The 62,863-nt window shown below is 55.0% G+C and overlaps 2 protein-coding genes across 2 annotated transcripts; one reads left to right on the forward strand and one right to left on the reverse strand.

Moving 5' to 3' along the window:
* Positions 1-16,521: 16,521 nt before the first annotated feature.
* On the forward strand, positions 16,522-26,452 carry Acsbg2 (acyl-CoA synthetase bubblegum family member 2). The gene is made up of 12 exons (XM_036170483.1): positions 16,522-16,722; positions 18,074-18,162; positions 18,553-18,673; positions 19,997-20,077; positions 20,376-20,525; positions 20,619-20,825; positions 21,163-21,344; positions 21,679-21,912; positions 22,414-22,631; positions 22,761-22,900; positions 24,284-24,530; positions 26,213-26,452. Exons 1-12 carry the CDS (start codon positions 16,522-16,524, stop codon positions 26,299-26,301), a joined length of 1,959 nt encoding a protein of 652 aa, XP_036026376.1. The 3' UTR covers positions 26,302-26,452.
* Positions 26,453-29,674: 3,222 nt separating this feature from the next.
* Positions 29,675-58,744, reverse strand: Mllt1 (MLLT1 super elongation complex subunit). Its single transcript, XM_036170484.1, is given in 12 exon segments — positions 29,675-31,610; positions 31,688-31,759; positions 31,852-31,923; positions 32,018-32,050; positions 32,052-32,118; positions 33,708-33,816; positions 34,913-35,000; positions 37,328-37,870; positions 40,258-40,383; positions 43,152-43,295; positions 57,739-57,821; positions 58,609-58,744. Coding segments are annotated over 12 exon segments (1,602 nt in total). The 3' UTR covers positions 29,675-31,481.
* Positions 58,745-62,863: the final 4,119 nt, after the last annotated feature.

Below are 62,863 nucleotides of genomic sequence, written 5' to 3' on the forward strand. Positions count from 1 at the left end.
TCATGCCTTTTAACCGAAAGCCATAGCCTTTGCTATGACACCAAGATGTAAATCTGTTCCAGCTGTCTTACAGACACCTGCAGGTTCCTAGGGAAAGTTCTGCTACTGCATCAACAGATCTAGTCTGGTGAAAACTAACAGTCTGCAGAGCCTGTTTTTGACCCCACCCATTTCCAAGCACATTTTGCAGGTCCACCTCTCTTGCCAGACTTGTGCCAAGGCCAAACCCTCAGGGGCCCTCCAGATATGCCAGCTCCTGCACCAGCTCCAAGGACACCAACTGGGCAAATACTCCCAAGTTAACTTCACCCATGTGCCTGCTCCTAAAACACTGTCATCTCCTGACTTGTTGACACTTTTTGAGGATGGCTGCACTCCCAACCTCCAGGGAAACAGCAGATGTGGTGGCTCCTGTACTCCTGATTTGGAGTGCCATTACCCCAAGATCCTGGACATCTGGTACTACCTCTCCAGACTCAAGAGCATATCTGCTCTTTGTCTGGGCCATTCACCCTTGCCTATTCTGTACAACCAGAGCACTTCTCCGTCCCATTCTTTCTGGCAGTTATCACTCTTCCCCTGGCTAGCCCTGCTCATGAGGCTAATGACAACAATCTATTTTTCTCCTAGCAACCTCAAGGAACAAATGCCTGAGGTCTCCAGGATAACAGCTAACTGAATGCTTTTTCACTCACACCTCCCGCTGTGTGTGAGCCCGACTCCCAACTTCCCCCTTCCCACTTCATCCCAAGTCAGCAGGAAGCAGTCTTGAGAACCCCTCATTCCCACCACACTTGCTATCCCCAAGTCACCTTTTTATAATCAACAAAAGAAGGCATGTTAGCATTTAAGCATTAACTGGCCGGCCCCCTAGCCAGTAAGCAGGCAATACCATGGCCCACTCAGGGTCCTGACAATGTCATCCTATGTAGCCATCTATGCAGCCCATTTGTGCATACACAATACCCACTTTAAGAGGAGGCCCCACCTACCCTTCTCTCCCCCCCCCCAATAAAATCCTCTACATGAGTGCTGTCTGCACAGTATGTTTCTCTCTCACCCACCATGGGTTCCCTTGGCTCCAACCTGCCAAGGACACTGCCCACAGTTTTTAATACAACAGCATCTCCTTGGAAAAATCTTTCTTGTCACATAATGGGGTGAGCTTGTATTTGTTCAGGCTCCCCCAGGAATAGTGCCACACACCAACAATAAGTGTATGCATGTGTATCTGAGCATGTGTGTTGATGTTCATGAGTATGTATGTTTATGTGTATGTACATGATGTTTATGTGCTTAAGTGTGTATACTTGTATCTGTGTACGCATATCTGTGTGAATGAGTGTATGTATGAGTCTTCCTCAGCTGCTCCCCACCTTGTGTTTTTAGGTAGGGTCTCTATCTGAACCCTAACTCCTTGACTGGCTGGGCCAGGGATCCTCTAGTCTCTGCCTCCCCACTGCTGGAGTCACAGTTGGAGGCCACCACATCTAGCTTTTCTATGAGCTCTGGGGGTCAAACTCGGGTCCCCATGCTTGTGAAGGACTGCTGGAGAAGGGGCCACAGAAGCCGCCACTCTCCCAACCACTTCTCTGAGGAGGACTGTTGCAGGGGTGAGCAAAGCCATCCAGACCACATGCTGACCTTGAGGTTTGCTCAGTGTGTCATGTGGTCCCTGCATAATGACCACAAGTCACTTACGCAGCAATCCAATGGCAGTCGTAGGCGGAGAATAGGCGTCCGTGTGGATTTTGGACCACATGCTGGTCACCATCCGCACACAGGATGGAGGACGCGGGTGCTCTGTTGGGTGGTACACGAGGGATGCTGTGTGGGATATACCATGATTTTTTGAGGAACTGCACGATGTGCAAGCAACACAACGGACACGAGTTGCCCTGTCCAACGCCCATAGCCATATGGGCGATATTTTCAAATTTGATAGTGTAAGCAGCACTCGCTGTTGGTCGAGGGAAGCTTGTGGGTCTGTGAACCAACCAAGGGCTTTCTGGTCCATAGAAAGGTGTTCGTACCAGGCGCGCAGGATTGGCAGGATCCCCGTTTTGGGTAGAAGTCGGTCCCATGTGCTACAGGCGGAATTCCTGAACCACCACACCAGCTTCTGGGGATGAGAACCGAGCAGCCCATGTGGATCGTTACACCAAACTGCGCAGACCATCTCTACCCACTGGGGCCTGAGGGTCATCATTATTTTTTAAAACCAGCAATTTGGTGGTGGAGACAGGCCGAGTGGGGTCGGCGCATCCCTTTGAGATCCCAGAAACCGGGAGGCAGAAGGCAGGTGCAAGTGGCTGTCTCGCTGCATGAGGGCGGTAGTCCCAACATAGGATGTCCAGGCCGCGCCGTGCTCCTAATGAGGGAGAGTCCTTCCGACGGACGAGCAACTGGACAGCTACACATGACGAGAGAGGAGCCCTGTCGTTTAAAAAGGCAAAATCAAAAGGGACAGACAAGACACATCCCAGAAAATAAGTTCCTGGATGCTCGAAAAATGAGCTCTATCAACTTGCACGACATAGTTCGAGGAGGGAGTCGGCCGGAGACGGTTCCAGTGAGGCTGTACTCCGGTCCCTGAGGGATACTCATAGTCCTTTGCAGGCGATGTGCATTGGTTGTTGCATCACCGCCACCCAGCCTCATGAAACTCGCCCTGGGTTGTCTCTGCCAGAGAGAACTAGATAATTATGCCTAGGTGTAGGCTCCCAAAAGCGCGACGTTACCGCTTAAAGATTCGTCACGAGTGGGAACTAGAGAGTGTATGACGTTGAAGCTCCAAATCACCTGCCTGGGCTTTGCCGTGGTAGGTTCCGGCACGCCGGAGGGTGAGGAAGCTCCCGCGGGCCAGGCTCGAACGCCTGCCCCTGCCCGCGATGCCACAGGCGGTTCCCCTTCAGCTGGCCCTGCCCTCACGCTGCCTGCCCTGCCGGATCAACGGCCTGCGGGGTGTTGACTTGCTCCGCCGGTGCCTTTCGGGGCGGTCCATCCACTCTCTCTTTTCTGGAGCCAGGTGTCATGGTGCTTCTGACTCCTTTTCCGCTATTCGCGAACGGACCAAGAGATGAGCGATTCCAGGTTCTACCGCACAATGGCTGTCAAAGGACCGACAGATGACCCTAAGGAAGGTAAGAAACAGGGAATTTACGTTATGGTGGTTTGGCGAAGTGAAGCACTGTCAGATGGAGTAGCACACCTAGACTCCATCCCACATGGGAAGATGTCTGCTCCGTATAGACCCTTTAGCTAGCATGGGTGAGAGGAAGGTGCACCTCATGTCATGTGCCTGACTTGGCTTGGGTGACGGGTTAGTTCTAGGTGAGTCTATGAGGGATGCTCTCAATGGGGGTTCTGACCGTAGACAAAGTGTCGACTCCCCTCGTATCCCTGTTTCTGCCGAGATCCCTCTTTTCTCTATCTAATTGTGGATTTATCAGAGATTGACTCTCATTGCAACAAAGTGTAATATTGTAGGCCATCCATGGACCTATGTCATACGAGTAAGGAAGCAGGCATCAGAGGTGAGAGCTGACAAACACCAGAGCCAGCACGGGAATATCAAGGTCCCTCAGACCGCACATTGGTGGAGCATGAAACGGACTGCCTCAAGGCGTCCTATGACCTCTACAGGATGTGTGGGACGTGGCAGCACAGGGGGACCAAGAATACACACAGAGAACCGATCATCTATGTGACAATTTATCAAAAAGATCTAGTGGGGCTAAGAGTTATGGGGATGCGCTGGGCTTGCCAATCTGCTATCCAATACGTGTGACAAATGGGGCATGCTACGTATCCTAAGTGTGGGTCAGGAATGAGCTGGTGCTCTTAATAGCTTGTATTAAGGGCCTGGCTCTTGTAAGCAAATTATTAAATTATGGAGGCTATCTCGATATAGATTCTTAAGACACTTTGTTAACTTATTATTACCACTATAGGTTGAATGAGATCAAAGACACATCTCAGATGCACACCTTTGAGGCGGCTTTGCGGCACGTCCGGTGAGGCCGAGACCAGGACGGAGCGTCTAGTGAGCAGTATCGAGGTCGGCGGGTCAACTGGGCTACCGCATAAGGGTTCCGAGTCCAGCAGGAGCTTTCCAAGGAAGGAATATATCACACTGAACCCTGTCTTGTTACATAAATAAATATCAAAGACAAGAAGAAAGCAGAGTCGGAGATGTTCGCGTGTGTGGAAAGGGTGATGCACGGTATAAGCCACAGGCCCAAAGATCTGAGACACTCCTCATCAGCCATAATAGTAGACCATACGGTTCCTTAGTGGTGCTCACCTGGAAAACCGCCTCAAGTAGCCGCTGCTACGGCAGTTCTCGACGATACGTTGGCGGCGATTTAATTATGGCTTTATATAGAGACGGGTTGACCGTAGGCCCTTAAGAGTACCGCGTACTGACTGTGTGTGTTCGGACGTGCTCAATATCCGGCAATGCCAGCCTTGACGCCAGCTCAGCGAAGAAATAGCACCACAGTGGGGGTAATGGGCATGCCTGCAAGAGATGGCACGTCAAGTTGTGATCCGTCATTGCGACTAGCACCACACCCGACCACACATAATACAGGCACACACATAGTTCATTCAACACTATACAAGTGGTAGACTTTCAGACGCTCCCTTGTTGGCAGGGAGGACGTGCAGTGTATCCTACGACAGAAATCACAGGCAATATCGCCACACTGCATGAATGGTAGTATGGGCATATTGTGCATGTACCACACATGCACCCACACAGCCCATGTTCAAGGTCAGTTATGGACCTCCCTGTCTGACCTCACTTGAGGCACTGAGTAGCTGCGAGTCGGCTGTGGCGGTTGCATAAGTGGCGCCCTCACCATGTGGTGTCCAGGCTTTTATGTGGTCGTAGGAACCTGACGACTGACTGTGGCCTTCACATCCACACAGGCAAGTCAGGAGGATCAAAGAGTTCCAGCCCCTCTCTCTCCTCTGGGAAGGGTACGTAGACCACGTTCTGGCGCCTTCTCCCTTACAGCCAGTGCTTACAATTGAGATGAATTCTAAATTCTGAAATGGTCATGCTTGCCCCACGCAGGAAAACACGTCATCTCGGAACTACGATACACGTTCATCGCTCGTTACACAAGTGCCGCCTCCTGGTTCCAACAGGGCAGGTTTGAAGTGCTCTGGGAGACAGGGAATGGAGCGACGATCGTGATTGAAGCGGCTCAGAAGGTGCAGGATAAAAGTCTAGTTCCTCTCCCTTGTCATCGATGCAAGATGCTCGTGGGTCTCCTTGCTCGATCGGTTGGCGCCGCGATGGGTTTCCTAGCACAAGCTCTCTACTGAGAGTGTCACGCCACCATCAGTGTGCCGGTCGATTGCATGGTGCCGGAGCAAGTCGAGTGACATCCGAGTTCCAGGGAATGCAGTTCTGTGAGCCCTCCCGCCTCCTTTACGACAGGCTCTCGCTGCCCACTTCCAGCAGCTCTATTCTGGGGAACCTTCTAATGCTCAGGATACGCGCTTGCGATAGACGAATCACTTGGCACAATACCCTAGCCACCCATTTGGTACCCCGCCATCAGGGACAGGGCATTGTATTGGGAACGGGAGGAGGGTGACAGTGGAAGAGACGTCCCTAGTACCCATCATTTCATTTTTCACCTATGATTGCATTGCTACTCACCTAACATATCATTATTGTCTATCTGGTCACTCACTCCAATCAGTCATTCACCACATACTCATTCACACAATCTGTGTTGTGGTTATGAGGTTATTGTTAGGGTGCTACAGCTCTCTCAGTAGCTGTTAGACTAGTCCATATTATGCTTCTTTATTCTGTTCAAAGACACTTGATGTGGAAACAGACAGGTCGATTACATACCTGTCGAATACCTTAGTTGAGCGACCAAAAGCACTTAACTATTAGTCACTGTCATTCTTAACGGTAATTCGTGATTAACCATCTACAGAATCCTTTACGTGCTACACAATAGCCCACGAAGATAAGACCAGGCCCTTGACCCTCCGGATAGGCGTTATGCCAGTACAACGCATGAACCCACCCTTAGCAAAGTTCGGCACCATTTGCTGATGTTGCTGATTACTGGTGGCTGGGTGCCACAAGAGAGAAGCTTGGGTCGAGGTCCTGTCCCAGCCAGAGTCGAAGCCTAACTCTGTCAGTAGCATCGCACATGTGCTCAAGTGCTCACTGCACCATCAACATTAGTGAGTTCGCAGATCACGGCACAGCTCTGTCTAGAGGCGAGGCACCCTTGCGGAGCGGTCTGCTAGCACGCAATATTCCCGCACATGTCCCGGTGTGTACCTAATTTTCATTAAGTTGGTACTGAATCGCTCGTGCGGATAGAACTGATCATAGCGAGCCTCATAGGTCATAGTTCTGAATGCACTCTCCCGAGGGCAGACCAGACCTTACACTGTGCCCGGCCGAAATACGGCACGGCGCGTGTCGTTGCATGGGGGCACCTGCGTTGACCCTACCACGCAGACTAGTCTATCTCGATGATTAAGACCTCTTCAAGTTCGCTCACGACAAGAGCCTCTCCACTGCACTTCGAGTCTCAGCATCACCATTACTGGCCACAGGACCAGCTGAGCCCATGATTACTTTATACCGATCTACCCATGCCGATGAGAGAACCATTGCTATCATCGCTAGCTCACGGTAGAGCTAACCTGTGAGACTACCTGCCGACCCCATTACCCAATCTATACTCGGTTACGCCTAGCCAGGGGAGGTCACGGACGATGAAAGCAGCCAGCAGGTGCGGCACCAGAGGCACATAGCAGCACTGCTGCACTGTCCCCGGTCGAACTCCTGCACACGTTGGATGAGAGTCAGAGGAACAGCCAAACCTCTCCCAACACAGATAGCAAAAAACCATTCCAGCGTTCCCCGACTAGCACTTTACCTGGTGTGGATAAGGCTGTACTGCTAGCATACTCGCGGGTGGCCACGAAGTATGTATAGCTCTGCATCTGAGCAAACTTCCACTTGTGATGGTCACGGTTCCTCCTTGTGTGGGGTAAGAGGCTGCCAATTGAATGTCCTGCGGTTGTGCTAGGATCCTCGGAAGCCCACCCCTCCCTTCCCTTCCTCCGCCTCCATCCCTCCCTCCTCTCCTCCCTTCCTCCTTCCGTCTCTCCCTCTTCCGGTGGCTATCCCCCCTGTGGCAGTTCTCAGTGGCATCGGGCCCGATAGATAAGCCGCTCTGGTCCCAAGAGCACGGCTGTAGGTGTGCTATCTCATGGGTAATGTGCAGGAGCGCGGGCCCCATTTTGGAGCATGCACTCAAATTGGGCTTTCCCTGATCCCACTTGCGACTATATCCAGTCGTACAGATGAGGGAGAGTTTGAATATGGGGTCTGATGAGAGCGCTGGCGTGTGAAATCAGTGGTCTGTTGAGCAGCGGTGACTGTGATAGAAGGGTCTCTGATATCAATGTGAGTGGGGTCTGCTGAGCATGGTGCAGTTACTCGCGCTTGACTATACGGGGAAGGAGGTGTGCAAATGATTCGGCCGTCTGTAGGACGCGAATCCGGCACTTAAGCAGAGCCCTCGCGCATTCAGGCTGGGTAGCGTTGTTGCCTATCTAACCATTTAGCTTGACACTTTAATGGTCGATAAGATGAGAGTGGACCTCCCTGGACAAAGCCCTTGTATGCGTCTCAGGCGTGCTTTCTAGTAATGATACGCCAAGTCCATTATGGAGTCTGTTGACGAGAGTAGGCTGGATGATACTGGGCCTACCATCGCGCCTTCGGACTAGTAATAATGAAACTAAGGACCAAAGTTCAGTTTTCAGGACATTAACACGTTAGAAAGTACTGGTGAGACGACATACACTAACCCTGCACAAAATGGCATCTAGACGCAAACTAGGTGTACTTAAGCCAGCCTGGTTTAGGGGTAGTCATAGAGATAAATACGACAGCTCCCAAGCCGCACTCAATCTGGATTCCGACTTATAAAGGGAAACGGTCGATCTATTGATATAGCTCGTGCCTATTAGACATTCAGCCCACTGGCATTGGTTTGGCCTCGAATGCTAGCATTTTGACAACAGGTGTGTCTTGCCTAAACCCGTAACGGTCAAACCCCTTACCGAGCTTACGCAATTTGCGTCTCGAAGGTTCGACGCTAAACATTGCGGGGGTGAGATATTAAATTAGTGATCGTGCCCCTTCCCGCCAACAGTAGTTAAACGTCGACAGTTGGGATGTTGTGAAATTGCCACAACCTGATTAACAGCGGGCGTGGGGTGTGAATAAGTGGGGTATCCTGTTGTAGCACGAAGGCCTGTCAGCCGTCTTAAGACATCTGCAGAAAAACTTAGAGTGGACGCCGAATGCGTGGCGGGTTATGTGAAGCTTTGTTAATTAACCTGTTTTAGGAAACTACTAAGTACAACACGGAGCGCGCAAGAAGTTCGACAAGTCTGCAAGCGTTACAGCCTTAAACTTTGACAGATATACATGTTCCAACGAGAAAGAGTATCTGATCTTGGACCACCATATTCTCGTTCGTCGCGATTGGACGGGGCTATGACACTAAAGGCAGAGCTAGAAAGTATCTATTTGGACCAGGGTTAAACTACATTCGGCATCTACACTAAAACAGTAGACCTGGCCACTCTCGTGGGAACATAATACTACGGATGCTCTATCGAGGGTCCAATCGATGCTCCCTCAAGCTCTATATTATCTAACAGAATAGCCGTTAGTAGGCATCCTCTCTTTATCTTGCTGAAATTGTTCTCACGCGTGCTCTGCATTTACCCAAAAAAATCTCTGGTTCTACTCGAAGAATAGCTAGAACATCACCACTTTCATCATTGTTTTCTACGGGACAGTATACCAAGACCCTTCTCCATATAAGCTGAATTAAGGACTTCACCCCTCCCATTATTCATTACTCCTCATCATTAGGGAAGCGCTAGTGCCATCTGGGCTTCGTTTCCTCTATAAGCCTGGACTATCTTTCGAGTTAGACTTCGACTGACCCTGCACTGGTTACTTCGTAACTGTAGATCTTACTTGACCACACCACTGAGCTTTCTGTTACTTACTTTTCCAGACCGGTCTTTAGTCCCTCTGGAACGGTGCATCGACCAACCAGGATACGCAGGCCTTCCTTTAGCTCTGATTGGGCCAAGCGCATTTAGGTTAGCCATACGCATCGACTTTGGGAGCATTTCCTACCGTACCGGGCGTAGCCAGACCCTGAGACACTTGACACGCTGTCCACCAGTTCTCTCCTACTTAGGCGACCGACCATCTGGATTGTCTCGGGGCGAGGCGTCCCTGGAAGCTGGTACGCAGGCTTAGAGCTAATACGTCTCCTCTCTGACTGCCACCTGCTCTCTCGTCATCGCCAAGCGTAGGCTTCGCTCCATGTCCCCTGTTTTGGCTACGTTACGCCTCCCTTCGGTCGGCCTAGACCAGTCTGGAGCTGATACGCCAGTCTTCGCTAAAAATGAGCGACGCCCATGATGGCACCGACACCTAGCCGAGGGTGCATCGCGCACGCACGACCAGCAACATTGGGCCTCGCAACCACGTCACATACAGCCCATTTCTTCAGTCGAGGAATGTTCTGAGTGAGGACAATCCAGCCGGGAGTGCTCGGGTCGTTCACTCTCTCACGCTTGTAGCTGTCTCTCGCCATTGGCCCCGCGTTCACCGCGCTGGAAGCGGAGCGAAGGCCTCGGCCGGCCCACTTGAACCTGCTTCTATGTTACCCTGGTATGGTGGGGCTAAACACCCCGCTGGTAGCGCTGGACAGGATTTATTCTCCGGCCTTAGGGGGTATCCTTGTCTATGCCTGCTCTACCAGTGATAACAGGGGCAGCTCGTGCATAGTCACAATAGCAATTTAAGAAAGGAGATTACCTGCCCCCCGGAAATGGTAGCGGAGCTGAAGGGGTGCGTCACCACTCAAATGTGCGTGCCCCAGCCTCGCTCAGGAAGGCTCGTATCGCTTCATTATCACGCAGCCACTGTAACTCACACGATACTTAGAAAATACGAATCTCGTGCTCTCTAGTGCGCTTTAACCTATGACACTATCGATTTCATACGTTTAGCTGCGGTGCTTAAGTCCCAGCAGGTAGCACCAGGGACAGCGCAGGTGATAGTACCTGAAAGACCTTTCTGTCTTCCGTCCCTCCTGACACTTTCTGCTCACTCCGCGGGCTCTTTTGTCGCGTCCAGTGGCGTACCTAAGTCCTGCAGACTCCCCTTTCAAAGCCTCTCGCAACCGAAGAAAAACAGACTTATAACAAATTGCACGTCTCGTGGGCCATTTCCTCCGACTCCTCCGTACTCCCAGTACCCCAAGCTGCATAAGTAATGCAGAGGATGTTTCGATGTGTAAGTAACTGGCGACGGTGTTCACCACAGGCCAGCTGGGTGGGAGCAGAATGGGTAGGTCGTGCTTAGCAGTCAGGTGCTGTAGCGCGCCAGTGGATCCCTTTCCGGGGTACGTACATCTCTTTAGAGCTATTCATGAGTACTTTGTTAGCGACGATATTATCATCATATGTCGGTCGCCTGTCTCCGCTTGTGAGATGCACAGCTCGGCTTCTGTCAGCGGCCTCCCCGCGACAATTTGTGCGCCCCGGAGCTCACACCGATGCAGCCAGCTGTGCCTTCTAGTTGCAGTAGGAGCATGTGAACGCGAGGTTCCCACGGACAAACCGCTGAGTGGCTGTGTGTAGCTAGCTAGGCCTGTAGCCGAAGCAGGTCCCTGGGGTGGTGTTAGGCTCCTATTACTTTGAATGCGACCTGCTTCCCGCGGACCAGAGACTAGGATCACTCTGCGAGCCTGTGTCATCTACGCATGTACAACGCGTGGCTCCGTGGCATAGAGGCCCGATCCCTGCGCGTGTGTCAGCCTGGACTCGCTAGCAGTGGGAGAGAGTAGAGGCTGTTCCTCGCTCGAGCATCGTGTTGAGCATATGGCCTCGTGCGGCCAAGCAGAGGATACTCGGCGCTAGAGTTGCATAGGGCCGTCGTACCGGAAGACGCGGATCACTGCGAGTGATCGGTTGACAGCATCTGTTGAAAGAGCCCCTCCTGTACGAAGGTCCAATGATGGTCTCCTGGCGGATGCTAGGCGGAGCACTATTTGATCTACCACTGAATCCGGCTTGTAGGAAGAGCTGAAGTCGCGTGCTCGTGGCTGTTTGTTGGTAGCCAGTGTTGGATTGTCCTAACGAGTCTAGATCAGAGAGCCATGCTAGTGATCAAGATGATCGAGGCGTAGTCTCCGTGGGTGTGTTAGTCCGTAAAGGCCATTGTAGGGACAAAGGACGCTGCGCCCTGGCGAGCTGTTTGTCTAGCCGTCAGCCCCTCCGTTCAGGAGACGAGTCGACTCAGCTTACTCTCCGTGGGTCGGTTGTGCTGCATAGGACTTGTAGGCCAGTAGTTGGGGTCACCTCGCGGTGTCCGTGACGTAGCGACTAGGTGCTGTTGTGTAGCATAGGCCTGTAGGAAGAGGGTCCCTGGGATGCTGTATTGGAGTTGAGAGGTAGCGCTTTTGCTGATGAGGTAGGATGAGGTCCCCTTTTGGGTTTCTCTCGAGCATTTATTGTGTGTTATTCCGATGTATAGGCGCAGAGCCTGCTAGGGAGAGAGCGGGTCCTAGGTAGTTCCCTCAGCTTTTTGTGTCTCATCATGTAGGCCTGTGGGAAGACGGTCCCGGGAATAGGTGTGTAGCTAGTGTGTGTTAGTCATGGGGGGAGGTTGAGGTAGGCTCACCTCGTATGCATGCCACTGCGGGCCGACGTCGCACTCAGTGGTTATGCCTTTGGGGAGGAGCGCTACCTGAGCGTACATGTACATGCGCACCTGGTGACAATATTAGTCATGAAAAGGAAAGCCATTTGATGCATGCTCCAAAATGGAGGAGCTCTGAGAAGATAAGCCAGACACACAAGGACACCCGCTGAAGAATCCCCTTTGGCTTCTCTGGACTCTCAATGTCACCCAGCACCTGGCTCTGGCCTCTGGGGCTGCACCTGCTGGCTGGCTTTCATCTCTGACTCCCTGGTCTAGGCGTACCGAGTATAGATTTGGCTGTACTTCCTGGATGTCTTCTCTGTATTGTATGATGGCCTTGAGATGCTTCAGGTAGCCACTCTGGCGTCATCACTGTGCACATGGCACACGCACGATAGCGTCAGGAACCTGCTCCGCAACCATCGCAGCAGCCAGCTGTGCTTTGCCTACCGTGGTCCCCGTAGCCTGAACTCCAACAGCTCATGGCGTTACTGCATAGTTGTGCGCATGCTGCAGTTAGGAAGCGCCTTGGCATCCAACAACTGTCATCGACCTGGGTGCTCTTAGCTGCACTCACAGAATGTGGCTGAACCTTCCATAAGGAGCCAGTCGAGCGTGTAGATTGGATCTGTGGTGAACACGACCGGCGTCGATGGGCCTCTGCTTCGCCTGTCTGGAGGACCAGGTTCTCGATGCCCTAAGTATGACTCGATTGTCTAGGGCGGGAGCGTCGAAGTGTGCTTCCATGAGTATACCGGACAGCAAAGGAACATACCTGAGACCAAACTGAGTACAGCATAATAACGTTGATAAGAGTCTGCCATCACTAATACTCAAGCCCCTCACCCCTTGTGAGACTCATCAATGAGCCCCCTGATGGTGGGGTAGCCCCCCTACCTATATACTTTAGTCATGTAGGCGCTACCAGTGACGTGCACCACTGAGTGAGTTGCGTCAGACAGGAGTGTTCCCGGGCTGCACGCTGTAGTGTGGTGTTTTGTCGTGCTGTGGTCTATGGTGTTATTATGATTGAGGGCTTTGCGGTAGGGCAGGACCGGTGCGCGTGCCGCAGGCTGCCAGCCATCCGCGCCGGACCCCTCCTAGTGCCCCACTGCTGCGGCATTTGCGTCTCCGAGGTACTGCACTTCTGGACTCGCCCTCCACTGCACGTCAGGGAAGTATGGAGTGTTAGCTCGTCTAGTACCCCGTCGCGACACGGCCAGCTCCCCCGACCCGGTCGCGCCTCCCGCCCACGCCCCGCCCCCCCCCCCCCCCCTCCGCGCCGCGGCTCCCGCTCGCGCATGGTAGCAACAAGCCTGGTTCACTTCTGGTAGCCCACGGGAAGCGACCGACGGCGAACAGGCAGAATGGTAGCTGCGCCAAGCTGTGCTGCTATTGAATCTCAGCGGCGGACCATGACGCTGCAGCCACGTCAGCCTCACCATCGCCCTGCACTGTCACGGTACCTTCAATCATCTGTGAATAGAGCGATACTGCCACCCATATTAGTTATCTCGCACTGGCCTTGGTGTCGACTCCGGATAAGTTGACCTAGGAAGAGCTAGGCAGACATGTCATTCAGTAGCATTCCTTTACATTCACAGAGTTTACAATTACTCGTAGCGTATTCGCATGCTCGCGCGTGCGCACTGCTAGCGAACCGAGCCTTACCACGCATCGAAGTGGGTTAGTGCCGAGCTGCGCTGCGCGAAGCGCGCGCGACCGCCCTTCCCAGGTGCTCCTCATGCGCCTCTGATGTGTCGATTTCTTTGGGACCGCCGTGATGTGTCGTTACCTGACCTAGCTTTGCTAGGCGCTCCACTTCAGAAGTTGCCTCATCGACCTCACACACTCGTACGCATCAGTGCCATTTCTCGCCGCGCTTTAGGTCATTCTGTCGTTAATATTTACTTGCGCTGTGCCTCAGTTTTCCCCAATTCGTTACAAGACAGATTCGACTTTTAAGCATATATGCATTTAACGTTGACTCATCTCAATGCGTTGTGTAGCTTGACGACACCTTGCAGACGGTGCCCATAGTCTAGCTTTGAGGCAATGTTTCTCGCTAGATTACAACCCTAGTATCATGGATTCCTAAGTAGTAGTGTTAACTCCTATATGCACTATTACATGTGATTAGTTAGATGTGTGTCATGTAGGTATGAGAACTCCAGAGCTTTACTAGGTGACGGACCACATGTTGGTATTACTGAGTATATTATGGCAGTACAGTCCTAAATTAGCCCTTCCCCCTTCATATCAACATACTTGACACTTTAGGCAGTGTGATATTACAATAAATATGCAAAGAGCCTTCCACACGGGGCATAGTAGTTACGTGATCATACGATTGCTCAGCATTTCTCTACATAGCCAATGATCTGTTCATACACAAATAAGGGCTTGGCACATGTCGCAGCTCGTCAGCTGGCACTCCTTTGAGGTACGTAGACGCTCGAGCAATGCTGAGAGCTAGTAGGACAAGGCTATTCTATCAGTACTTCAGCAACCAGTCCTGGTGCGGGCTCACAAGCTTGCCTGTACAGCCCTCTAGCTTGACACTCGACCGCCCCATTCGTGGCCTCATGTGTATAGGGTATAACACTTTAAAGCTGGCCTTTCAGTCACTAATTGCTCAAAGGCCAAAGCAACCCGCAAGTTTCCATAATCTTTATAACCATATATAAAGTTAATATTGGTCCCTTACTAGTGACACAGTAATGAATTTCTTTCAAATACGCTTGACTACTCTAGTGCCTTACTTGCACTAGCTGGACGGGTTCCTAGGATGGCTCGTGTTTTGCACTAAAGCCCAGTATCCCAGGCCCCCATCCTGGCCCGGTTTGTCTTTCGTTTTCTCTACCCTCGAAGTGTACATAGTGATATGTCATGCTCTCCTCGATGCCCTCTGGTCTGCTGTGCGTTCCTCACTCCTTCTGTCTGGCGTAGTGTTTGTCTCAGTCTATACTAGTTTCCCACTCGCCTCCTCCTTGTGCTCTGTAAGTCTCAACATATGATGATATTTCTTAAAGTCGTTCATCCTCTGCAAGAAATCTCAGGTGGTTGAGTTCTGGGTATTCGCATCCAAAAAATTAGCAAAGGCCGTGGAAGTGATGCGGAAAGGCATTGCCGTATGCCCACGTCAGGCCCTGCTTAAAATAACCGGTCCAGGACATTCTCAGTCACAATCCTGAGCGTGTATGGAGAGAACTGGAGGAATTATGAGCACGCCTGAGCCTGGTCGTCAGTTTATGTTCAGCGAGCTGCGGACTATTTAAAGCAATGTGGTGAGCCTAGGGATACGGCATTTCTTTCAGAGGAGGCGGGTGCGCGCGGGGGCGCGGGGTGGGGTCGGGGAGGAGAGGGCGCGGGGGAGAGTGACAGACATAGAATGCTTTCATCAAACAAAAGGATTAGGCTGGAGAGCACAGAGAAGCTCTCTAGTCGACGAGAAAGCTGACGCAGATGTGTAGACGATACTCTTAAGCCGAGGAACCAGTGAGGAGATCGTCAATTAGGGGCGCCGTGGGGCTCACGCACGCGCATCTTCTCTAGACTAAATTAGTGGCAAGGCTCCTTTGATGGGAGTTTGGAATAGCATCCGAGAGAGTGGAGAATGGCTGCGCTGCTGCTCGATTCGGGAAATCGTGCACTGAGCAAATGTGGGTAATGCGAGGGTGTCGATGGGGTGGGCGTTGCGCACTCGCGCATAGTATTTGATGGATGTGGTGGAAGGAATAGGGAGGGAAGCTGAAGGGGGCAAGCGTGGGATGCCATAGGGAGAGTATTACAAGGATGGGGGTGGAATGGGGCAATGGGGTGGAGTGAATTATGAAATGGATGGATGAGGTGGATGGGCGCTGAGGCCGGGGCATCACAAGCCCCAATACGAGCCCAGGGAGCGCCGAAACTGGACGAAGCTGGCAACTTGTGCTTCATGGAAGTGCGATTGGCTATGAGAGGTAGGGAGTGGCTGGGATGGTTAGCCCTTACCACTGCGATTATAGTGGGCATGGCGCTAAGGTGGTTGGGCAATGTGACCCACTCCGCTGCGGGAGGTGGAATGCCACTTGGATGGGATGCGCCGTAGGCAGTGGCATGGATGGGAGTGGTGGTTATTGCGCTGGTCGGATAGCCGATGGAAGGGAGAGGAGAACATGGTGGTGTGGGGTGAGATGGATGGATGGATGGACTCAGTTCCTCACCGGTTGACTTAAACAAAAATCTGAGAATCTCAGTGTCACTTCTGGTCGTGGACAATGTTGTCTTACCAGCTCCAGTTACACAGATCGGTAATGCTAGGAAGAATCTCACCCCCTCTTACTGGTACCATCATCCAGGCTGGCCTGGTTATCACACTGCGTGGTGCACATCCACCCACCCATCCGCACAGCCTCCATCCATCCCACCGACACATTCACGAGGCATGGCAGTGCTAGCCCCACCCACATTCCGTCCATTCCAGTGTCCACCGCTCCACCATCCATCCACATCCATCCATCCACACCAAGCATGGCAATCCATCCACCCCATCACATGTCCGCCTCATCCATTCCGTCCACCATTCTGTCATCCCATCCTCTCGATTCCAGCACCATGGCTAGCTATCCACCCATCATCCGATCCATCATCCAATCCATATCCATCGCTTGCGAACCCACCCACCTCATTCCATCCATCCATCCACCCCACCACCACCCATTGCATCCATCCAACCATCCATGCCGCCCATTCCAGCCATGCCACCCATCACATCCATCCTCAACCCAACGCCACCCATCCATCAGTCCCCAATATCCATCCACCCATTCCACCCACCAATGGCATACCACCCATCCACCCGATTCCATCCACCCTTCTCCAGCCATCCATCCATTGCGCACCCCCCACCATCCAACTATCCATTCCACGTGCGCATCCAAGTCAGTCCATCCATATCTCATCCACCGATTCCATCCATCTAACCAGGTTCCATCCATCCAATCCAGTCCAGTCGCACCCACCCCACCAACCACCCATCCATCCTCCACCCATCATCCACCTCACCCACCCGATCCAGTCCATCCATCCATCCATCCATCTCCATCACCACACCCATCCTACCCATCCATCCCATCCATCATCCATCCATCCACCCAGGCCATCCATCACGTTCGCACCATTCCAGCAGCCAGCCGATCCAGGCCACCACACCCAGGCCAGCCAATCACCCACCACCCGCTAACCAGACTCAGGCCGCACCAACTCGGGCAGCCAAGCGCACAGCCACCCCACCATCCACCTATCAACCCAGCCACCCAAGCCAAGCCATTCCAATCCAGCGCACACACTATGGGATGGGTGATTGGGGCATGGCTGGATGGATGGATGGTGGATGGATGGAGGTGGTATGTAGGGGTGGGTGGGTGGATGGATGGATGGAATGGATGTGATGGGATAGATGGGATGGATGGATGGATGGATGGATGGATGGGGATGGTGGGTGGATCGATGTTGGATGGAGTGGTGTTGGATGGATTCTGGATGTGGGGGTGGAAGGTGGAGGAGTGGTTGGATGGGTGGTAATGGATGGTTGTTGGGGTGGGAAGAAAAAGCTGATTGAATGGGTGGTGGATGGTGGGTGGTGATGGATGGAATGGTGGATGGATGGGTGGGGTGTGATGGGATGGGTGGATGGATGGGTGGATGGGATGGATGGGTGGGTGGGGTGGGTGTGGATGGGATGATGAGTGGGGTGGAGTAGTGGTGGTGGGTGTATGGATGGATGGAGGGTGTGGTGGGTTGAATGGGATGAATGGATGGAAGGATGGCATTGGATGGATGGATGGTGGAATTAGTGGTGGGTGATTGGATGGTAATGGATGGTTAGATGGAATAGTGGTCGTGGACGGATGGATGGATGGGCGGATGGATGGGTGGATGGATGGATGGGTGGATGGATGGGTGGGTGGATGGATGGATGGATGGATGGTGGATGGATGGATGGATGGGTGGGTGGGTGGATGGATGGATGGATGGGTGGGTGTGTGGATGGATGGATGGATGGTGGATGGATGGGTGGGTGGATGGTAAATTGACAGCATGTGATGGATAACAGGCAGCTGGATGGATGGGTAACAGAAGAGTGTGGTGGAGATGTCTTGCTTAGCATTACGACTCTGTGGTACCTGGAGCTGGTAGACAAATGGTCCAGAGAAGGACACTGAGATTCTCAGATTTCTGTTAAGTCACGGTGAGGATAGCTGAGTCTTTCAAAGGTGTCTCCTCTCTCAGGTGGGCCTGGAACGCTTCCATGGCGTGGGTATCATGGGCTTCAACTCCGCGGAGTGGGTGATTGCCAACATTGGAGCCATCATGGCAGGGTAAGGGGCACCCAGCCTGTCCTCTGAGTGCTTTGAAGCCAGTTGTGTTCTGTCAGTTCAGGGAGCTCACATGGGCTACAGTCCATTTTTTGACAGGGCTTGTTGATGACACAGGCTTTAGCATGCTCATCTCTCTCTCCCAGACATTCTCTTGCCCATCAAACTCATGTATATCCTCTGGAGCCCAACGCTTATGCCCCCTTTAGATATACTTTCTTATTTCCTTCAATAGCACTGAGGCCTCCCTGAACTTGCTTTAAACAGTTGTGGAAGTTCTGAAAGGGGTTACCCTGAATCCCACCTTCCAAGGGTGTTTGAGGACCCCCAAGAGCCCCACAGTTCCCCAAAGCTCTCACTCACTGGTCCTTCGCTCCTGAATTCTGCTTCCAGCGGCATCTCTGTGGGCATCTTGTGCAGTAACTCTCCGAAAGTCTGCCAGGTCATCGCCGAGGCTTCAGAGATGGACATCTTTGTGGTGGATAATGACAGACAGCTGCAGAAAGTTAACCAGGTGAGAGTCACTGGGGTGCGTGGGGGCTGGGATGCTCTCGGTAAAAGGACTGATGTGGGCATAAGACCAAGTTCTCAGCACAAAGGAAATTCATTTGCTCAGAGGGACAGAGGCAGGGAATAAGAGACAAACATAGGAGACAGAGGATGAGGGAGAAGGGGCTGGGGCATTTGTCCTGGAGGACAAAGGACCGCCTCTGGACAGACAGGAGACAGACATGGCAGATAGGAAAGTGGCCATTTATAAAGGTAAAATGGGAAACTCTGTGTTAGAATGAGGTGTTTAATTTTAAATGAACATGTTAATTAGGGGGCTTCTGATTGCTGGACTTCAATACTTTGATAGCTGAACCTTGGTGGTCAGCCTCAGGAGGAGGAAGTGGGCAAATGGGAACAGACCTTGGTGTGCAGCTCCAGGAATGAAATCTACCGTTTTTTTAGCAAGGCAGAGGGAATGGGGGGAAGGGCAAGGCCTGCCATAGCAACATGCTCCAGTGGGCTAGTAGTGCCCTTCACTCGGATATGTGGTACTCTCTTGGATCCGTGGGGTCTGGGATGCCCATGCCTGCATCATGCACACAATAGGAGTATTAAATTTTAAAAGTCCTGTGGAGAGAAATAGAGGAAACACCAATGCCATGAATGTGTGAGTATGGGCATTTGTGCATGTACACACACACCAGAAATGAAATAAAATAGGAATGAAGGGGGTGTGCCTCACCAGTGGAACACCTGCTTGGTGTGCGTAGGCTCCACGCCATCAAATAGAAAATCAAATGGTTTAAAATGGAATAATAACATGTGTATTTTCACATGTTAAGGACACTGGGGCAGGGCTGAAGGGCCAGCTCAGCAGTTAAAAGCACTTGCAGAATTCTGCTGGCTGCTCTTGCAGAGGACCCAGGTTCAATTCTCAGCACCCACACAGTGGCTCAGGGCCACCTGTAACTCCAGTTCCAGGGATCAGACACTCCCTTCTGGCCTCCACATTGCACATGAGCCATGCAGGCATATATAGACATACAGATGATAAAACTAAAAAAGAATAATTTTATATATATATATATATATATATATATATATATATATATATATATATATATATATATATATATTTTAAAAGAACACTGAACTCAGTGGACACAGCATTCTCCTGGCATGGATGAGGCCCTGGGTTCTACCCCCACCCCCACCCCAGAAACCATCTGTGGCAGTAAGGCCAGTCAGAATTTCAAGGTCACTGCCCACTACATAGTGAGTTTGAGTTCAGCCTGAGCTACAGAAGTCCCACTGGTGCTGGTGCTGCCCCCGTGGTGTCTTGCAGATCCAGGGCTACCTGAAGCATCTCAAGGCCATCATACAATACAGAGAAGACATCCAGGAAGTACAGCCAAATCTATACTCGGTACGCCTAGACCAGGGAGTCAGAGATGAAAGCCAGCCAGCAGGTGCAGCCCCAGAGGCCAAGCCAGGTGCTGGGTGACATTGAGAGTCCAGAGAAGCCAAAGGGGGATTCTTCAGCGGGTGTCCTTGTGTGTCTGGCATTATCTTCTCAGAGCTCCTCCATTTTGGAGCATGCATCAAATGGCTTTCCTTTTCATGACTAATATTCCAGTGTACAGATGGAGTTGAGGTGACTGGGCTGCGAGGGTCTCTGGGGTAGCCTCTACTCCCCCAAAACCCACTGGACAGCCTTTCTACAGTGGAAAGGGTTCCTGGACCTCGCAGATGGCATCTCGGATGAAAAACTGGACCAAGTCATCGACTCACAGAAGCCTAACCAATGCTGTGCTTTGGTATACAACCAGGGCACGTCCGGGGTCCCAAAGGCCATAATGCTCAGCCACGACAATGTGAGTGATGCTCCGGAGGGGGGGGGGGGGCTGGCCCAGCGCGGTGTAATTCGGAACTAAGAACATAGGCTGACTTAGCCAGGTGCCTTCCAGATCACATGGACCACAGCAGCCACCGTTCAGAGCCTGGAGTTCAAGTGTCCGCCTGATGGCCAGGAGATCTTTGTGAGCTACCTGCCGCTCTGCTTCGCGGGGGCCCAGATCTTGGATGTGTGGGTGGCCATCTCCGTGGCTGCAACAGTCTACTTCCCCTCAGCAGAGGCAGGGAATTGGAACGGGCCAGCACGAGCCCCCGGCACGGTGAGCTCTGGGGCGGGGGAGTGACAGTGGCCCATGTGGGCAGCCAAGGACACGGGCCGGGGGATCCTTGGCTGTCTCTAGGCCAGCTCTGGCAGGTGTGAGCTAGGGGCGAAGTGGCAAGAGTAGGGGCAGGCGGCTGCAGCGCTCCCTCTGCCCCCCCAGCCTCTGCCCCCGCCTTTCCGGCCCCTTTTTCTTCTCTCCCCCACTCGGGGGCAGGGGCCTCGGTGGCGTGGCTCTGCCTGTCACCTGCGCTGTCCTCGGCCCCACGCTGAAGCTTACTGCCTCATGACCCTGGTGTGCATGGGGGTCCCCCAGCGCCCCATCCCGCCCCATCCAGGGCTTCCTGATGGAGATGCTCCGCGAGGTCCAGCCCACCACGTTCTGCGGCATCCCGTGGGTGTGGGACCGCATGCTGGACAGCCTGAAGACCAAACACCTGGATGCCACCGCCTTCCGCAGGAAGATTGACCGCTGGGCCATGCACATGGGGCTCAGCACCAATAAGAGGCGGCTGCTCGGGTGCGGCGAGCGCTGGAGGCGGGCGGAGGGGGCCGGGGGGGCCGGGGCGGGGTGGGCGGGGACCCGGGGGGAGGAGGCTGGGAGCGGGACGGGGTGGGCGGGGACCCGGGGTGGGCGGGGACCCGGGGGGAGGAGGCCGGGAGCGGGACGGGGTGGGCGGGGACCCGGGGTGGGCGGGGACCCGGGGGCGGGGCGGAGGGGACGGGGGGGGGGGGGGGGGGCGGGGTGGGCAGGGACCCCGGGGCGGCCGCTGGGGGAGGGAGATGGGTCGAATGCGGACCCGAGGGCGGGGGCGGGACAGTGGTCACACGGGGCTGCTGCTCCGCTTCTAAAGGCAGATCCACCAGCCGCTGTGCTTCGGCCTGGCCAAGAAGCTGACCTTTGACCCCGCCAGGAAATTCCTGGGTTTCAACCATTGCCAGCAGTTCCTGAACCTGGGCTCGGGGCTGCCGAGGGCCACGATAGACTTCTTCCTCGGCCTGGACATCCCCATCTTTGAGATGTACGGCTTGAGCGAGTGCACCGGACTGCACACTCTGTCCAGCCACCAGGCCTACCGGCTGCAAAGGTGGGTCGGGCAGGGGGCGCTGTCTTCCCCCGGGACAGCAGTGGGTCAGGGGTCCCCGGAATTGGGGCCACCCCTGCGCCTCGTGGGCGAGGCTTCCCTTCACATTTCTCCGGGATGTTTCTCTCTGTGGGGTGGGGTGGGGATGGGAGGAGGTGGGATCCAGGCCCCTCCCGAGTGCCAAGCAGATGCAGGGTATCCACACATGGCAGGCAGTCTCCCTCACAGCAAGCCTGGCGACAGACTGCGAGAGGTGTCTCTATGGACACCGCTTCCAGTTGTGCGTAAGGCGAGGCAAGGCAGTTTAGGCACAGCAGTTTTGAAGGGTTTCTCTATGTACCGCTGGCTGTCCTGGATCTCACTCTGTAGACCAGGCTGGCCTCGAACTCAGAGATCCACCTGCCTCTGCCTCCCGAGTGCTGGGGTAAAAGGCGTGGGCCCGAGTTAAGTATCGCGTCCTGGTCTGGGAGCGTGCCAGCCCTGCTATCCTCTCCATGCCCACAGCAGTGGGAAGGCACTTGCCAGCTCCCACACAAAGGTGGAAAAAGAGAACCAGGACGGCCTGGGGAACTTGTGTATATGGGGCCGCCACATCTTCATGGGGTACCTCAACGACAAAGAAGGCACGGAGAAGAAAGTGGACAGCCACGGCTGGTTACACACCAACGACCTAGGCTTCTTGGATATCGACAGGTTCCTCTATGTCATGGGGAACATCAACGGTGAGGGGTGGTATAAGGAAGGCACAGCGGGCTCCACCCCTGGGGGGAGGACAGGCTGTCCCCACTCCAGCCCCCATAAGCCACTTGATGTGCCTTTTCAGAGACAAACCTTTCTCATTCCTGCCACAGATATGATCACACTGAGCTCAGGTGAAGTGATCAACCCGAATCCCATTGAGGAGCGAGTGAGGACGCGCATCCCCATTGTGCGCTATGTGATGGTGGTGGGCCAGGATGCCCCTTACCTGTGCGCCCTCCTTACAATGAAGGTAGCCGGCGGTTCCCACGGAGCAAGACTCTTTTTGAGACAGGGTTTCCCTGTGTAGCTTTGCGTCTTTCTTGGAACTCACTTGGTAGCCAGGCTGGCCTCAAACTCACAGAGACCCGCCTGGCTCTGCCTCCCGAGTGCTGGTATTAAAGGCGTGCGCCACCACTTGACAGTATGGAATGAGGATGAGCTAGATGGGAGCCATTCAGTCACTTAGTCACAGTTTTAGTGGCTTTTGTCACTGTGATTAATACCTAACCAGAAGCGATTTAAGGGCCAGGGGAGATGTTAAATGGATAAAGTGTTAACACATGTGTGAAGCTGGGCATGGTGGGGCTTTATAACCCCAGTGCTGGGGAAACTGGTGAGTCTCCAGGCCAGTGAGACACCTTACCTCAAATTAAAAAAGCAGACAGTGCCAGGGAACACCACCTCAGACTTCTATCCATCATGCACACGATTGTGTGCAGACAGACACTTACACACAAAATTCTTAGTTTTTCAAGACAGGCTTTCTCCATGTAGCCTCTCTCTCTCCGGAACTTGCTCTGTAGACCAGGCTGGCCTCAACAGAGAGATCTGTCTGCTTCTGCCTCCTGAGTGCTGGGATTAAAGGTGTGCGCCACCACCACCCAGCTTACTATATTTATTTATTTTTCTTATTATTATGGGTATCTGTGTTCATGTACCACAGCACCTATGTGGAGGTCTGAGGAGTGTGTTCTTTCCTTCCACCTGTACACGGTTCAAGAGATGAAGCTCACATCTTCAGCATATGAGGCCTTCACCCCAAGTCACCTCACAGCTTTGCTTTCTCCAGGGATCCCTGCCCACATTAAGAATGGGCCTTTTCACCTCAGTTAAGCCTCTGGAAACCCTGACAAACCCAGGGGTGTTCTCACAGTTACTAGATCGAGGTCCACTGACACTGAAGATGTGTCCTGGGGCAGCTTTCACGTGGAGTCCGACCACAGCTCCAGTTGTTGGTTCTAGGGAGGAGTGTAGAGTGCCCGAGTGTGTACAAGAACCTAGAGTTTCCCCTGTAGACCAGTTCCCATTGGCATCAAAGTACCAAGTTGAAGATATCAATCAAAGCCTGGTTGAGGGGAAGACGGGCTTGAGAGCTGTCTCAATGGGTAAGGGTGCTTGCTGCCAAGCCTGACGACTTTTGAGTTCGATACCCAGGACCCACATGGTGGAAGGAGAGAATCGAGTCCCAGATGCCTGCTCTACAGGCTTGCATGACTTTTGAGCTGCATGCTCTGCTCCTCCCTAGTGGGTTGGGTAGGACTTTCTGATGCACTGGCACGTGTAGCCTGGAGGACGCATGTACCATGGCCCCTGAAGGATGCTCACAGAACACCAACTCTGCCTGCCTCCACAGTGTCAGATCAATCCGGAGACCGGAGAGGCTCGGAGTGCCCTGACCAGTGAGGTTGTGGCCTGCTGCAGGAAGATGCGGAGCCAGTCCACCTGGTTGACAGATGTCCTATACAACCGTGACCCCTTGGTCACAGAGTTCATCAGCCAGGGCATCCAAGACGTGAATGCTGAGGCACCCTCGGAAGGCACCAAGATCATTAAGTGGGTCATTCTAGACAATGATTTCTCTGTTGGCGGCGGGGAGCTTGGTGAGTTAATGACAGTCATAGGTGGGCCATGGACCCTCTCAGCCTCCTAGCCCCAGGCTTCCACTGAGTATGGGAAGGGTCTGTGGTCATGTGGCTTTAGCTGATTTTTTCCAACAAAACACATTTAAAACATGTGGCAGTACACATCTGTCAGCCAAGTACTTGGGAGCCAGGCAGGAGAATCAGGAGTTCAAGGGCTGCCCAGGATACAGAGAGTGAGACCGTGTCTCAAAAACAAGTCTGGCGCCAGGGAAATGGCTCAATTTGTAAGGATGCTGACTGCACAGTCATGAAGACCGGAGTTTGATTCCTCAGAACTCATGTTACAAACAAACAAACCATGGGCATGTTGTTGGCCTTCTTAGATTATTTACTTTTATTTGTGTGTATGACTTCCTGAATGTATGAATGTTTACTATGCTTGTCCTGTGCCCACAGAGGCCAGACCAAGGCATCAGATCTCCTGGCACTGGAGTCACAAGTGGTTGTGAGTCATCATATGGGTGTTGGGAACTGAACCCAGGCCCTCTGCAGGAGCAACCAGTGCTCTAACCACTGAGCTGTCTCCCAATGCTGGGGAGGCTGAGTCCTGAGAATCCCTGGTTCTCCGTGGACCATCAACTCCGACTATTTGGCCAGCACCAGGCCAATGAATGACATTGTTTCAAAGGGGTGGGTAGACAAGTAGAGGTGCACCCTTTAACCCAGCACTCGGGGGCAGAGGCAGGCAGATCTCTGAGTTCGAGGCCAGCCTGGACTACAGAGTGAGTTCCAGGACAGCCAGGGCCACACAGTGAGACCCTGCCTTGAGAAAAACAACACAAACACATTGGGAGCTCAGGAGATGCTCAGTGGCCATGACAGCATGTGCATGAGGACCACAGGACTCACCTAAACAGCTGGGTGTGGTGGTGCAGGTCTGTTACCCCATGCTGTGGAGGCAGGGACAGGAGGGTCCCTGGAGCTTGCTGCCAACCAGCTTAATTCAAGGCTGAGTGAGAGACCCTGCGTGAGAGGGATGGAGCATGACATCTGACATCCTCCTTGAGCTAGATGAGCACACACTCCCCCAACTGGAGCTGGACAGAGGCTAAAAGCACTATGCTGCTCTTGCAAAAGACCCAAGTTCAGTTCCCAGTGCCCCCACACAAACTGGGCAGCTCACAACAGCCTGTTAACTCCAACTACGGGGATCTGATGCCACTTGTGGTCTCTGGGGGCACTGCAAGCATATGCACACACATGACACATAGTTTAAAATCTTTAAAAACATCTCCCCCATCCAAGCCTTACTTGTATAAAATATGGTGTGCTGAACCCAACTCCAAAACTTCCCTCTTAACTGAGATGGGCCAACTCCAGACATAATTCTTCACTTTTTGGGGTGCAGAGGCAGCATCTGAGAGTGTTAGAAGATTCTGGACTGGACCCACAAAATGAAGCCCAAGGCTGTTTGGAACCCAGGTCCCTGGAGCGGCATCTCCATGCCTACATTTTATCCACTGCCCCTATGATTGCAGAACTCACAGGGTGTCTTGGAGTGGGTTTCTACTCTCCAGTTCTCTCTCCTACTCCAGTTCCACCCCTAATATGCACTCGGCCCTCTGATGGCTCAGGCTTCTGACAAGGGACTCCGGGGCAGGAATTCGAGGAGGCTCACCACAGCCTTGCTTCCACCATAGGGCCCATGTCCAAGTTGAACAGGACCACTGTGGCCAAGATATACCAGGAGGAAATCCAGAAATTCTATGAGAAGCGTTCGAGCTCTTAGCAACCCTGTGCACCCCAACCTTCGCCCAGGTGCTGGTGGTTCGTGTTTTATATCCTGCTGTCAAGGAACAATTTCTACAGTGGGGAAAGTGTTCTTTGTGAGGGCCTGGGTGGAAGGCGCTCTAGTATTGGGATCTGAATTGTAAAGGAATAATTAAATGTGTTCACTAAAGTGGTGGATCTCATCCAGGGGTGATTTTGTCAAGGGACACTGGGTGACATCTGGCTGTCATGACTGGTGTGAAGTGGGTGGAGGTCTGGGACACTGCACAGCATGACCCAGGTTTCATGTTGACACCTCAAGCAAAACTCCCAAACTGAAATAGCTCCCACCTCAGACTTCATTCTCTTTTTGTTAGTTAGTCTGGAGCCCAGGCCCTACACTAGGGTAGTTCTTAGCCACGCCCCCAGCCCTTCACTGAAGGATTCTAGGTAGAGGCTCCACCCTGACCACGCCCCCAGCCCTTCACTGAAGGATTCTAGGCGGGGCTGCACCCAGACCACGCCCCCAGCCCCTCACTGGGGATTCTAGGCTAGAGCTGGAGTTTTAGAGGGTTGTGAGCCTTGTGGAATGCAGTGAAGTAAACATAGCAGCCAGCTCTCTTAACCACGGAGAGTACACTGTACTAAATGAGAAACTGAGGAATTGCTGAGACCTACAGTTCTCCTCAGGGACAGTGTAAATGCTCCTAGCTGGTGCAATCAAGGCAAACAAAGGGACCTGAGAGCAGCCCGTAGGCAAGGAATTCAGCCCGACTCAGATCTCATGCTGTCTTCATCAGAACCAGCTGGGACCGAACCACCCCCACCTAGGGTTGCAACACCTCAAACTACAGCAAAGAGCTTGAACTCTTTGTTCGCCGTTCCTTTTTTGGTTTTTGGAGACAGGGTTTCTCTGTGTAGTCCAAGGTGCCCTTGAACTTGCTCTGTAGACCAGGCTAGCTTCAAACTCACAGATCTGCCTGTCTCTGCCTTATTAGTGCTAGGATTAAAGGCATGCGCTGGGGTAGCCCTGGGGACACACTGATGAGCAAGCTTTGATGGAGGTAGGGGACCACAGGTGTCAGACATCCTGTCAGCTGAGGCAGCCTGTGCACAGAATTTGCAACAGAGGAAATGGAGCGTACCACCCGGGGTCCTGTAAGGCTCATTAAAATGCAGGAAGAAATGATACCCAGAAGGTTGTGGAAGGAACAAGTTTCTTGAGGCAGTGTCCACACATTACCAGTCACATTACTAGGGGAGGGGAGGCTGCAGGGGCCTCCAGGGACACTGCTTTGGAACAGACACCCATGCTGGGGTGTGCTCACTGGTGACACGGTCCAAGCACCCCAGCAATCTTCCTGACTCTAAGCTAGCTGACACATTCACAGTTACCCACGAAGAGCTAACTACCAGTGTCTGGGCCACATTTCTGGCTCCCAGTGTGACTTGTTAGTTGGAAGCTGCTTACATCTTCAGGAGGAAAAAAAAAGGCTGAGTATGGGCAGCTCTTGTACCTGTCTGGGTGGAGATGATGGTGGACACAGACAATTGCAGCTGTCCAGGCCAGCATCAGGCAGGAAGACCTCTGGTTCACACTGCTACTGGAAGAAAATACTTGAGGCTGCTAAGATTTCAAGGAGAGGCTATGACAGTCCAAACAGCAGTGTCATCAGGTAGGTGACACTGGCAGGAACACTCGAGGAAGAATATAGTGAGGGGGGGGGGGAATGGTCTCTCAGGAAGGAATCACGTTCTCATGAGAACATCAGCATGGCAAACACTACCATGGGCTGCAGCTCAGTGGGCACTGCGCTCATCTGGTGTGTACAAAGCCCTGGGCTCTCATCCCCAGCATCACATAGACCAGTGTAAGGGTGCATATTTGTCAGTCTAGCATTCAGGAGGTGGAGGCAGGAGGATCAGGAGTTCAAGGTCAGTCTGGACTACACAACACATTCTCAAAACAAAACTACTGCTAACCAAGAACGACTGCTAGGTCAGTGGGAGGCAGGCTGCAGTTTGAACATGGTCTCTCCTCAGTGACACCTTTTTTCTTTTTTAAATTTTATTTTTCAGTGACACTCTTGCAGAGCTTGGTCCTGCACGGCTGTTGGAAGTTCTGGAGTCAGAGCCTCCAGGAGTGGCTTCCCGATTTCGTGGTAGTGTGTTATGGGGACTCAGGCCCTTCTCTTCATGCATGTGCCTGCTCTCCAGCCACACATGGAATGTAACAGGAGCCAAGCTGATGCAGCAGCCTGACTGGAACTCACTTTCTGAACTGCAAGCCTCTAGACCTTTCCTTCTTTATAAACTACCTAGTCTCAGGTAATTAGTCATAGAAAGACAGGATTCTTCAGTGATCCAAATTTCCAACAAACTCTGATAAGTTTAGTGAATTCAAACTTGATGTGCATACATGCTTAATAAAAACTGTATGCACATGTATTCTTGTGGAGACCAGCTATCAAACCTTTGTTCCTCCTTGGGAACTGTCCCCGCCCCCTCTCTCATACACCAGTGTCTTACTGAACCTGGAAACAGTCACAGACCTCACTGGCTATCAGTGAGCCCAGTGAAGCCCCACTTGGTTTCTTGTTTGCAGCGGGTAGGGGTGGTTTAGCGGGTGGAGAAGGCTTAGTTAGTGGTGATGAGTACTTGCTGCTCTCCCACGATCCAGATCCACGTTCCTAACACTTCATGTAGCTCACAATGACCTGCAACTCTAGCCCTAGGGGACCCAATGCTGTCTTCTGGCCCCCACTAGCACCCCCCAACACACGCTCGCACAGTTAACACACTTGGCTGTGGATTCTGGAATGGAACCCAGGTCCCCAGGCCCATGCAGCAATTTTCTCTAAATGTCTCAAAGCCCTCAAAATTTTGGGTCGCCTATGGATCTCCGCAGGCTCCTGCCACCTGAGGGTGACAAGCAAGCAGGTGTCGTCTGGCAGGCAGTGTCCTGATGAGTCAGGTGGCAGTGTTGAGCCCTAGAGGCCCGGAAGAGTCCATTGTCACTGACGGCAAGAATCCCCAGCTACCACCTGCTAACAGGACTCAAGAGGTGACTGAGGACGTGGGCTTGTGTGTCCTGACTCTCTGGGAGGCTCAAGTCTGTGAAAATGGACCCAGTGAGGGTGACATGAGAGGCCCACAGGCTCTGCCAGGGTGCAGGAACTGGGACAAGCACTTGGGAGCCCCTGCGAAGGGTACCCTTCCACTCCACCCTCCACCTCCAACCTCCTGCTGGCCCGTCCACCCCTCTGCAACCACAGGCTATTTGTAACTAATCCTCAACTCCTGCACCCAAGGGAACGACACGATTGTGGACCTCCCCCGGCCCAGGCTCCTGTTGTGGCTCTACTCTAGACTGAATCAAAGGTGGGCCACCCACTGCTCCCATCTCACTTTATTTTCTATAAAACTCCTCCATAATTTCACAATTTAACAAAAAGTTTAAAATGAGGGACAAACAGCCCTGTAGCTCATTACAAACACGGCTCTCTTTGTCCCTCTGTCCAGGGCTCGTCTGGGCCGTTGACATGTCTATTCCTGGAGACACGTCTTGTGAAGCCCTGGGGAGGAGGGACAGGTATCCGATACCTTTTGCACCCAGTGTTGTGAGCTGGTTCAGGAGGCTGCAGCACAGGGACTCACTGGGGGCAGTCCTGGTGCCACCCTTCCTATGGACTAGTCCCGAGAGCCCTCAGGGCTCTGGATGCAAGCTACTGCTTTAGGCTTCCAGCCAGCCAGCATGGGCCCCAGAGTGGCTCTGGAGGACAGTGGTGTGACCTTCCGGCCAGAGGAGGTAACTGAGATGGGTGCTTCCAGGAGGGCCTTGGAAGCATCTGGAAGGGCTGGACCCCAAGGCCCAGGGCAGCAGGAGGGCTGGGCCACTGGTGACCGCAAGAGGAAGAACAGCACCCTGGGCTGAGGCTGTTTGGGACCCTGGCACACTCCATGTGGATGCCAACGGCTGCCACGATGCCAGGGCCTTCTGACCAAAGGCTTCAAGGCTACACAAGGCCTAGTGGAGAGTATTGTCGGCCTGTCTGGGAAGAGGTGTGGAGCTCAAACCCTCCTTCCTCTCAGCTGGAGGGAGTGGGAGGGGGCTGCAGGGGAGGCCTCTCCTTTCCCGGGGTAAGGGAAGCCTTAGAGGCTGGGAGGCCAGGCCTCCAGGGTGAAGCCACACTGGGGAAAGCAACACCAGAGCGGCGCTGTGGGCCAGCTGGGCTCAGGTCTCTTTCAAATGCCTTGGCTGGGGCACAGACACTGACATCGACTGGGGGTAGGGACGACGGCTCCAGGCTCAGGCCTGGGAGGGGCTGGCTCGGCCCTTGGCAGTTTACAGGGCACAGGGCCAAAGCCTCTTGGGGGCCCACTGTGGAGGCAGAGGCCATGTGGTCGGGGACAGAGGCAGTCTGGGGCTGGGCCTGCCTCACACACACCGTCCTATCATATTTGGCAAAAGCTGATGTTTTCAAAGTTCAAAGACTTGATCAGCGAGAGAGCAGAGGCGGCAGCCCATGGGGAGTGGTGGCCCAGGAGCCCGAGCACAGCCAGCCTTGGAACTGTGGGTGCTTGGCTGGCACATGGCTACAGAGGTGGCCCTTGGGAACCCAAAACTGGTGCCCATCATAGTGTTCACTGGCCTGGGGCCATGAGAGGCAGTGGCATCCTGGGATCTAGAGGGGAGATCCTCCGTGCCTCCAGCAGCGGTTGGCATGAGCCTCCCCAGCTGCTGGACACACCTGGAACATACACAATACACAAGGCTGCATGGCAGGACACCAGGCACAGGCATCTGCCAGGCAGAGCCAGGTGTCCATGGCCAGCCCTGGCCATGCTGACAGACCTCGAGGCTAGGAGGCAGGCCAGCAGAGGGAGGCCTGTGAACTGCATGGAAGACTATGGTCACCCTAGCCACTCAGAGAGGCCCAGGCAGTGACCTGCCACTCAGCCCCCACCCACAGTGGAAAACTGGTAGAATGAATGAGGGGCTGCAGGCCACGCGTGTCCTGTGTCACCCCCTCCTGTGGAAGTATGGCCTGCAGCCCCTTCATCACCAACCACTGAGGGGCACCGGGGCACCATGGCGAGCTGGGGGTGGTACCGGGAGCGGGAGCCATGGCGGGCCAGCCCTCATGCCCAGCCCCTCCCGTGCCCATGCCCACCGTGGCTCCACAGAGGCGGCCAGGGTCATGTGGCCACGGCCTCCAGGCAGCTCTGCAGCTTGCGAACGGTGCTCTCGTCCAAGGAGAAAAGGTCAAAGTCGAAGGTGGTGTTGGTAACATTGAAGTGGCCAGTCTCCTCGATCAGGTTGACAATCTGTAAGGTGGGTTTGGTGGACTCAGGGGACAGAGCTGGATGCCCATGCCCAGGCCTGGGGGTGGAGGGCGCAGTACCTGCTGCAGCACATTGCGCTCCCGCAGAGCCATCAGCCTCCGGTGCAGCTCCACCAGCTCGTCCGTGTAAGCCTGAGGAGAAGCAAGTCAATGGGCTGGGGGCACTCGGGTGCAGCACAGCTCAAGGCCCCAACCACACACCTACCCAGGCCCAGACACCCCACCTTGTCGTAGGTAGCCTTCTTCAGAATCTTTTCAGGTTTGCTGCAGGGCTCGGGGCTCCTCCGGCCGGACACCTGCGGGGACCCCAGACCCGTGAGCTCCAGCACGGCCCCGCAACCCTCCCAGGACAGCCAGAGCCCGGCTGGCTCAGAGCCTGAGCCCGCTCACCTTGCTGCTGGGAGGGGGTGGCTTCTGGGGGGGGCGGGGGCTCGCGGCCAGGCAGGCAGGAGTCCGCACTATTGTCGCTGTCACTGTCGCTGAAGCTCAGTCTAAAGAGAAGACGGTGGTGTCAAGAGTGGACGCAGACTAGGCCACACTGGCAGGATGGGCTGCCCTGGGTTCGTGCTGCCCTGCCTTCACCCCGGGGAGGAGCCGCCCAGCACTGAGCCCCAGGGCCGTCTGACCTACCCCTAGCTGCCGCATAGGACCCCACGCTGACCTTGCACACTCTAGTGATCAGCTCTGCTGGCCCCAATCCTTTGCAGGCACATGTGTGATGATGGCCAAAGGCTCTTGGGGCAAGTCTCAGCCCCTGCCACAGTCCTGCTATAACCCTCCTGCAAAGCAGGCTGTGCAAGGTCACAAAGAATGATGTCCAGCCTGAGTACCAAAGTGACAGATACCCTTAGCCCACAGTGGGAAATGATACCGAATCACATGGTACCAGCAGGTCTCACTGACTAGAGCACACTTCCCAATCCACTCCTGGTTCTATTGTATCAGTAACAGGGTGTGCAGGAAGCTCCTTGAAAACCCCAGGCTAGCATGGTGGCCACAGCAGTCTCCTGACTCACTCAACAGCACTCCTGGGATCCAACAGGCCCTAGCATTAGTTCTTCTTGCACCGTGTAGGCTCTGAGGTCAAACCCAGGGCCTCAGGTGGGGTGACAGGTGACTTTACCCACTGAACCATCCACTAGGATGGCACTTCCTCCTTTAGCTCCCAGCTGGTTCTGCCCAGAGCTCTTGCTGAGGCCACATGCTGGGCTCCAGGCCAGGCTGTTACCAGGCAACCTCAGCCTCAGGATCCCCTCACTTCCGCCACTAGTACTCAATAGGTGGTACCTGGGGATGCTGGAGCTCAGCCCTCCTTAGGCAGCAAGGCAAGACATGGGGCCTTGCCGAAACTGTGTGTATGACCCTCCCTAACAGGGACAATCCCAGCCCTTCACAGACACACTGAAGATGATGTCTCCCCAGGACAACCACATAACTATGACCCTCTGGATGGGACTGTGTGACTCTCAAGAATCTGCTTCCCCTTTTCTCAAAGGGTCAAGTCCTCCCTGTGAGCAGAGGCCAGATCCTTGTGAGAGCTAGGCCTGAATCTCATGGCTCTTGGGTGTATGGTGCCCCGTGGGTGAGCAGGGCTTGGCTCACTGTGAACAGGCAAAGGCTGTAGCCCTGGATGACAGAGAAGGGAGGATCGCCAGCATGTGTCAAACTTCCTAGGACCTCTCTACAGTGAACTCTTGGGTACACTACCCTAAAGCAGGGCCACTGGAGCCCTGGGTTGCTGTGCCGTCCCCAGCTCTGCCTGTCACAGCCCGGTGTTCAGCCTGTCGGAGGTTCCTATTCCAGGGACCCCGGGTAGGGACATGCTCACCACGGGGGAAGGCTGCCCTAACCCTGGCTCACCTGGGAACCCATGCCTTCCACTCTCCAGCACACCTCTGCTATGCCCAGCTCTCCCACAGGCAGCCAACCTTAAGCCAGGGTGGTGGATGCCATCTCAAGCCATTATGAAAAGGACAGCCTAGCCAGCTCTGGAGTGCCTCAGCCTGGCCCTGACAGCGAAGGCCTAACACGTGGGCTTCCTCTACCACCCAGGCCCTGAGGGATGGCACTGGCCACTCACCGGGACTCTCGGCCTGGGTTGGCCTTGACAGTGGTCTCCTCTCCCGATGAGGAGTCATCCTCATCTGACTCCTCAGACTGCAGATCCTCCACCATGGAGCGCAGGGGTCCTTGGGGCAAACGGGAGAGCTGAGCCTCTGGCTACCTCCCCAAGGGCCACCCCAGACTCATCACCACCTGTAGGGTCCCTCTGGCCTGCAGCAGGTTTCCCTTCACCCACCTTCCTGGCCTTCCTCACAGGCATCAGGCTCCTGGTCTGCAACTGGCCTGCAAGACCCCTCCATCACAGCAACCAAAGCTGAAAACCCCAGCTGGCCCCTCTGCTCTGCCTGGGACCACAGTCCCCACCCAGCCTGCACCCTTTTCTGAGGGTGTCCAGTGCCTCAGAAACCCTGCCCTGGGTCCACTGTCTTCCCCTTCCTCCAGAGGAACCCAGTTCCAGTCCCCTGCAGATGGCATCTTGGTTTATATTCCTGTTGCCAAGGCAACAGAGGGACACAAAGCCTTCAATTACCTTGGTCACATGATGCCGATTCAGCTGGTTCCCTCCCTCCCTAATCAGTGGGTAAGGACCTTGGAGAGTATGGGCTTCAAGGATCCCATCCCCCAGCCAAGCTCCTGCTCCAAGGGTGGCTGCTACCATGGGAGCAGGCTCCTCTGGCAGCCTGGCCATGCTTGGTCCTGACCCCACAGCCTGCCTGGGCTCCTGAGGCAGGACACAGAAGCCAGCCTATATGCCCCTCCCTACGGAAGGCCCACTGGAGCAGCCAGGCCTAACCCAGAGATGGCCCTGACAGGACAGGACAGGCTGGGCCTACCATGCTGAGTGGCCACCCCTCAGGAGGAAGCACCTCGCTGGCTACGGGCCTGTGGGCCGCAGGGGTGACCTGGCTCCTGGTGAGCACAGCTACTTGTCTTTACCAACCCCAGACCACCAAGAACTGGTCCTGGTTGGTAGCATGGACCTCCCCTGCCTCATGGGCACCGAGTTCAGCGCAGGGAGAAGGGATACCAGCCCAAAGGAGGGTCTGACCCAAGAGAGCAAGCCCAGGCTCAGTCTTTCTGAAGCAACAAGCAGCCCCAATCAAGAGCCACGCCCATGGCTCCCAGGCTGCTCTTCCCTAGGCTATGCCTACTGCCCCGTCTCCACCCTCCTCTACCTGCCTCCACCCACTTCTACCAGCTCCACCTCCCCTTCAGGCCCACCTTGGCTGTGGTTCTGAGACGGTTCAAAGTCTGAGTCGGAGCTGGAGTCAGAGCTGGAGCTGGCATTGGCTGGGCTTGACTGGGCCGACTTCAGCCCATGTCAGGGCCAGCACAGAGGGAGAAAGAGACTGTCATCTTGCAAGCTGGAGGAGAGGCAGTGAAGCAGCCATACAACCGCAAGGTGCAGGACAGGAAGCATTCGCTTCCCTGGGGCTTGGGGACAATGACCGAATGTCCAGACCCTACCCAAGCCGCACTACCACCCACCAGGTGCACAGGAGTGATGGTGGAGTTGTGTGTCACAAGCATCCTGGAGCAGGGCACACCTTGCCTGGTCTTCCTGTGGCTGCACAGGGGTGGACTTGGCCACCAGGGGGCAGTGACAGCCAGGACAAGACAAGGCAAGAGGCTGCCACTAAGTGAGTTCTTCAGTGACTGCTAGGAGGGCATGTGTGGTGTGTGCAGTAAGGTGCTGTCTGCAGTGTGCAATGTTGTGTGTGGTGTGGGGGTGTGATCTTGATACAGACTCATGGGTAGGGACAGACCAGTTACTGCAGACACCAGCGGGGGGCTAGCCATGGGAGGAAGCAAAAGCAGCAGCAGAGACAGCAGATCTTCTAGAGCCCAGGCCCTGTCCCTCACCTGGGACTGAGTGGCTACAGCCCCTCCCCTGGTCCCACAGGATGAGTGTGGGAACAGGACACAACTGTCATGGTAGAACTCGGGACCCAGAGCTAAGTAGCCCTCATCCCTGCCCAAAACATGGGACAGGGCAGTACCTGGTCTGCAGAAGGCATGCAGAAAGGCCCCTGCCTGCTCAGCAGCTTTGGTAAGCCAGCCTGCCTGGGAAGGAACACTCCAGGCTAAAGGCAGAGACTGTCCTGCTCAGGGCTCACTGCAGCCTGGCCCACTGGAGCCTCAGTGTGCTGTAAGGCCTCTCCTCACCCACCTTCCACTGGCCAGTCCCTAGGGAATGCGCCCTAGCCACCCATGACTGCTGTCTACCATGAGGCTCTCAGAAAGGGACTTCACAGCCTGGGCCTGGAGCCAGGGCACCCTCCCTTGCATACACCCAACCCCATTTGTGTTCCCTGGGCACAAATGAAGAAAGATGGCTGCTGGCGGGCATTGCCCCAGGCAGGGCAGGCTCTAGCTTCAAGCCTCAATTTCCCCACCTATAAGGGTGCAGCCCTGCAGGCCACTGATGGATGTCCTACCTATTAGGCTTAGGCACAGGCCAGGAGCTGTTGGGGAGAGGTGCCCCTCCAAGGCCTCTGGGCTTGTGGTGGCCTGGAGACCTCCTGGTACCTTTCTTACCACAGAGACCCTAGAAGCAGAGACTACCAGAATCTAGAAACTTCTCAGCAGAGAGGTCCAGGAGGTGCCCAATGGGCCTGACCGTAGCCCTACTGCATCCACACTTCCCACATGGCCCTCGGTGGAAAGGCCTGGGGTGTGGACAGCAGGGCCAAGCACAGTGGCAAGACCACCAAGCTTACAACAGCAGCTGTTCCTCAGAGCTGCCCATCTCTTCCCCCAGGAGACTACACCTGGCTGAGGCCCCAGTGGCTGTGGCAGCCCTCTGATGGGGTGCTCCTGGGTCACACACTATCTACACTCCACTCCAGCCTGAGAAGCAGAGGTCTCAGGAGAGGGAAGTGCCCACAGAGTGTCCCGTGAACTCCCTGCCTGGGACCAGAACACCAACCAGTCCACAGCTCAGGCAGGGCTGGCTCCACAGCTGCCCTAAGCGCCCTGTCTTGGCACCTGGGAGGAGGGTGTTTCATCACACAGAGCCACAGTATCACACAGCAGAGGCTGAGTCCTGGCTCCTGGGGTGGCCCCACACAACCCAGTGCTTGCCTTCAGAGACACCTCCAGTGACGAGCCCTGGAAGCTACTGACAGGCTGCTCTGCTCTGGCTCCACAGAACAGAGACATTTCCCTGAGGACTGTGGAAGGTTACCAGCACTCAGCAGGCACAGTCAGTGCCAGAACTTCAGGGCACGGAGCACTCACCTCTACAGCTAGGAGCCCACGGCCCTGACACAGGCAGGCAGTCCCCCAGGAATGGGTAGACCGCACCTGTACCCTGCCATGTGGGGCAGGTGTAGGATACAGGAGACCCCCAGAGAAAGAGCTCTAGGTGGCCATCACTTGTCCTCCTGACGGGAGAGCAGGACCAAGATCCCCCAGGAAGGCAAGATCTCAGAAGGCGAACTGTCTGGTTGATCTTGAAGTCGTCTGGCTAGTCACCAAAGCCACAGCCTGATCAATGGGTGGCACCAGGGCTGGGGCTCTGAACCACGTGGCCCATACCACCTAGGGACCTCAGCTACTACTGTGTGGGCGGGGAAGAGCTTGGTGCAGGGGAGACAGCAGCCTGGAAAGGGGTACCCAGCACCACCTGCTCACCTCTGACCGGAAGGAGGCCTCATCCTCTGAGTTTGAGTCTTCAGCCTGCTGGGTCCGCTTGGACTCCCGAGACTCACTCTCCACCTTCCCCTTGTCACCTTTGCTACTGCTCTTGTCCCTGGCCACCTTCTTGTCAGAGAAGGAGGAAGAGGAGGAGGAGGCGCGGGGTGAGGTGCCGGGGGCACGCCGTGCCCCCTTCGACCCGCTCTTCTTAGGCTTTTTGGCACTGGGCTTCGGTGAGTCCGTGGCAGCGGGCCGCTTGCTGGAGGCCTTGGGCAGGGTAGGGGGCTGGGACACCCCCTTGGGGGACAGGCTTTCCAGCTTTGCCTCCTTTAGGGCCATTTTGGGTTCCTTGAAGGCAGCCTTGGGTGCTGGGGCCTTCTCCTCCTTGGGCAGCTTGCGCGCAGCGTCCTTGGCACTCCTGGGCTCGCGTTCTGGCTCCTTGGAGCAGCTCCTGCTCTCTGAGTCCTTGCGTGGCCGCTCGCGGTGCTCCCTGGCCACCTTGTGCGGTTTGGACGCCTTGCCACTCTCCTTGTTGGCATCCTGCAAGGCCAAGGGCAAGGAAGGTGAGGAAGACGTGTTAGCAGCACCGTGGGGCTGCCGGACTTTGCAAAGGCTGATGCACCTGTCTGAAATGTGGAGAGAGAATCTGCAGAGTAAAAGGATGCAGCCTACAGACACAGCAGAGCCATGCCCACAAACCTGTGGGGCCACTATGACCACCAGCGCCCACAGCTACCCACATCTGGGAGACCGAGGCGCACTGACTGGAAGGTGTCGTCAGCCTCCCTTGAGGCCCCAGTCCACGTCCTCGGAGCTCGGAATCCATCTTGCAGCTGAGCTGGGCAGCCAGCACCTCCAAGCTGACAGGGTGCGCATAGCGCAAGGCAGACGACCTAGGTGGTTCTTCTATAGCTAGACCTAGGAGTCCAGAGGGCTCAGGCTGACAGGCACAGCCCCACTCAGGCAGAGCAGTCCTGTCCTAGCCATGGGACCAGTGGGGATGCCCAGTGCCCACGATGACTGCCAGCAGGGTCGAAGTCCGGCAGGCAGCACTCCCTTATGTCCTCTCCACACCCAGTCACCAAGACCATCCTGGAGTGCTCAATGCATGCCTCCACCGGTTCTAAGCTCCTCTCTAGGAGCTACGGCAGTGGCCAGGAAACAGCTCCGAGCTTACCAGGTGACAGCTCTTCCCACGCAGGCCAGACCCCAGGACCCAGATATTTCCAAAAGCACCACAAAGGACAGCAAGCTGGTGGGGTAAGCCCCTGGCAAGGGGGCTCTGCAGCACGTTTGGACCACTCAGATGTCTAGGGACAGAGGACGCTGCCTCAGGACTGTGGCCCGTGCAAACCTGACGACACTGAGGCTGGCCTGAGGCCTGGCGATGAGTGCACCACAGCAACTGGGGGAGGGAGGACTGTGCCCCAGCAAGCGACAAGGGAGGCAAGAAACGGGAAGGGCGCAGTCCTCATCCTCTCTTGCAGAGGACAAGCCTGCAGGGGTGCGGGGCAAGAGTGGCCGATGACAATGTGCCCACAGCTGTGAGTGGTTGACAAGAGCCACTTTCCTGGGGCCACACCGGGGCAACTCTGGAGTTCCAGAGCAGCCAGCGCTCCACAGTGAGACCCAACTCAAACCCTGTGAAAGCAGTCACTGAGGAGGGGCTCTCACAGGCTCGATGCTGCCCTCTCTCCTCAACAGTAAAGAAGTGCGCTTCAGAGAGGCTGCCAAGACTTGACGCCTCCAGGGGACAGGTCTCGGTGGGCCCGGCTCCTGCCGCAGGCCACCGGAGACTGCTCAACCAGGGTAGCTCAGGGGCTGACACTCAGGTCTGGACCATGCTCTACGGCTGGGGCTTCTGGAGAGTCCTCCAAAGAGAAGAAACTGCGCTGCCTAGAAATCTGCAGGGCCCAATGTAGCGCCCCCAGCAGTGGCTAGAGAAGGCTTGCCGCCAGGAAGGAGCTGCACAGGAGACAGAGCCCCCTTAGCCTCAATGCTTCCGTTTCAAACAAGGGCTGGGTGAGAAGCCCCAGGTTGCTAGCAAAGCCTGGCCTCTCCTCCAACGACCAAAGGTCAGTGAGGGGTGACATCAGGATCCGGTTAGGACTCCAAGATGCTGACCAGCTTGAGGATGCCACAGGCCTGCTAGCCTTGTGGAAAGAGCTGGAAGGAGCCTGCCCTGGTGCTCGCGTCTCTTGCTGTGGTGCCCATGGAAAAGATGGCTCAAGGGTGTCTCTCACGGGGATGCCCCGCTGATAATGCCCTATAGGCAAGTGAAGCAAGAGTGCCAAATGAAGGACACACATAAGGTCAGCAGTCACCCAGCGAGGGTCCCAAGAAGGCCAAGCCCCCATGTCGTGAGGGACAGGCCCCGGGTTCTGGGTTCAGATGTCATGGTGGTGCTGACAGCACTGGCCAGCTTGTGGCTGGGGTGGCTGCTCCAGGAGGCCCAGTGAGAACGTTCCGGAGAGCTGAGTGACGAGATGAAATGTGTGTCCTTGAGATTCAGCTCAGTTTCACACACACTACTCCCAGCATCCCCCAAATCGGCTCCATGCCAGCACTGCTGACCAGCAGACCCGAAGGGGCACTGGGCAGGTTTGGCCTGGCTTTGCTGGAACCGAGAAGGTAGCCAAGGGACCACCGATAGAAACGCCCTGCCCAGTTACCAGAGGCAAATGACCGCTGGACAGGAAAGAGGGCCCCGGAGGCCTTTCTCAAGAGGAGCAGGGCGCAGGAGAAGCAGCCGGATCACAAGCACTACTCCTTGCCACGCTAGCTAGCAAAGCGACAAGGAGCAGGAGCAGAGGCTCGGGATGTAGGCGGCAGGTGTGCAGGGCCAGGCTCAGCGGACGGTGGCAATGGCCTGCAGCTGCCAGTGGTCAGGCCCATGCTCCGCAACACTGGCCTTCCACCTCACTAACCTTGGAGCCGTGGGACGGTTTGTTCTTCTTGGGGTCAGAGAAGGCAGAGAGTGGAATTGTGGGTAACATGGGGTAGTCGGGGCTGGGCCTGGACACCGTGTCCGCTCCTTCGGGCATTACCATCACCTAGTGACAAAGAAGAGACAGAGGTTATCCACGGGCGCCAGCAATGGGCTGGCGGCCGTGGAGCTGGCCTCCTGGGGAGGGAGAAGGGAGCCGGAGGCCAGCTGCCCAGAAGAGTCACAGGTTTGTCCTTGTGATGGAGAGCAGCGGGGACCAAGATGGCCTCAAGGCCTTCAGGATGGACCCTGGCCAGCAGACTGGAGCCCTGGCGAAGAAGATTCAGGGCCTGTGGCAAAGCAAGAGATGCAGCTGGGCCACAGACTGCACTGAGCACTGAGGAGGAGGCTGGAGGGAGGCACAGCAGGAAGGCAGAAGCTGGCAGTAGCAAAGTGGCTTCTGGGGGATCAGCACAGATGCAGCTGGGGACAAGCCTTCCTCACCTCAGGCACAGGTGGCTGCACCTGGCCACACAGAGCCTGAGCAGGAAGGCAGAGGCCAAGAACAGGACCAAGGACAAGACCGGGCAAGAGAAGAGCTGAAGTGGCCAGAGCTGGGGCCGCTGCAAGCACTGGCCAGCCCAGGGTCACAGGCTGGGATGAGGGCTGGCCTGACACCCAGGAAGTGCCTCCCTGCTTCAGCAGCTCCCAAGACACCCGCAGCAGTTTGGGACTGGCCTCAAAACATCAAGTTCACATAGAGATGGAGGCCACCAAGACAGCGTGTGAAGGGCAGCGTGGGGGGCTTCAAGAAAAGGGCTCAGGTTGGCCGAAGAGGTGGTGCTCAGCCCCGGGCACCTGAGCTCTGCAACTAGCACACCTTTCATCTGGGGAAGCTGCTGTCCCAGTCACATGCCACCACACTGGACGAGGGCAGTAACTTGACCTGCCCTCGTTTGACTTGCTCACTGGGGCCTGCCCAACCACAACAGAGGTGAGGCTCCTACAGAGGCTGTGTCCCCAGCTGGGCTCGTGAACACCAGTTCCTAGAAGCACCTGGGAGGCCCGAGCCCCAGGACAGTGGTCCTGTGAGGAAGCGGCTTCCAGGTCAGGGCAGATGGACTTGGATGGCCCTGCATGGCCTGATTCTTTTCCAACCTGCCAGCCGGCCTGGCCTCCAGGGCCAGCAGCTTGTGTTCCCTGCCAAGATGCTCGAGGCCAGGTAGGGATGGCGCACAGAGCAGCTGCCCCAGGAGCCAGGTTACATGGCGCAAACAGCCCCAGGCTATAAGCAGATAAGCCTAAGCACTGCTGGCTGCCCGGCTAGGGCAGTGGAGACCAGAGTCTGGTCATTCCTAGGGACAGAGTCAAGTACAGATCCTGAGCCACTGCAGGGACACAGGACCCTAGCATGGTGCCATCTCCAGCTCCCCAGTGCCCACAGCTCCTGGACAAGCATACCCTCCAGATACACGGGGCCACAGTTACCTGGTCCTGGGAGTCACCTGAGAGCCATGGTCCCATAGCCAGGCCACCCGAGGCTGCAGAATGTCTGGCTAGCCTGTTCCCTAGGAACACTCTGGGACCTCTCTGGAGCCTCTCTTCGAGGCCGGCTGGACAGAGCTCCCCCGCTCCTCCCACGCTGTGTCCAGGTGATGTCCCGAGAACCTTCTCCACAGCTTGGTAATACCTCCCCAAGCACCTGAGAGGCTTGGAGAGGCCTGAGACACTGACGCTCCCAAGAAGCTGACCTGGGGCCCTGGGGACGCCTACATACGCTGTGGATACGCGGCTCCTAGTGTAGGGCAGCAGGGCGGAGCACCTCTGCACACACCCACACACCCTCAGCCATCCCAGGAGGGCTGAGCCGCATCCTGTCTACGAGTCCATCCTAGGCTGCCACTGCCCTACCACCATGCAGGCAGGCAGAGAGCTTCGTAGAAAGCATGCAGAGTTCCGAAGCCACTCAAACCCTTGACTGGGAACAACCACTTCCATTCTGAGGAAGGCAGTTCCTGTGAGACCTGGCTATACAGAACCAAGAGAAAAGGGGTACCTGATCCATGGACCTGGAGAAGAGGGCTGGCCACACACTCAGATATCATCACAGAGCCCCACAGTTCTCCAATACCACACAGATCCACACACCTCACCACACAAAAACATATACACACCCCACAGACCATCCCTCACATCTCTCTCTCTCTCTCCACACACACACACACACACACACACACACACACACACACGCACGCACGCGCGCACGCGTGCACACACACACACCACAGACAACTACACACAAGCCCTGACACACACGCACACACACTTCAAACACATCTCAAATGACACCACACAGCCCATACACCTTGACTTCATGCCCCCAACATACCACACACAATACGCACACAGCTCAGAATATCACGCTGTCTTAAGTTGGTACCACATATAACCTGCCAAGAACACACACCCCTACATTAAACACACACTCTGAGCACCAGGCACAACACAAGACACATACCTTCCACACTACAACTACATGTGCCACATACATACACAGACCTCAAATAACACATGACACAACAGAACACCACACTCCATGCATAATCACACACACACCATCAACCACTACCATGTTTATACAAACTACCCCACACCCACACAGACTACACCAACTGCCCCTCCCCATATCCTCACACCCCTTGCCAGACCATCACAGGCCTAGGCTAGCTAGCACCTGGGCTTTGCCACCTTCTCCTTCAGCAGCCAGGCCAGCGGTAGCTGTCTGCCCTTTCCACGTCCTCAGGCTGCTGCGGGCCCGCCAGTTAAGGGCCACACAGGCCCAGCCACAGCAGCAGCCAGCATGGCAGAGCAGAGGTGGCGGGCAGACGCACTCACCCCGCCAGCCATCAGCAGCTTGCAGCGGAACTCGGTGGTAGGGTTGTTGAAGGTGAGCTTCTCACAGCGCAGGTGGTTGACAGGAGGGTTGCCCTCCAGGTTGAGAAACAGGTCGTAGGTGAAGCAGACCTTCCTCGGCTCCTCCTAGAACATAGATCATGGAAGTCCATCACCAGTGAGCAGGAAGCCAGAGCACTGTACAGGACAGGCTCCAAAGCTACACAGAGAGAACCCCGTCTGTCTCAAAAAACCAAGTGAAACAATAGGGCCCTTTACTCCCAAGAAGGTACAGAGCCTCTGGGATGCCCTTCAATGTGCAAAGCACCAGAGGTTGCTCCTCAAGCCTCATACAGCAAGGCTCTCTCTGCTCTTTCCTTCCTCTCTCCAAATACACACTACTCGGTCTCAACCTACACCTGCTCCCACTCCAGGGCCACCCTGTGAGCTGAGCAGGAGTGGGGGTCAGATCACATGGTTTTACCACAGGAGGTCCTCGGGAACCACCACAGAAACCAAAACCCAGAGGCTTTGTGTGCAGTGGTACAGAAGCCAAGAGGAACCATCCTCAGGGTAACTAGAGGCCCTGCTGCCAGGTGATGTTGCGTAAACAAACTACAGTCCACGGTGGCCTTGAACCCCCAACACTCCGGATCCCACCTCCTGAGTGCTGGGATGAGGAGAGCATGACCATACCCGTCCCCATCCCCAGGGCAGACAACTGACTTGTGACATGGGTGTCAGGACAGTTCCACGGAGGCAAAACAACCTCCTCAACCAGACAGCAGCATGAAGGAAAATGGAAATGAACCCCACCACCTCACCCTGCAACCAGAAGGTGGCTCGGCAGGAGCTGGCTTGGCATCCTGAGGACCCACAAGATGGAAGGAGATGGCAGCAGGTTTAAGAAACCAGGGACAAGAAACCAGGGATAGTCCTGGTCCCTAAAAGTTCCAGAAGCTGCTGAGACCTGAAGGTCCAAGCCCTGTGACACTGGTAGCTGTAAGCCGGGGGCCCTGACATCCAAGATGCCCAAGGCCCATTTGGGAGCTGTAACTGCTGCAGCCATTCATGGCGGCTGGGAAGTGGTCATCACCACAGCTGCCAAGCACTGGGCATGCAGAGTGGACACCTCCAAGCCGAACACCAGAGGCTCTGGTCTCCCATCCCACTCATGGTGGGGAGTGGCTAGTCAGCCAACACAGTCCCAGGTGTTGGGCATTCTTGGGTATGTGATGGCCAGACTCAAGAGCCCCTCTCCCTCTGATTTCCTCTTTGGAGGTCTTAGCAGGGAGAGCACAGCTACTCTGACATCCTTGATGGAGGAAGGACCAGTCCTCTCTGAGTGATGGGAGGCCTTTGGACCCACTCCCAGATACGACAGCAGCTGCAACATCACACCCACTGAAGCATAGCGAGCTTCACATCAGCTAACTTGTGAGATTTAAAATAGACTCAACTCCAAGAAAACAAAAGCAATCCTACCAACCATGACACAGAAAGTCAGGATGCACGACAGGAAACCTCTGCAAGCAGCAGGAGGGCAGGACCCAGTCCAGAGTGACCCTCTTTCTGGCAGCCATGGCTCCAGCCTGCCAAGAGCTCCTCCAGTGAGGGGAGGGACAGGGCCGTCCTGGCTCCCCAGGATGTGCAGGTCTCAGTTTGCTCAATGGTGGCTATGTAACCTCTGGGAACCCAGGGTGACTCACAGCAGGGACTCAGCCATGTGCCATCCTAACACAGCAGCAAAGTGGCCCCTGGGTGTCCTTGTTCATCAAATAGCAAAGCTGACACTGGACAGGTCTCTAGGAGTTGCGAGTGAAGGGCAATAGGGGGCGAGGCTAACCTGGAGGGCTGGGACCCCGAACTTATACATGAGTTTCTGCACAGCCTGAGGAACATACAGGAGGTTGGCCTAGATGAATGGGTACTGGCCCCAACACAAAGCAGATGAGACAGGCTGGGACAGGTGCAACAGGTGGTCTGGCCACCTCTACAGTAGCCTGGGAACCACGAGCAGGCCAAGGAGGACAGAAGAGAGCTGTTGCTACTGTGCACACAGGGTCTGGGGCCAGCCAGCTAGGCAACAGCACAGATGCGAGCTCAGACAGTGCCCGGGCTCCATCAAGCCCTAGTACCCAGAAGATGAGCCAGCACCCCACGTGGATGGGACGGACAGTACCAACTGGACCCCTTGGTGTTCAGCAGATGAGCTGAGCACTGAAGGCAGGGAGGGGATAGCTGAAGGAGGGCCTGGGGTGGCTGAGGGGGGCTCAGAGACGGCGGTGAGGAGAGGGAAGAGGACTGCCCACCAGTCTAGTCACCAAGAGAGGAGCAGCCAACTATACCCCACTGTGCCCTGCTGCCACTCTCCACAAGTGCCTGGAAGGGCTGTGCACAGCTGGACTCCAACAAGGACTGTAAGGGGAGGGCTAAGTTCTTGGGCGTGTGTGCACACACACACATACATGGCTGTGTAAAATCAATGCTTTCCTCAGTTGTTCTGCACCCTATTTTGTGAGGCAGGGTCTTACTGAATCTGGACTTACCAATTATCAGCTAGCTGGTCACTGCATCTCAAGGGTTCCTGGGTCACCATCCCTAGCACAGGGATTAAAGACACATGCCACACAACTTTTCCTGAGGGTGCTCAAACCCTCAGGCCAGTATGGCAAGCCCCTTCCCGGCTGAGCCCTGTTCTCCATGTAGTAACCAGGAGAACAGCCTGGGACGCATTACCCCTTTAGTCACCGTGCTGACTCAGGACAGGTGGGGGAGGACAGAGGGAGACAGGGGCCTCCCTGGTGACGCAGCATCTGAGAGGTGGAGATGGGCCTATACTCCAGGGCGTGAGGGCCAGCAGTGTGCAAACCAGCTCCCCAAGGTTAAGGTCCACAGTCACTTCAGCCAGTCCCCAGGCTGCTCAACTCCAAGCAGCTTGACCACAGGCCTCCCGTGTGTGCACTGCAGCCACCTGTACCCGCCACAGTGGGCAGTGAGCCAGCCTCACTCAGCTTCAGTCAACTGCAATGCCGCCCAACTGGCCGGACCAGTGCTGGTGCCAAGGAGGCCAGGAGTCTAAATAGTTCAGAAGGCAGGGCTTCGGGGCAGGCTGGTCCAAGCACCTGAACCCATTCTCCACCCTGGTGTGAGAGAACAGCAGCCTCCATGAAGACCCCGCATGCTGCAAGCCTAGGCTCCACAGACTCGCAGTCAGCAGTCTGGTAAATCTGAGTGTGGTGTGAACAGGACAGAGGACCCAGATTCAAGTGTAAAATCACAAGAGATGCTACAACCAGGCCTTCCTCGGCATCATGCGCTTGCATGACAAGCCACATCACTCAATGCTGATGAGGGAGAGTGAACAAGGGTGGGAGGTGGTGGGGAGGGAGGGGGAGGGACGGGGGAGAGGAAGACTGAAGAGGCTCTGAGACCCAGCCAAAGAGCCAAGGCCTGTCCTGATTGCTGATTTAAATCCTGAGCAAAACAGACTAGTAAAATACATACATACAAAGAGGAAAAACCATCAGAAAGACATACAAACACACAGAGAACAAGACAGACACACACAGACACAGACAGACAGATAGAAACAAACACACATCTGGCCTGGGTAGGGTTCAATAACAGGGCATGTGAGAGGTCCTGGGTTCTACCCTCAGCCCCCACATCAGACACACTGACCATCTATGGGGCACCACTAAGCGCATGTACGAGACGCTAAGGCTGCTGCAGCGTAAGTCTGCAGACACTCTGATGAGGTGCCACAGTCTTATCTCCTACAGACACGCAGTGGACTGTTTACAGGACACACTCTGAGCTGGTGAGTTGCCAGGGCTCACGTCCAAACACTCTGGGAGCAGAGAGAAAAGGCACTGCAGGCGAGCCCACAGCTGGCAGGCCTCTCTCCACTTGTGCACAGATTCTAAACTTTTCTATGCTACAAACTGCGCACTGCATACACCGAGCTCTGTCACGTTCTCCTCATAGCTCGTTGGCACCCTCTGTGCCCTATGGGCTCTTCTCTTGCCCTCCCCTGGTTCGCCTGTGCCACCAGGCTTTGCTATGTGCCCAGGTCTCCGCAGCATCGGGGACTGTCTGAGCCCCAGTGGCATCTGGTCAGAGAGCCAGGCCACATGTAGCTACAGCTCCGCTTCACTGCCCACACCCACAGGGCCCTCCCAGAGGCCTGGTGGAAAGCTCTCCCTCTAGCGCCCCCCAGTGTGCATTGGCACCCCTCTTGCTACAGCGAGTGAGGAATGTCCTCCACCCTGAAGAGGACAGGAGGCCCTTGGGTGTGTGGGGCCAGTGAAGTCACGGCAAGAGCAAGACCACAACAGCAGCAGACACTGTAGGAGGAGAGAGAGCCCTGTGTGATAGTGGGAGCAACCTGAGACAGTTTAGGGACCCACTGCCTGGGCTACAGGTGGCTTGGATTAAGAGCACTAGTCCCCAGCACCCACATCATGACTCAGAACTGCCTGATAACAAACGCGCTCTTCTGGTCTGTACAGGCACAGGCACACACATGGCACACAGATATACACACAGGCAAACACTCATGCACAGGAGACAAAAATAAACAACTCTCTCAGAAAAGAGAATGAATCGATGAACCCCGCAAGCGCAGGGCACACGCATGAGGAGAGCGCTGTCACCCTCGCCACACAGAACTTGAGGACAGCCAGTGCGCACAAAGCCCTGACCCAAAATAAAGCCAACAGACAGGAGGAAGGAAGGAGGTCTGGTGGCCACAGAGGGGCACTGCGAGAGCAGGGCAGTGAGGACAGCCACAGGCGCCGCACTGTGCACAGCTCAGGTGGGGATTACATGCTGGAAATTCCCTCGACAAGAAGGGAGCCAGAGCACACCTATGTGAGGCCTGGGACCTGGAGTAACCACAGCTCACATACATCTTGCCCTGATAAACTGGAGCCCAGTGGCAAGTGTTTACAATGTCATCCATTGCCAAGCCAGGCCCAGACCCACACACAGCAAAGACAGAGCCAAGGGCTGCTCACACTGATGCTCGTGGAGACCGAGAACAGATGAGAGGCTGCCAGGGTGATTTCAACAGGCTGTGTTTGGGGACTGGGGGATCAGAACCACTATGGGCCCGACACGGAGGCCTACAGAGTGCAACTGCAGCGAGTATGTGACTCCTTGAGTGGGACTGTGGACAGTGCCCTCACTGGACCCAGCAGACCTGAGCACAGAGGGGACCGACACCGTCCATCCTCACTTCAGACCAACCAGCCTCCAGGTGCACAACTAAACCAAGATGGGGGCTCACTGGGCTGGCGTGTGGCTGGCAGCACGGGCCAACTACCTCACAACTAGCCAGAGATCAGTGTGGCCATGAGAAAGAAAGGCTTTCCTGGTTCAGTCCCCAAGCATGCACAGGGACACAGGGCACAACCCTGGCCCCAACCTCCTGCCCTGCAGTGTAAGGCCCTGAGGTCCCCTGGGCAGGGACAGGGAAACTGTGAGGTGGAGATGGAACATGGGGCTGCTCTCTGAACCACAACACGAGAAGCAGCTCCCATGACAGCACAGGGTTCAGCACCAGAACAAGGGGACGCCATGGGACCCCAGGAAGAAGGACTACCAGCTGTTCCATGGAGACAGGGGAGGGCCGGGAGCCTCATGCCAGGCTGAAACCGTGGGATACACTCCTCAGCAAGCAGAGACTCAGACAAGAGTCACCAGGGAGCTGGGCACAGGGTAGTGCCTGTCATCCCAGTGTGCAGGAGGCTGAGAGGGGAGGAGGCCAAGACCAGGCTAGTCTGAGCTATGGAGTGAGGCCTCGACTCAGAATAAAAAGAAAAACTACATTTAGAGCAGAGATGACATAGGGACTAACTCAGTCCCAACTGGCTTGTCTGATGACACTTACTGTAACCAGCCTGGGGCAGATTAGACCAATCTGCCAGGAGACAGCAGCACATCAGGCAGTTAGGCGCACTCATGGGACCCAGCACTGGCTTCTGACCCCTGCAGGTTCTGTATACATGGTGCCTACATATATACTCAGGCATAGGCACGCACACTTGCACATAAAATAAAAAGAAAAAAACGTAAGATAGCTTCTTAAAACAGAACATACAAACAACTATAACCACAGACAACTAGGAAATGCCAGCAAGGTGGAGGGTCAAGTGCCTGTCCCACAAGCACAGAGATCTGAATGCAGATCTCCAGTCCCTGCGTGAGCCAGACACGGTGGCACATGCCTGTAACCTCAGCCATGGAGAAGTACAGACAGGAGAGCCCTGAGGGCTGTCCATCAGCCTGTCCAGCCACCAGCGAGCTCAGGTTCAGTGAGGACTGGAGAAGGGGCTCGGTGGTTATGAGCACCAACTGCCCTTGCAGAGGACCCGGGTTTCACTCCCAGCACCCACGTGGTGGCTCATGACAACTGTAACTCCAGTTCCAGGGATCTGATGCCTTCTTCTGGCCTCCGCAGGCACCAGGCATGCACACAGACATACATGCAGGCAAAACACCCATACACATAAAAATAAAGAAAAATTTAAGAAAACAAAATCCTACTTTAAAAAGACAAAGTAAACTAATTTTTTTAAATGTGGGGTGTGACAGAGGAAGACACTTACGCTGACCTCTGGCCTCCATACAGCACACCCAGTCAAGTAGAAGTCTAAGAGGCCACACTATGAACAACGGGCATGGACAGACTAGTCATCTGGAGAAAACAGCCATCTTCCTGAAGCAAAGCCAACAACCCAGAAGAGAGCCGGCTTGGCAGGGAGAGTGCCAGCTACTCCTTCAGAGGATCCAGCTTTGGTTCCCAGGACCCATCAGCCTCCAAGCCCAGGGGATCTAAGAGCCTCTTCTGGCCACCTTGGGCACCAGACACACTTGCTGGGCAGACAGATATGCAAGCAAACACTCAAACATCTAAAATGTCCCCCACACAAAAAAGTAGAGATCCTCAAAAGATCCACCACACACAAGAGAGTCGGGCAGCTGTCAGGAACTCCCTGGAAACAACAGGTCAGAGGCGACCCCTGCATCTCTGGGCAGGCTGAGGCAGGAGGACAGTGGATTCTAGACCAGCTTGGGACTATAAACATATCCTGCCACAGACAGACAAGGCTCTAGGACCACAAAGCCTCCTTGGCACACCCTACTGAACACGCAAAGACAACAGCCCATCCTACTGAGGTCCACAGGGTGGGAAGAAGGGCAGCCATTCCCTAACACAGTCTATGTGGCTGGCATCAACCTATACAGAAACCAAGGACACCACAGGAAGCCACCGACCAACACTGCCTATGAACACAGATCCAAATGCCCTGGGAAAACACTAGGAGAGCAGGTGGACTCAAGCTGTGAGACAGTATACATCACAGACCCAGGGTGAGGCCAGGGGTGCAAGGCAGCGCACACAAAGAAAGCTACCTGCACTGGAGACAGGAAGGGAGCAGCCTCATCGTTTTCTCAACAGTGGCAGAAAAAGAGCCTTTGACAAAATTTAATACTACTTCATCATAAAAGAGAACTGCACAGGAAGGTAGGGCAGGTGTGGCACATGAAAGCTCTGTGTCAGGCCCTGCCACCTCCTCAGTGGTCAGGAGACAGCTCCCATCAAACTGACACAGAAGCTGCTGAGGCCCTGCACACTCACGGGTGCTGTGCACAGACACTGCACAGGACCATGTGTGCAAACCCTGAGCTATGCTGTGGGCAGGAAGTTTCTGTTTGTTTTTCAGTTTTAGAACTAGACTTCCTTAATCCAGGAATGGCTATTTACAATAGACCCTTAGTGGACATGCCATTCCATGGTAATAACTGGAAATTTCCCCTAAAACCAGGAGTGAGGTGAGGATGCCCCCTTTACCAAAGCTGGAAGTGCCCACCAGAGCAATGACAAGCTGACTGCACATGACTTGAGGAATGCATGGGAAACCACACACACCTAAGCTACAGCACTAATGCATCCACTGAAGCTGCAGGTGTGAGCTGTGACAGCTAATCTAATGGCTGGTCACCTTGATGAGATCTGGAGTTACCTGGAGTCAGGACTCCGACAGGCCTGTGCAGATTACCTTGACTAGGTTAACTGAAGTGAGAAACCTGCCCACTGTAGGAGGCATCATTCCCTGTGCCGAGACCCTGGGCTGTATTAAAATAAATGAAACAGTCCAGCAAGATGGTCCAACAGATTCATCTCTGTGAATAGAAGGCCAACTGGGGCCTGATTTACACAGTGAGCTCCAGGCCAGCCAGGGCTACATAGTGAGATCCTGTCTCAAAAAACAAGCAAGTGTGAAACCACACTGGCCCTGGAGGGTGTGGGCTCCACAGCAGAAAGCATTTCCTGGCATGTGTGAAGCCCAGGCTCCTTCCCCAGTACCAAATTAGCCCACAACTACAAAAGTTGTGTAGAGCCCAGGGTCGGCCTCTGTACTGGGTTTGCATATCACCTTTATACAAACTAGAGTCATCAGAGGAAGGAGCCTCAGCTGAGGGAATGCCTCCATGAGATCCAGCTGTTTTCTCAATTAGTGATCAATGGGAAAGGACCAGTCCACTGTGGATGGAGCCATCCCTGGGCTTCTGTAAGAATGCAGGCTGAGCAAGCCATGGGGAGCAAGCCAGACCCTCCATGGCCTCTGCATCAGCTCCTGCTTCCTTTCCTGCTTGAGTTCCTGTCCTGACTTCCTTCAATGATGAACAGCAATGTGGAAGTGAGCCTCTATGACTGCAGACAACTGAGTCACAGACTTGACACTACAGTCATGTACAAAAAGGGAAAACCAGGCCAGGCGGTGGTGGCGCACACCTTTAATCCCAGCACTCGGGAGGCAGAGGGAGGAGGATCTCTGTCAGAAAAGAAGCCCTGTCTCAAAAAACCAAAAAAGGGAAAACCGGGTTACTGAATTTCCTAAGAATGTGAGGTCTTCGTACGTAAGGACACAAGTAAGAAAACAACTGTGGACAAAAGGAAGACACCTGCCAGTCACACCTGGCCAGAATACAGAGCTTCTACAACACAGAGCAACATCAAATCTGAGAGTGGGCCGTGTTCTCTCAAGAGAAGTGACCAGTGACCAGAAGATGCCAGCCACTGTAAGACAACAGGGAATGGCAAGAACCTCAACAGAGAATCCACCCAACGTCATGGGAATGACCATGGTTTAAACAGAGCAGGCGTGGCTGATGCCACACTGACACAGGAAGTCCCATCACAGGTGAAAAGCACAGGTGCAGCCACCATGGGACATGAAGGAGCTGCTCAGAGGGTGAAGCCTGAACCCCACTCCTCCCAGGTCCCTGACATCCTTCCACCAGCATCTACCAGAACAAACCAATGCAAAGTGTGCGGATGCAACTGTGGCTGCCATGGCCACCCCACTGCCAACAGCAGATGAAAAGCTATAGGGCTGATCCCCACCTGTGAGTCCCACGTCTGTAACTTCCACAGGACATCCTGACATGCAACCCCATGCTGTCTGCTGCCTGTGTCTAAAGTAGTCCCGAGAGCACTGAGTGTAGGAGACAGGAGGGCGGACCTCGGTAGGCCTGGCAATGTTCAGCAGGCAGGGCACAAGCAAACAAGCAAACAGCCAAGGTGCTGTCTACATCCAGACAAACCCTTAGGCTTAGCCACCTCGATGATGTCTACAATCAACAGAGAACATTAAATCAAGAATATTTAAAGAGGCATATACAAGGTCAACCACTGACCAGGGACAAAAAGGCTGATATTGAAAAACCAGAAGGAAGCGGTTCCTGATTTCCCCTGGGAGTGACCATTCAGTTTCTAAGCCAGAGCTGGCGCTGAAAGGCCCAGACACACATGAACACAATGTGGAATGTACACAAAGCAAGGGGCCCTTGCACACTACCCCTCAGAACCTTCCAAGCTCACAGCCTGAGACCCTGCGAGATCACTTGTCCACTGTGACATCTGAGCATGGCACGTCACCCAGAGCCTGTGCTCTTTCTGCTGTTGCTGAGGGAGGGGTGCCCTGTAACCCTGCCTGGCCTCCCATTCCTGGTGCCTCCAAAAGCACTGGTGACCTGTGCACCTTAATCTCTCTCCCAGTCTGATCATGTCCCTTGTCTGAGGGCCATGCACACCTGCATATGGCATATGCAGTTCCACGTATCAGAGGCACAGGGCAGGTAGAGCTGAGTGCCTCAGGTATGTCACCTAGCACATCTAGCACCCAGAGCAAGATTCAACCACAGCCATGTAACTGGCCTGGCTCCGCCCTGAGGCTGGAGATGGTGGGCAATGGTGTAGACCTACAGTCAGGAAGCTCTTGATTGCACTAGGTCCTGGTTCCTTAAGTGACACTCCTTCCCAGCATCGAACCCTCAGCAAACCTCCCCAGGAGAGACCCACAAAGCAACGTGGGAACACAACCAGCAGACCACACTGCTGTCACTGCACTGCCCTGCAGATTCGGAGCCACTGAGGCCCCTCTCCTTGTCTCTCAGCATGCTGGGATCTGCAGCCTGGGTGATGAAGAGACAAGACCATGCTTGGCCCAGGCACTGTTGGTGTGAGCACAGCTCAGGTTGCTCCCTCCAGGGGACTCACTCCTGGCAGAGCACAACTCCCTGGGCCAGCAGCCTTTGTCCTGGGAGTATGTGCACAGGCATACAGACTCCAAGAGGGAGCCTCACCACTTGTGTACCCCATGATGAGTTCGTCAGAGCCAAGAACGGCCCCAGGACACACAGGGACACAACACTGTGCATGGTCAGCAGCCCAGAGAAAACAAGGGTTTATAACAGTGGCTGACCTGCAGCTCTCATGAACCCCTCGGGACTCTGCAGTCCACAGGGACAGAGAGCCTCAACCACTTGGCTCGCACCTTCCTGAGGCCCAGTGCAGGCGGAGGGGTAGTGTCTCAAGACTCTGGGCAGAGCTGCCTTGGCACCTGGTGTGGCTCTGGGGTGAAGCAGACTGCACGACCTGTGTGCAGATACCTTGGGCTCCAGGCCCAGAGGGCATGGTGGCACATAAGCACCAGCTCAGCCTGTACTTCATCACACCCGAGGGCTGCTGGAAGCTTCCGAGTCCCTTCCTGAGGAGCACGAGAGGCAGAAACCAAGCTCATACATAGTGTAGCCCACCCACCCCATCCTGCTGACACACACTTGACCAGCCAGGTGAGGACACAGCTCTGCTTTTGAAGACCAGGAATGTGCTTGGTGCAGACCAGTGGCTCTGGTTCAACCCACCATGGCCAAAGTAACTAAGAAACATTCCATGAGTGTGACTCTCCCTTTAAAAGGTGCCTGGCCACTCTGAGCATGTCCAAGACACCAGGACATGGATGAAGCTCCACCCTAGGATGTGCCTCAGATAGACTGTGGGACAGGAACAGGGGAAAATAGGCTCCACCCAGGCCACTGCAGGAGCATCCCAGTCCAGGAACTCCATGCTGTCCCACCCCTGGGAACTGAGAACACCAGCAACATGTAAGGACACATGGACATCTGACTACAGCCTTGCACTCAGAAAGCCAGACCACTCTATCCTCAGCAGCCATCTGATTCTGACTGTTGGGGGAGCAGAGGGGGCTTATGGCCACAAAGCTCAAGTGCTGGCCTAGGTAGTAACCAAGACACTGCCTATGCTCAGAACACTGTGCTTTCCGTGGCATGGTATGTTCCCCAGACAGCCTCCCCAGCCATTAGCACAACAGGCTCCAGTGCAGACTGCAAAGGCTGTAGGTGGCTAGGCTAGGAACAATGCCTTAAGAACCAGAGCCCAGCCAGCCCGCATGCTTGGCCAGGCAGGAAGGGGCCCAGAGCACAGGGGACTACAAACAGCCGTTGAGACTCTAGGACACGGGAGCCTGTCAGCCCAGAAGTGGTTCAGCTGCCCCAGGGAAGGTGACAGTCCCCTGGCCCATGCCTAGACCACAGCAGAAAGGTCTGCTGTGTGCATCCCGCTGCTCAATCACAGAGGCTGTAGGGGGAACTCATGACCTTGGCTCCATCCTTGATGCTTACAATCCACTGAAATGGCACTCACTCCCACGAGGCAACACACCTGAGCCTGTCCCCAGAGATCCCTGCCAACAGAATGGTTTGTTGCCATTCTCAAGGCCCCAAGACTGGGGCTCGGGGACAGAGCACCCCAAACAGCAGCGGCCTTTCCAACAGAGGGAAGGGCTGGGCAGGTACTCTACTGGTAAAGTTGTACTCACAAGCATAAGGCTGAGTTCGCTCCTGAGTGGGATCTGTAATCCAGAATTGGGGGATATACAGCACTGCCTGGAGCTCACTGCAGCCAAGACAGTGAGAAGCCGTGTTCTCACAAGGTAGGGCGGGGAGCCATGAGTCTCTGAAGACACTCTCTGGCCTCCATGTACACACACACACACACACACGTGTAAACATACTCAGGAAAACAGAATCCACTGTGCCACCACTCAGGGTTCTACAAGACATCACAGACCTCAAAAAACTAAAAGAGGGCCTGTAAGAGGGCTCATTGGGCAGAAACACTTGATGCTAACACTGAAGACCTGAGTTCAATCCCCAAAGACCCCTGGTAAAAGGAGAGAACCCAATTCTCACGAGTTGTCTTCTGGCCTCCAAGTGTGTGCGCCAGTGTGTGTGAGGCACACAGAGTAAATAATTATAAGAAATACAGAGAAAAACAACTGGCATAGCACAGGTTCCCAGCACACAGAGGTGAAACTCGGAGGAAGAGCCTGGGTGCCTTGGGCCGCTGCTGGCCGCTGAAGGAAGGGAACCCGCGGCGCAGTACAGAAGGCCCCCCCCAGCTGCCACTAGCCCTGTGTGCCCCACTCCCTCAGGATAACGTTTCCCCAGCTTGCCTGCTTAGGGCATTTAGAGTGTCTGCAGGTCTGTGTGGGCGTGTGGTCCCTTCCTAACTCCCGGCTAAGAGGGACAGTAAGCCTTGGTTGCTGACACACCACACACAGCAATCACAGTGTTGACAGTGTGCACAGTGTGCACCACAGCTTTCTCCCCTGGGGTGTTGACAGTCTGCAAACCGCTCCCTACTGAGACCACCCCTATAGAGCAGCTAACCCTGCCTCCCTGTCACACTGTGCGCATAAACCCCGCCTCCCTGTCACACTGTGCGCATAAACCCCGCCTCCCTGTCACACTGTGCATAAACCCCGCCTCCCTGTCACACTGTCTGGTGCATAAACCCCCGCCTCCCTGTCACACTGGGTGCATAAACCCCGCCTCCCTGTCACACTGTGCATAAACCCCGCCTCCCTGTCACACTGTGCATAACCGCGCCTCCCTGTCGACAGCTTGGCATCAACCCGCGGTCCGCTTGCCATGTAACACTGGTGCGTCCATAGACCCCCGAGCCTCCCTGTCCAGCAAGTTTTTCGGTGCATAACCCCTTCCTCTGCCACCGTGTGCACAGACCCCGGGCGGGCCTCCCTGGTCACATGTTGCTCGCATAAATGTCGACATGGGACTCCATGCACCCAGCTGTACAGGAGCGGTTGCATACTCCTGGCTCCCTACATGTGGCATCCTGCTAGGCCTGGCATACACACCCCCATGCCCTGGCGTCACAGGCGTGTGTGCAACCTCAAAAGGCCTCCCCGCCGTGCGCCTGGTCACACTGTGATAGAGAACCCTATTGTCACAGTGTAAAGCTCCGACTGACCACGGCATCGACCTAGGGCTAAACCCGGCCTTCCTTGTCAACATCTGTGCTATGAATCACGGCCGCCTTTACTTCTGTCATCGTGCGGGCGGTTAGCATGTGCGGGCGGTTCTTAGTGTGCATTAAACCCAGGCAGGCGCTCGGCCTGTCCGCACTGTACCAAACGTCCCCCGACCCTAGTCAGCACGGCGGCATCTGCGCTGGACCTCCACTCACTCCTAGTCACATGTGACCTGTGTGCACGTAAAGCCGTAACCCACCTTCCGCGTCTCAGCAGGGCTATCGTGTCATAAACCCCGCCTCCCTGTCACACTGTGTGCATGAGCCCCACCCTCCTGTCACACTGTGTGCATAAACCCCGCCTCCCTGTCACACTGTGTGCATAAACCCCGCCTCCCTGTCACACTGTGCATAAACCCCGCCTCCCTGTCACACTGTGTGCATAAACCCCGCCTCCCTGTCACACTGTGTGCATAAACCCCGCCTCCCTGTCACACTGTGTGCATAAACCCCGCCTCCCTGTCACACTGTGTGCATGAGCCCCACCCTCCTGTCACACTGTGTGCATAAACCCCGCCTTCCTGTCACACTGTGTGCATAAACCCCACCTTCCTGTCACACTGTGCATAAACCCTGCCTCCTCTTTCAGCAGTGACCCAGCCTCTCTGCCCAGCTGTTAGGGGCTGTGGTTTCTGTTACTGAGGCCAGCCCAGAGCACTGGATTGGAGATTTCTGTCTGTCTTCATCCCTCTCTGCTCCAGCTAGGTCAAGTGACCACTTGCTCTTCTCGGCCGATTGTTTCTGCTTTTCTTTCGCTCACCCCCATGCAGTGGCCCTCGCCTCAGCCCCTGAGCTGGGCCGACAGGCACCTGTCCCAGCCCCACGTCTACTCCCTCCTCACACTGTGTCCGCTCCACCCTCCCCACTCCCCCAGTCTCTCACCTTGTTTTTGAAGTACACTTCGATGAGCATGATGAAGCCTGCATAGCCCGACTCCTCCACTTTGTAGGGGGGCTCCTTGCACACTGCAAAGAAAGTGAAAATCTTCCATCAGCCCCCTGCCCACCACAGCCCTCCAGACCCTTAGGCCACTCTGCAGGAGACCCAGCTCCAGAGACAATGGAGCTCCAGGCCAGATCTTCTGGGAAATGACAATTCAGAGTGGGCTCAGAAAGAAGGCAAGGCAGGCTCCTGTGTGGTCGGTCAGCAGAGGGCAGGGCACATCCAGTGACAAGCACCGGAGCACCAGGGATACCAGGCAAGGGGCTCAGGAGCCCCTCCCAAGATACTCAGACACAACAGTCTGCAAAGCACCCCCATTTATCCCAATCTTCAAACACCCTGCCCTTTTGTGCTAGGCTGCTGAAGAACAGCCAGGGGCAAAGGAGACAGGAGGCTGGAGTGGGAGAAGAAGCCAGCAGGATTCAGAGGGAGACCACAATGACGCCCCCATTGCTCCTCGTGTCCTCAGTCCTGACGGACCTCCCACTGTCTCACCTAAGGTCCCCAGTCCTGGCTCCCTACTCTGCCCCCAGGGGATTCAAGGCCATCTGGCTGTTTTCCGGCAGCCCCCAAACCTGCCAACAGCTCAGGACAGGCCCACTGCCCACTGGGTGCTGCAGATGGAGTCCCCATCCTACCCACTGTGCTGTCTGGCACCAAGTCCTATTGTGCAGCTTCTGCTCAGCCAATCAGACAACAGATCAATCAACCATCACCTGAATCCTCCACCGGGCTCCCCAAGAAGCCCCACTATGGCTCTCTACCGCCCAGGGTGGCCACCCGGCTCCAGCCACCTGCAAGTTACTTTACCACTCTTGGACTCCTTCCAAAGACTGGCACTGGTGCCTAGGTCCCAGTCCCACTGAGCGATCGGCAGAAGTCCCAGGCACTCCTCGGCAGAGCCCGCTCTGCGCCCCTCATACACTGGGTGAACACCTTGCTCCATCCCTCCAGGCCACAAGCTGCTTTAGTACTGTCTCTAGGGCCCCCCAGACAGCACTTCAGGAAGCAGCGGCCCCTCTATCTTCCTGGGAAAAGCAGGCCGACTCTCCATTGCCCGACCCACTCACAGTCTGCAGGCTTCAGAGTGCTTCTCAACGGGGTCTGCGTCAAGATGAAGGGCAGATAGGAAATGTCCTGTTACTATTCATTCCTCACCTCTCAACAGGCCCTTCTAGGTCTCATGTAGCCACCAAAGACACACACAAGGCCACATGCCAACAGGACAGGTTTGGTTTCCTAGTGCCTCTGACCTCCAGGTCACTCAGCAAATCTCACACCTCAGCCCACCCATATCAAGGAAGAAGCCCTCCTGTGTGTCTAAGGCTCCAAAAAGACCTCACACTCTCCTCTAGTGTCCAGCAGGGACAGACAGGCTTCTCTGGGGACTCCCTGTGCCACAGGGGCTCACAGGGCAAAAAGGAAGCCAAATCTAAACTAGCAAGATGGCTCAGAAGGTGAAGGAGCCTGCCACCAAACTGACCTGGAACCACACGGCAGAGGAGAACATCTGACCTCCACACAGGCACCATGGCACCCTCCCCCAACACTAACAAATCAATCTAATTATACTTTCTAGGAGCTGCAGAGATGACAGTTCTTGCAGAGAACCCCAGTTCAGTTCCCAGCACCCCTCACAACTACCTTTAATTCCCACTCCAGGGGATCCAATGCCCTCTTCTGGCCTCATGGGGAACTTACACTCGCATGCACACACAGACACACAGAATGAAAATGTACAACTGATAAACCATTTAAAGAATACAATACTAAAGATAAGTGAATTTAATGGAAGCAGCTTAGGCACGAGGAGGTGAGCAGTAGCAGCAGAGCCCAGGGGCCTGACAACTGCGGTAAGCTCATGCCAGGCACTATTGCGTGCAGGCCAGAGAGCAGGGCCAGGGCTGCACTCCTCAGGGTAGACTAAAGGGAGCAGCTGGGACTGCCAGGTAAAGTGGGCGTGGCCAAAACATGAGCCTGGTGCTCTGGGAGGAGAAGAAAGAGCTGGCTGCATGGATGGTCTCAGTGTCCCAGGGGAAGAGTATGTGAGGAGAGCTGGCTGCATGGATGGTCTCAGAGTCCCAGGGAAAGAGGATGTGAGGAGGGCTGCATGGATGGTCTCAGTGTCCCAGGGGAAGAGGAATGTAGATCAGCAGTAGATCAATTGCCTAGCACACAGGAGGCCCTGGATTTCATCCCACTGAAGAAAAACCACACCAACACCATAGAAGGCTTTTGCTAGGTATTGTGACACACACCTGCACATGGCAACCCAACATTCCAAGGCAGAGGGTCAGGAATTTAAGTCCAAGGTCATTCTCAGCTACAAACTGGAAGTAATTTTATTAGCCTGGGCTACAAGACCTTGACTCAAGAAAATTTAAAAAGTCACCAGCCAGGCAGTGGTGGCTCATGCTGACTCCTGCCCACAAATTTTGAAGCCAAGCTGGGCAACACAGTGACACCCTGTCTCAGCAAACAGGCTGGGCTGGCTCACTGGGTAGAGAGTCTCTACCCAAGGTGCACAAGCCCAGGGCTCCACCACTGGCTGTGGCAATGCATGTCTGGTGTAGTCAAATCTGTCATCACAGCATTCCAGAGGCAGAGGCAAGGCAGGAGGGTCAAGAGTTCCAGGTCTTCTTTAGCAGCATGGCTAGTTCAAGGCCTACCTAAGCTCAAGAAAAAAACTAACAATAAAGGTCCAACCTCACCAGCACCGTGTGGCTGAGGAGCAATGGTCTTTCCAGTGAGCCAGGGCTTGGGGACATGGAAGCTCAGGGTTGATTAGGAACCACCTCTTCATTTACCCCCACCAAGGTCCCAGAGGAGGAGAGTGCAGAGGACCTTCTGGTGAGGTAGGCCTGGGGGTGATTGCAGTGCACCACAAACTCAACAGGACGAAGGGGAAGACAAATATACCCAAGGAAAAGAACAAGCCCAGGCCACAGAAGCTGTCACTGCAGGGCAAGGTGGGGCGCCTGTGACCCCAGCACTCAGTAACCGCAGGTAACCAAAAATGATGAAAAGAACCTGTCATCTGACCTTGCAATGACCTCAAGTGCTCTCTAAGAGAGTACTCAGAGGTGTGGTCCAGAGAGCAACCACCTGAGCCCACCCTGAGCCAGAACTGCAATCTGTGAAATTAGCCTCACTGTTCACCACCCCTACCCTGGATCAGGGAGGTACATTACCCCAGAACTATGGTGGGGTGAAGAGTGCCGTGGAGGCTCCTGGAGAGACAAGTCTTTATCACAGGTCCTCAGCCACTGGTCAAAAGCTTACAGGGAGGAAGAGCCCACCCGTACTCAGCAAACACTGGGGAGGACTCAGGTCTCTGCAGGGAGGAAGAGCCACCTGTACTCAGCAAACACTGGGGAGGACTCAGGTCTCTGAAGGGAGGAAGAGCCCACCCGTACTCAGCAAACACTGGGGAGGACTCAGGTCTCTGCAGGGAGGAAGAGCCCACCCGTACTCAGCAAACACTGGGAGGACTCAGGTCTCTGCAGGGAGGAAGAGCCCACCCGTACTCAGCAAACACTGGGGAGGACTCAGGTCTCTGCAGGGAGGAAGAGCCCACCCGTACTCAGCAAACACTGGGGAGGACTCAGGTCTCTGAAGGGAGGAAGAGCCCACCCGTACTCAGCAAACACTGGGGAGGACTCAGGTCTCTGCAGGGAGGAAGAGCCCACCCGTACTCAGCAAACACTGGGGAGCACTCAGGTCTCTGAAGGGAGGAAGAGCCCACCCGTACTCAGCAACACTGGGGAGGACTAGGTCTATGGCAGGGAGGAAGAGCCACCTGTACTCAGCAAACACTGGGGAGCACTCAGGTCTCTGAAGGGAGGAAGAGCCCACCCGTACTCAGCAAACACTGGGGAGCACTCAGGTCTCTGCAGGAAGAGCCACCTGTACTCAGCAAACACTGGGGAGGGCTCAGGTCTCTGAAGGGAGGAAGAGCCCACCCGTACTCAGCAAACACTGGGGAGCACTCAGGTCTCTGCAGGAAGAGCCCACCCGTACTCAGCAAACACTGGGGAGCACTCAGGTCTCTGAAGGGAGGAAGAGTCCACCTGTACTCAGCAAACACTGGGGAGCACTCAGGTCTCTGCAGGAAGAGCCACCTGTACTCAGCAAACACTGGGGAGGATTCAGGTCTCTGCAGGCACCAGTGCCACACAGACAGAGCAAGCCAATGTGAGCCTGGCACTGGGCACCAGCAGGACCAGCCCAGATGGCTACACAGGACCTCACCATGTAGTCCAGGCTGTCCATCAACCCATGACCCTCTGGAGTACAGAGACTTCGGGGAATGCACCACTGCAGCCAGCTGACCTCATTTTAAACAGCACAGGCAGATAGGGACCCTGTACTGCTGAGGTGTTTGCTTACCTGTGAGAGCCATCAGGAGATAGACACCTCCACACATACCTGCTGTGTGAGGTAGCTATACCTGCCATGCTCTAAAATGGGGGAACAAAGGTACTAAAGGAAGATGGGGGAGTGGACAGGTGGATGGTTGTGTGGTTGGGTAGGTGAGGGACTGAGCAGATGGCTAGAAGGATGGGTGGGAAGAAGTGGGTGAGTGAGTGACTGAGCGGATGGATGGATGGATGGGTGGGTGGATGGATGGATGGGTGGATGGGTAGATGGATGGGTGGGTGGATGGGAGGGTGGGTGGATGGATGGGTAGATGGGTGGATGTGAGGATGGATGGATGGATGGGTGGGTGGATGGGTGGATGGATGGTTGGGTGGGTGGATGGATGGATGGATGGGTGGGTGGATGGGTGGATGGGTGGATGGATGGGTGGATGGGAGGGTGGGTGGGTGGATGGATGGGTGGATGGATGGATGGATGGATGGGTGGATGGGCGGGTGGATGGATGGGTGGATGGGTGGATGTGAGGATGGATGGGTGGGTGGATGGGTGGGTGGATGGATGGGTGGATGGATGGGTGGGTGGATGGTTGGGTGGGTGGGTGGATAGATAGGTGGGTGGATGGATGGGTGGGTGGGTGGATGGATGGGTGGATAGATAGGTGGGTGGATGGATGGGTGGGTGGGTG

Source organism: Onychomys torridus, chromosome 21 (genome assembly GCF_903995425.1).
Source record: "Onychomys torridus chromosome 21, mOncTor1.1, whole genome shotgun sequence".
NCBI lineage: Eukaryota > Metazoa > Chordata > Mammalia > Rodentia > Cricetidae > Onychomys > Onychomys torridus.

Coding starts and splice junctions, on each gene's coding strand:
- Acsbg2 (XM_036170483.1), top strand. CDS start 16,522: ATGCCGCCCATTCCAGCCATGCCACCCATCACATCCATCCTCAACCCA. Junction 20,526..20,618: donor TAATGCTCAGCCACGACAAT/GTGAGTGATGCT, acceptor GGTGCCTTCCAG/ATCACATGGACCACAGCAGC. Junction 20,826..21,162: donor CAGCACGAGCCCCCGGCACG/GTGAGCTCTGGG, acceptor CGCCCCATCCAG/GGCTTCCTGATGGAGATGCT.